This window comes from Pituophis catenifer, unplaced genomic scaffold, assembly GCF_029215685.1.
Source record: "Pituophis catenifer annectens isolate HBS135680 unplaced genomic scaffold, rPitCat1.0.hap2 SCAF_1, whole genome shotgun sequence".
Taxonomy (NCBI): domain Eukaryota; kingdom Metazoa; phylum Chordata; class Lepidosauria; order Squamata; family Colubridae; genus Pituophis; species Pituophis catenifer.
In genome coordinates, this window is record NW_027256881.1 from 314648155 (window position 1) to 314719640 (window position 71486).

General features: G+C 40.0%; 1 protein-coding gene, 1 long non-coding RNA gene and 1 other non-coding gene across 5 annotated transcripts; 2 read left to right on the forward strand and 1 right to left on the reverse strand.

Moving 5' to 3' along the window:
* Window positions 1-5600: 5600 nt before the first annotated feature.
* Window positions 5601-43253, reverse strand: LOC139315720 (uncharacterized). 2 transcript variants are annotated; one of them, XR_011600297.1, is made up of 5 exons: window positions 43149-43253; window positions 24995-25054; window positions 24707-24888; window positions 6499-6662; window positions 5601-5796 (listed from the first exon to the last, which is right to left on the reverse strand). It is a non-coding gene; the product is annotated as an uncharacterized lncRNA (long non-coding RNA). The 2 variants fall into 2 exon arrangements; XR_011600296.1 differs by lacking the exon at window positions 43149-43253 and adding an exon at window positions 25159-25238.
* A 100-nt stretch (window positions 43254-43353) lies between these two features.
* Window positions 43354-51568, forward strand: EIF5 (eukaryotic translation initiation factor 5). 2 transcript variants are annotated; one of them, XM_070942128.1, is made up of 12 exons: window positions 43354-43444; window positions 43614-43847; window positions 45477-45756; window positions 45842-45923; window positions 46564-46736; window positions 47456-47567; window positions 48878-49023; window positions 49283-49438; window positions 49570-49731; window positions 50168-50332; window positions 50883-51020; window positions 51190-51568. In XM_070942128.1, exons 3-12 carry the CDS (start codon window positions 45685-45687, stop codon window positions 51280-51282), a joined length of 1299 nt encoding a protein of 432 aa, XP_070798229.1. In that variant the 5' UTR covers window positions 43354-43444; window positions 43614-43847; window positions 45477-45684; the 3' UTR covers window positions 51283-51568. The 2 variants fall into 2 exon arrangements, with proteins under 2 accessions (XP_070798229.1, XP_070798238.1); XM_070942137.1 differs by lacking the exon at window positions 43354-43444 and having other exon boundaries at window positions 43538-43847.
* On the forward strand, window positions 47703-47827 carry LOC139309145 (small nucleolar RNA SNORA28). Its single transcript, XR_011599803.1, has one exon. It is a non-coding gene; the product is annotated as a small nucleolar RNA SNORA28 (small nucleolar RNA).
* Window positions 51569-71486: the final 19918 nt, after the last annotated feature.

A 71486-nucleotide genomic window follows, 5' to 3' on the forward strand; every position in this document is an offset into this window, starting at 1 on the left:
GAGGGGATTTTTTTTCCCCCATGTGACTGCAAACATCTGCATTCCTTTCTACTTCGTCTCTATTTCATTTACATTAAAGAATCTTTTCCCCCTAACAAATTCTTTCTCCACTGCTAGCAGATGCCAAGGCAAGAGTCAGAAGCCACGGATCCTGTGTAGCTAGGGAAGTCAACTACATAGGTATCAATGGTGAAATGTAAAATTTGTTACTACCGGTTCTGTGGGTGTGGCTTGGGGGGGGGGGGTAATGTGACTGGGTGGGCATGGCCAACTTTTTTTTTTATATTTACTTTTAAAAGTATTTTTTCTACAACCTCTTCGGCCAAAGAAGTTGTAAAAAAGAATGCTTTTAAAAGCCTCTGACGATCCCAGCTGAGCAGCACAATCATCAGAGGCTTTTTTTCTACTTTTAAAAGCATTTTTCAGCCGAAGAGGTTGTAGAAAAAATGCTTTTAAAAATTAAAAAAAAAAGCCTCTGATGATCGTGTGGCTCAGCTGGGCATCGGGTGGGGGGGGGTGGCAGGAATATTTGCTACTGGTTCTCCAAACTACCCACCACCATTGGTACTGGATCAGGCGATCCGGTCCGAACTGGGAGCATTTCACCCAGGGGTGAAATGTAAAATTTGTTACTACCGGTTCTGTGGGTGTGGCTTGGTGGGGGGGTATAATGTGACAGGTGGGCGTGGCCAACATTTTTTTTTTTAACTTTTCAAAGCATTTTTTCTAATGCTTTGAAAAACCTGCCGATCAGGCAACTCAGCTGGAATCGTCAGAGAGGCTTTTTAAAAAATACCTCTCTGCCGATCAGGCAATTCAGCTGGGATCGTCAAGAGACTTTTCAAAGCATTTTATTTACCACCTCTTCGGCCAAAAGGTTGCAGAAAAAAATGCTTTGAAAAGCCTCTGACAATCCCAGCTGAGCCGCGCGATCATCAGAGGCTTTTTTTTTTTACTTTTAAAAACATTTTTTCGTCGGAAGAGGTTGTAGAAAAAATGCTTTTAAAAGTAAAAAAAAAAGCCTCCGATGATCGTGCGGCTCAACTGGGCATTGTGGGGGGTGGGGGGCGCAGGGATTTTTGCTACCGGTTCTCTGAACCACCCGCCGCCATCGCTACCAGATCGGGCGATCCGGTCTGAACCGGGAGCATTTCACCCCTGATTTCACCCGATAGGTATCTTCTGAGGGACAAAACAATCAGTAACAACTAACCATGTCTGTGAAATTATACAGAACAATGTATCACAAGCACAAGTTTGAGAAAATTCACTTGTGAAAACTGCCAACTCATCAGATGCTTTTGAGTGGAGGGGACAGAGTAGCCATGGCAGAGTAACCAAAGAAATCCAGGGAATGCTACGCATATAATTTGGGAGACTCTTGGTTTGAAATGGTTTGAAGAAACAGAATTTAAGCATATATTCAAGACCACAATAGAGTTAATTTAAAAAGAAAAACAAAAAGTTTTTTGTTTTGCTTTTGATAATACACCTGCGTAAGTGACTGTCCGTTTTTTCTAGAATTTGCATGCCATCCTCATAAAACAAAGTACATTCAGGCTAAAGGGAAAAGGGTACAGGATGGAAAAATGCAAATGGGGTGACAAAAGAAGGGAAATTGTGGATATTGTTCCTTCTTTTTTTCCCACCATGGCCTTTTTTCAGTGTTTCCAATAACAAAAAGTACATTTTGGGCAATATATAAATGAAGCTAAAAATTAATAAATTCATTAGAATATTATTTTTTACTGGGACTGCTGTTGATTTGTTTTAATCAGCCCAATAACCAGAAACCTCTGTTTGTTTGTTTGTTTGTTTGTTTGTTTGTTTGTTTGTTTAGAAAATATATATGCTGCCTAGTACTTAACAGCTCTGGACACCTCACAAAATAAAGTAAAAGTATCCATTAAAATAATCAATCATCATCATCACTATTGTGGAAAAGAAAAGTTTAGTTCATTTATATTGCAATACTAAGTGATGCACGAATTGAGGAGAAACTGTTAGAAAAAATAACAAAACATCATGATTTGCAAATTGAAGTTGAGCGATTATGGAGGAAGAAATCAACGGTCGTACCAATAATAATAGGAGCCCTTGGAGCAATATCCAAAGGGCTGCCTAGATACATGGAAATTTGGAACTTATTAGACCTAAATATTCTGACTTTCCAAAAAAAGCCTACCCTACTCGGAACTGCCTATATACTCAGATGCTACCTTAACAGTTCTTAGGCCCTTGGTTAGGATTTGAACTGTTAAGTTTTTACCAGTATCAGACTGTGAATCAAATTGAAGATTAAATCTTAAATAATAACAATATAAAGTATGTGAATAAGAATAGAACAGTGATATTAAATAGTCTAGAAAAGGATGTACTGTATGTCCATTCCTCATCTGTAAAAAAGGAAAAGCCAACTTTGACTCCAGTAGCGATTTATTTCATAATAAGAGTCCTGCCGTGGACAATTTCTAACTGGTTGTGCATGCCAAAGGCAGGACTTGCAATAGGTATTTCATTCGCAATATGTGAGGGCAGGTGGACTATATAGTCCTTTTTATCTATTTATTTAGCATATGGCATATCATACATGGACTAGCAATATATATCAAAATTTCACCTAGACTAGGAAAACACAATAAAATGTAAATGTTAAAAAGATCTATGTTCAAATAACAATGACTAGGCCATCTAACCATTGAAGTGCAGCATTGTTTATATATTTAAAAAATCAGATACTGGACCAGTATCTGCTCTCAGTTTACAGTTAGTCATTATGTGATCTACAGTTTGACGTGGGACCCCACAGTAATAAAGTACTTCAACTGAGTTGAGAAGGCCATCAGAATCCAGTGAAGATGTTTCAGCAAGGGATTGTGAGAATGCCAATTTATGATAGTGCTATTTATCATTTTTGTTGTCACATTCCAGGCCACTTGCAATTTCCAAACCAACTTTCAAAGGTTACCCCATACCAGTGGTGAAATCCAAATTTTTTTACTACCGGTTCTGTGGGCCTGGCTTGGTGGGTGTGGTGTGGCTTGGTGGGCATGGCTTGGTGGCGTGGCAGGGGAAGGATACTGCAAAATCTCCATTCTCATCCCACTCCAGGGGAAGGCTATTGCAAAATCTCCATTCCCTCCCCACTCCTGGGGGAAGTATATTGCAAAATCTCCATTCTCACCCCACTCTGGGGCCAGCCAGAGGTGGTATTTGCCGGTTCTCTGAACTACTCAACATTTCCGCTACCAGTTCTCCGAACTGCTCAAAATCTCCGCTACCGGTTCTCCAGAACCTGTCAGAACCTGTTGGATTTCACCCCTGCCCCATACACAGTATATTACAACAATTTCAGCTTGAGGTTACCAACACACAAATCACCAAAACTCAAGTCTCTCTTCTCCAGAATAGAAACAGAAAGGGGCGATGTAGCAATTAACCAGTGATTGTAGCTTCCTCCACCTTTCAATTAACTGGTATGCTATTTTAGAAACACTTCTTCAAAAAGTGGTCGCAACACTGTAATTGGATGTCAGTTCTCTTCTTTACTTGCTCCTATGAAAGTCAAAGTGATACCCTGGTTAAATATTAAACTATGGCCTGAGAAACCTGATTACAAATCCAAACTTCAGTCATAGAAACTAACAGGTGAGTTGGGTGAGGGTCTCCTCTCAGTCCAACCTACCCAGCAGAGTTGTGAGGATAAAATTGGAGGAAGGGGTGCCCCTTTAAATAATCTTGAGCTCATGGAGAATCCTGCTGATTATGGTAGTGAGAAAATGAATGAATGAATGAATGAATGAATGAATGAATGAATGAATGAGAGACGGGATATTAAATGCAATATACAAACAGAAGTGTACGCTGGATGAAAATGTTCTCAACTATTTTTTTCAAAATCCATTTATCTTTAAAAATATCCAGATGGTTTTAATTAAATAAACTTATTTGATTGCATAAGGGAAAGAAAAAAAGATGGCATACTTATTATTCCTTGGATATGTGTTTAAGGGAATAGAATAGAATAGAATAGAATAGAATAGAATAGAATAGAATAGAATAGAATAGAATAGAATAGAATAGAATAGAATAGAATAGAGAATTCTTTATTGGTCAAGTGTGATTGGACACACAAGGAATTTGTCTTGGTGCATATGCTCTCAGTGTACATAAAAGAGGAGATACATTTTTCAAGAATCATAAGGTACAACACTTAATGATAGTCATAGGGAACAAATAAGTGGGAAATGAGGAAAAGCTAAAAAAAAAGTGAATGTCTATGTTTTTTTTAAAAAAATAATATTTTTGATTGATTCCATTCCAACAAGTTTTCATCATAGCTTAACATGAGCCTAGGGGCAAATCTTGTTGAATCAATATGCTTCTTTCACACATTTCCCATTACCTGGTGACATTTAGCACGTACTCAAAAAGCTTTTTGCTTTTCACGCAAAAATTACGCTTAAAGTGGATTTCCAGTTTGTGACGATAGTCCTATTCTGTAGAGCATTTGGACAAGATATAATTGGGACAGGAACTGGTTCATTTTTATATAGTTCAGTGTATTGCAATAAATGAAAAATATTCTTGTACTGAGATATACCTGGAAGAACATTTATAAAGTAGATAAATGAAAGCAACCTGTTAGATTAAACAAAAGAGCACCTAATACAACATAGTATTTCATGTAATGGCCAATCCAGTGGTGGGTTTCTACCGGTTCACCCCACCTCAGCTTTCAACTGAGAGTGAATAAAAGGGACATAATCTGAAACCTTTAAAGTTTATTTATTTATTAAATTCATATGCCACCCATCTTACTATACAAAGCAACTCTATATATATAAAAATATATGTGCGTGAGAGCTGTCTAAGCGGATGGAAATTCCATTCTTTTTCCTCACTCTTCCTCACACAACCAGAGAAACATGTTCCTGCTTCCTTTTGTCCCTGGATGCCTTGGAGATGATTTACTGTAATATTTCACATTGTCAGGAAGCAGATACAATGATGGGTACACCCATAGTGCTTAACTATTGTAAAAGGTTATTTGGCTTAGTTATGAATTCTATGGAATCATCCGTGACAAACTTGTTTTATGGCTTAGCATTCTGGCTAAACCAAAACTGAAGAATCAGAACAACGAATAATTGTAATACAGAATAGAATAGAATAGAATAGAATAGAATAGAATAGAATAGAATAGAATAGAATAGAACAGAACAGAACAGAACAGAACAGAACAGAACAGAACAGAATAGAATAGAATAGAATTCTTTATTGGCCAAGTATGATTGGACACACAAGGAATTTGTCTTCAGTGCATAAGCTCTAAGTGTGCATAAAAGCTATAAGTGATAAATCATGATCATAGTCATCATAAAAATACAGTCGTCATAAATCATAACATACAACACTTAGTGACAGTCATAGGATACTAAATAAGCAAATATTTGTACTAAATAAGGATAAGGATATACTAAATAAGGATACTAAATAAACATTGTTCACCCAAAGTCTGGTAAATTAAACAGAGACAAATCATACATGCACAGATAACTATATGTCAAGTCTATATGTCAAGATCTTTTTTCCCCCTTTTAGCTAACATTGTTCTTCCAAATGATTGAAAATGTCCTCTCTCCTCCTCCCCACCTCCTTGTTACATCACAAGTTTAATGTTGGCGTAGTCAAGATGGTTAGACTAGAAGCAAGGAACCCAGGTTCTACTGCACTCTTGACCATGGAAGCTCATTTGATGACCTTGGGTCAGACACTTTCTCCCAGCCTGACTTACTTGACAGGGTTGTAGATACAGAGAAAAAGAGAAGAGGGAAAATTACTACTACTACTACTACTACTACTGCTGCTGCTGCTGCTGCTGCTGCTGCTACTACTACTTCTACTTCTTCATCATCATCATCTCTATTGTTAAGAAGAATTATTAGAAAGATAGCAGCAGAAACACTGAAAATCTATCACAACAATATACAGTAGTTGAAAGATAAATATATAGAGAAAATTGTATAAATATTGCCTGTTCAGCAAGTCCTCTCTAAAAAGCAAGCTGTTGCTTTGGAGTCCATGATAATATGGAGTCCATATATTATGAAGATTAATGGGGACCCTGTCCCAATAAAAGAGTCCAATTTACCATCTATAATTAACCTATCGAATTTGCTGCATTAGGTATGAAAATGATCATAACTTCAGTGGTCTTAAAAAAGGATTGGATAAATTCATGAGGTTTAAGTTATCAGCAGTTAGGAATTTTAATGGGGACAGACCAGTAGTGGGTTGCCCCTGGTTCGCACCGGTTCTATAGAACCGGTAGTAAAACCGGCGGGAGACTCCGCCCACCGACTCCAACATTACTAAAATGCTTCTGCAAGCACAGAAGAGTGCGGCCCAGCTGCAAACTAGTAGTAAAGGTAAGTAGAACCCACCCCTGGGACAGACCTTTAATATCAGTTCTAGGCAGCGGTGAAATCCACTTACCTTCGCTACTGGTTCAGGAATGGGAGCGCATGCATTTCTTCTGTGCATACGCAGAGGGTCAAAAAAGGACGTAATGATGTCCCGGTGGGTGGGCGGAGCCTCCTGCTTCCAACGCTACTGGTTCACACAAGCCGGATAAATCCAGTTGGATTTCACTGCTGGTTCTAGAGATAAACATTGGAAATGTTTATATGAGACAAATGTTGAATCAAGCAGGTTGTTTTCTATGTTCTTATGTCTTTTTATTGAGTTGGAGTTCTTAATTTATTTTTCTAAAGGAGCAATTATCCAAACATACTCCATCTCTTTACTCCAATAGAGCTGCCATGAACTTCCAATGTGTTGCAGCTTCTAGTCTAATGGCCACCAAGAGAAAATGTATTACCCCTTATGACTGTTTTTTTTAAAAAAAATGCTGGTCTTTTACAACAGAGGAAAGAAATAAGTCATCATAAGAAATAGCTTTCCTCTTTTATGCCTCCTGTGAAAAAAACATGGGGCCAAAACATCACAACCAAAAAGACATTCAACCCAAATCTCATAATATATCTTTTCCATTTTTTCCCCAGCATCACAGAGCAGCATTTTCTGTATTTATGTGAAAAGGGGCCATGACCTTGCTGACAGGGTTAATATCAGCCTGACATCGTTAAAATTCCTCCTTTTCCTCCAGGCAGCTCATCACAGCGTTGAAATTCACAGTAGAAAAGCCTGAGAAACAAGATAGGCTGCAATAGGAAACCAAACGCTGTCTAGGGAAAAACCCATCCTCCTCTCTAAGGTAAAGGGCATAACTCATCCCTGAAATGTGAATCATAGATAAAGAGAAAGAAAGTAGTTTTTAAGGAAATTGCATGACTTTTCCTGAATATTTTCTAAATATGGTGTCTTTCAAATTCTTTCCACGTTACTTTCTGTTAGCCCCCAGATAATCTTCCCTCCTTTATTCCTGAATATAGAAGTATTCTCCTTATGAAAACAAGAGATGGTGAAGATCTGCATTTGATTAATATAATGCTTGAGTTGAGAATAAAGACAAATCGGAGGTGGGTTTCAGCAGGTTCTGACCAGTTCTGGAGAACCGGTAGTGGAAATTTTGAGTAGTTCAGAGAACCGGTAAATATCACCTCTGACTCACCCCACCCCCATCTATTTTCTGCCTCCCAAGTCCCAGCTGATCGGGAGGAAATGGAGATTTTGCAGTAACCTTTCCCTGGATTGGGGAGGGAATGGAGATTTTACAGTATTCTTCCCCCGGAGTGGGGTGGGAATGGAGATTTTACAGTATCCTTCCCCTGCTATGCCCACCAAGCCACGCCCACCAAGCCACACCCACAGAACCAGTAGTAAAAAAATTTGAAACCCACCACTGAGACAAATGTTTTGTGATGGCTCTCCTCCTTTCTCTGTGGTAGGTTCCAGTTGATGTTGGGGAGGGAGGAAAGGCAAATTAAGCCCAAGGTGTAGGGTGCCTCCTTGCTCAGATCTTTCATTGTTCTCTTCAATATCTACATCAGACTACTGGAAAAGGCAGCATGGAATGTGGAATCTTCAATATGCTGATGATAATCAGTTATACATATCCCATGCTATAGTAACGTTATCCAGTATTGGCAGAATGCATGGGACAAGGTCTAGATAGGGAAGAACCAGCTTTGATTCAAACTGAAGTTTTGGCTCTGGGTGTTTGGCCTCTTGGGTCTGGTGAGGTGTCATCTTTGTTTCTTGCTGGAGTAGCATTCCCATTGAAGACAGCTGTTGTGCAATTTAGGGGGCCTCCAGGACTATTAGCTCTTGCTTGAGGAGAGGTGGCAACCATAGCTGCCTATAAAGCCCTAGTAAGATCACACCTAGAGTTCTGCATCCAGTTTTGGTCACCACACTATAAAAAAGATGTTGAGACTCTAGAAAAAGTACAGAGAAGAGCAACCAGGATGAAGGCACCTGGTTTTGTTGCTAAGACAGTGAGCTGCCAATAATGAAAGCAGATGTCCTATCCAGAGTTTTCTGTGCACTGAAATACCACCATCTAGTGGAAAGATTTTAATCTTGGCTAATTATATAATCCACATAGAAGGAGTAAATCGCCTTAAACCCAGGGACTAAACAAGTTCTTTCAAAGTAGGTAGAAAAAGTAGTTCATTGCCTTTGGAGAAAATAAGTCTGCCAGGCTTAAATATAACTATTCTCTTTTTACCCTGCCACATAATTCTTTGCCTGGAGTTAGATATTACAGAAAAGCTAAGATGGAACTAAAATTTGGATCTGGTTTACAAAGTCCAAGGTTCAAGTCCACTTTTACTCCTTCTCCTATTCTCTCCCATCTCCAGTGCAGTGATATCAACAATAGGACATGATTGTGAAGAACACATCAACCCAGGGACTTGGGGAATTTAGTGGCAGAACCCTGGAGTTCCCCTTGGTCAAAAACTTGAATGAGCAAAAACAATATTCCACAATATGCTGGTTATCTCTCACTAGAGTAAAATTCAGCGAGATTAGAGGGTGGGGGACAATGTTTGCTTTGCTTCTGGTCTTTCATGTGTCAGGGTTCCAAGTAACACCCCCAACAAAAGAAAACTCCAAGGCTTGGATTTCCTCAAAGTTACATTTTATTAGAGATGTCATATTGGCACATCTGGGAAAACCCAAATCTGAAAGCTTCCAGGGTTTCCCCACCCAAAGGAAAATTCAAGTCCCTGCCCAATACCCACAAGTCCATCACATGGTCCAATTACTGCATCCCAGCCTCCCAGTCCCAATTGGACCAGCCTCCCAGTTCTAGGTGCAGGGCAAGACGACCTTGACTTTCAGAGAAAGGAATCTTATTATGACTATGTATCACCCATGCGCCATACAATCCCCCCTCCCAGTTTCCCATGGTAGGAAATGTGGCAGGCCTGAAGGCACAACATCAGAAATAGCTTCCAGGCTGACATCATGTTTAGACCATCCCATGAGATTGCATGGCAACACAAAGTTTGACAACCCCTTTTGATCAATCACCATATGTCTAGAGTTAACTCCAGCCTGTAGTCGTCATGTAATTACCTTTTTTTTTTTGCTTTTATGCTACTGCCCAGTTTACTTGGGCCTGATATACACAGAAGTGTCCAAGGTGAGTACGTAGAGAAAGCTGCACTTGTTGCCAGATGTAATTCAAACAATCAAATGCACAATGCTAGGATATCTTTTACTGCTGAAACCTGCCTGCTTTCAGACCTTCCTTACTAATCATGGCCCCACAACTGTGATTATATTGTGTACTTTATATTATATGTACTTTTTATTGCAGAATTTTATTTTCATTTATCTTCATCAGAGGCACAAATCTGAAGCCCTAGAGCAGAGGTCTTCAAACTTGGCAGCTTTAAGACTTGTGGACTTCAACTCCCAGAATTCTGGGAGCATAGCTGGCTGGAGAATTCTGGGAGTTGAAGTCCACAAGTCTTAAAGCTGCCAAGTTTGAAGATCTCTGCCCTAGAGCACAAGGAGCATCTGGGAGCCTTCAGTTGTTTTCAGTCCCAACCACTATGGGCAATCACAGAAGTTGCATGCCAATTATTTCTAAATCTTGTGATTTATGCGGATGGTGTTGTTCCCATTTAAAAAATCTTACGTTTATTTGTTTTCTCTGCATTGCAATAAACCAGGGATGGGCAAACCTGCAGATCTGGAGGCATATGCAACTCTGGCATCACTTTTTTCCCCAGAGCTTGGGACCTGGTCTCAGTACATCAGTAAATTCTTGTGGCAGAATTATTCAAAGCTGTCAGAACAGGCTTCTATCATTTTGAGGTCAGTAACACAGAAACATAGCACACATCTTAAAGTAGGTTTAGCACAATCTATAAATAAATATCCCCATCCTCCTGCCCAGAAAAAAAGCGGGAGGGGGACTCCTATTCACCCATCCAGTTTATATCAGTGCTCTGTCCTGTCCTTGATAATTTCTGCATGCATTGTATGCTTCTTCAAACATTTAGCAAAATGGCTTATTCAAAGATATTGCATGTACATAGCAGCAAATATCAAGGAGTGGGATCTGCCACAAAATATCACAGCAGGGAAGACTCCATCAAAATCCTCCATTCCATTTTGTCCAAGAAACATTATAGAGCCACTGATTCTACTCCATCATTACTGGGCTGTACTTTTAAAATAGGTTGAAGGGTCCTTGGTGCTCTCTGAGCTTGCTTCTTTTCTTGCAGATATTTCATTACCCAAAACTAAGTAACATCATCAGTGCTGGAGAACATAGAAGAACAAACACATCAGGACTAGATTCAGCAGTCCATCTGCATTTAAAAGACAAAGGGCATTCTTTTGAGGACAGCAGAGTCCACATTTTGGACAGAGAGGACCACTGGTTTGAAAGAGGGGTTAAAGAGGGCATTATGTCAAAATTGAATAGCTCTCTCTCAACAGAAGGGGAGAGATAGGACACCATCTCCAATCTACAACTTCTTGGAACTTTCAACAGTTCCAAGAAAGCTCCACACCAATTTACACCATTCAGGTGACCCTGATGACACAGATAAGCCTCCAGGTGACCTTAACCACCTGCTAAAAATGCAAATGACCAGCCGACTACAAGGAGTATAAATCCTTCCATTCCTCACCATCCCGTCAGAGCTGAAGAAGCTTCTTGGATGAGAAGCAAAACATCTTCAAAGAAAAACCAGAAAGTCCAGTTGCCTTTTGAAAAAGCACCTTTGGGACGATCATCAGTGCTGATGATGCTACCTAGTTTGGGTAATGAAATGTCTGCAAGAAAATAACCATGCTCAGAGACTACCATCATGTCAACCCTGAGCTACAAATATTCTTTATTAGTAAAATAAGTTGGCTCTGTAAAATCTGGGGTTCCTCTGTGCTTGCCAGTTCTCCTGTTTGTATATGGAAGGTCCCATGTTGGCTTTGGAGGAGCCAATATTCCATCTGTGTTGTTGCTATCAATGTATTATGTGTCCTAGGAGCCCTTAGTTTTTTAAATAATACCCAACTGTTTGCCTCCTTCTCGTATTCGGCATCATTTCAGGGAAATCAAAACTGAAACCATTGGCTATGGAATGCTCTGACATTCTTATACCCTAATTTGGAGGAAAGCTTAGAGCTTTTACATGAGGTCACCCTTTCCATGCTTGCTGAAAAAAACATCTATTGTGGACCAATGAGAGATAAAAGAAAGCTGTAAATCTCAAGTACAAAAACAACCCTCCCTTTTTGCAAGTTCACTGCTCTGTTTTAAACCATGAGAGACACAGGTCTGATTTAGGGCAAGGGAGTGAAAACTAAGCCAAATGACATCATGCTTTTATTTCTGGTATCAGCAACTAAAGACCAATTGTGAAATGTGGGATTTTTGGAGAAGAGTTATTAACAAACTTGGCCAAGTTCTTTCCTCGCTTTTGATTTCAAATATACTTGCACTGCAATAAATGTCAGCAACATTTTACAGATGGCAGCCCCCAGCTAAGCTTGATTTATGTTGAAAAGTAGGATCAGATTGGTTAGCACCAGGATGGGAGACCACCATAAAATCCCATAATTGTTGGCTAGAGTGGAAACTTGAAAAAACCTGGAAGACATTTTGACATCGTTGCCAAAAGAACAACATGGGCAGTTGGGCACCCATGGAATCACTAGAGGTCGAGCTTGGTTAAAAGTTGACTTTATTTTGCAAGGGTCAGATGTGCTAAGATTAGGAAGACAATTTTGGCGTGGCCTTCATGTGATGCATCTCACCCACGGGCTGCCAGTTTGACACCCCTGGACTAGAGCATGTAAGGGGAGGGAATTCATGTTATCATGTCTTTGAGTTACAAAGCACAGACAATAGAAGACTGATCAAGTAAGTCTTTGAAATCAGCAGAAAAACAAATGAACTGATCACAAACAAATACAACATTTAAAAATGGACTATGTAACTAATGGAAATAGTAAAAGAACAATGAATTTAAAAAGCATCAGTTCTTTTCTCTTTGCACTCCTTTCTCTGGATAGATAGATAGATAGATAGATAGATAGATAGATAGATAGATATAGAGATAGATGGATATATATAGATATATAGATATATATACACAGCCCTACAAATCCTAGCTTCTGAAGATGTACTACATACGCACTGTAATGTTCAGCAGGTTCAAACGTAGTCTATGATCAATATACCACCCCGTAGGCAGGAAAGAACCATGATTCTACAGCAGAAGATGTACCTTCCATGCAAAAATTACAGGCACTTTTGTGTCTACTTGTAGCTGCCCCTGTGTGGTATATCACTGAATTGAAGATGGCAACTACGGACTGACTTCACTCATACAGTGGATACTGCCCCCCCTGAAAAAGAATATATAACATTGCTTAATCACGATCTTCCATATCTTCTTCAGATCCAGGTCTTCAAGTATCCTTGATTCCTCTGTAGTGATCCCTTTTCCTTGCTCCTTGGCCATTTCCAAAGCAGTGGAGCAACAAGTTGGACTAGAAGACCTCCGAGGTCCCTTCTAACTGTATTTTATGTTCTAGATGTCAGCTTTGGAAGCCATATTAGGCTGGGAGCTTCCATGCTGCCACCTTCTCATGTGTGGGAAAGTAGGAGGGGGGATTTAGTAGAGGGGTTGACTTTAGACATAATAGCATTCTTCTTATCGGTCAAGGTCAGGGCGATCCTGCATCTGGAGAGAGTGGTCGGAGTGAGATCTCAAGATGGGATGGTGGTTGATTGGAGCATGTGATTGACTGAGGAGTGAGGAGATGGTTTGGGGGGTTTTGATTTACTGAGGGAAAACTCGGACCTCTCAGATTCGGGTTTTCCCAGATGTGCCAGTTTACCTATTCTAGTAAATAGAACTTTGAAAAATGCTTGCTTCAGAGTTTTTACTTGGAGTTGGGATTTTTTCTGGAACACTGATACTAGGTCTGCCTTGAGAATTCTGACACTGGTTTCAATTATTAAACTGATTCAGTATTTTCTTGGTTCACCTTAACTATCATAGCCCAGCTCTAATACAGTATCTGACAAAACAAATAGAGACAATTGGGGATTTTTCTCTTCCTAAATGTGATGCACAACACTTAACTGCACAACACTTCATATATGTACAAACACTGGGTATAAATCAGGATTTTCTCCATGCTTAATTGATATAAACAGTACCGTTTTCCCAAACGGTACTGTTTGTGGCAAAATAGTATCCAAGCATCCTGCATTTAAATATGCTTTGCTTAAGGCAGAGGTCGGTTACTTTTACAGATGCCAGATACCGCTGAATGATTTAAAGCAATATTTTAGGCCTCAAAAAGTAATTTTAAAAAACTGAATGTAAAAAAAAAACGTGCCAAATTTCATGGGATTGTGAGGTCTTCTTTGGATGACTCCTCTGACTCTTCCACGGAGGCCGGCTTGAGGGGGAATGAGCGCATTCCTGGCACATCAGGAATGGGGTTAATTAATGACTCTGAACTGCCGGCCAAAAGAGATTTATAGGCTTTGGCTGGGAACAGCTCGCAAGTCAGTGAAGAGGATGGGGAGAAGCTGCCTTCCATGGTGGATCTCAGAGCACACAGGGCAGAGATAAGATAGAGATAAGATAAGCAATGGAGATCTGTCAGATTTCTCGGGAGAAGGCCCCATCTGTCTTGATGGGCTGCGCTGGAAATCTATTTATCATGACAGGAAGAGGGAGGCGTTGCTGGGAACAGGTTTATGGCTGGGTGTGATTGTTCTGTGTGCTTCCTGCCTTGGAGATGCTGAACTTCTCTTGCCAAGTGAGTTCTCATGGATGTACTTTCAGTTTTGCTTGGTGGATTTAAGTTTTTTTAGTGAATGTACTTGTTGGAGCAGCTTTCCATTTGTTTTGTGGACTATTGGCCAGTGCCTTGTGGATTAAACTTGGCCTGGTTGTGGCTGGCTTTATTTGGGACAGTTCTGAGGCCGGATGTAGGAAACTGCTGGGGAACATTAATAAAACTCTCTATAAACCACACATGCGTGTTTATGAGTGAGTGGGGTAGCACAGGGATTTGCTAATCTCATGGGATCTCAGCCTCAACCATTTTATATGGCTTCCCACCTCAAAGGAATCAGGACTACCATCTTGAAAATCAGTGAGTGCTATCCAGCAAAACAATATCTTGGAAGAATGAATACATCTTTTGAAAGATAACAATAGCTATAGTGCTTTTTGGTATTAGAACAGATGTTCCTCATTTAAAGTCCTCCCCAGTGGTGGGATTCAAATAATTTAACAACCGGTTCTCTGCCCTAATGACCAGCTGGGTAGGCGCAGCTCGGTGGTCATGTGACTGTGTGGGCGTGACCAACTCACGTTGATGGCCACTTCGCCTTAGTTGTTATAATACAAATAAGGGTTAACCATAGAGGCAGTTTCTGTAAGCAGGGTAATAAAGATTAGGCTAGAAACAAAACCAGAATGTTTCCTTCCTGCCTTCCTTATAGGATTAGCCCTGTAAAGTGGGAAAAAAACAAAATGAGATTTCTTCCAACATCCAGTTCTCCGAACTGCTTAGAAAGTTAACAACCAGTTCTCCCAAATTGGTGTGAACTGGCTGAATCCTCCCCAAATATATACAATAATTTTCAGCATTTTAATCCAGTGACCTTTCCTGAAACCAAAAACTGAAATTATCTTCAAGGCAAGTCATGCCAGAAGAGTCTTGGGCTCAGATACCTCTCTGGTTATTGATCTATTAATAATTATCAGATGTCAGATTTCAAGGTGAATAAGTAAATTCTCATTTATGAGCATAAAGCAACACAGCAATCATAGAATACTTCAGTCAGAAAATAATCTCGGAAATCAACATTAAGCCCTGGTCGTGCAGTGGACAGAATGCAGTATTGCAGGCAAACTCTGCTCGCAGCCATGAGTCCGATCCTGACTGGGCTCAAGATTGACTCAGCCCTCCATCCTTCTGAGGCGAGTAAAATAAGGACCTGGATTGTTGAAGGCAATATGTAAATAATGCTTCTACACTGTAAACTGCCCGGTAAATGCTATAAAGTATGATATATAAGCCTAAATGTTATTGCTAATGTTATTGCTATTGCTAATTCTATCCTGATTCAGTGAAGGAACACAATGTAAACTTTCTAGCACAAGCATTCTAACTTGTGACTGTATAGATTCTCCCGCCAATAAAGGAAAACCTACAGTATTCCCTTGTTGGAAGAAAAATCCATCTGCTTCAGGTCCAAGCCGGGAATAAAATAAAATTATTATAAGGCTGATTGAAAAGAAAGTTTAATGATGAACAGAACCATACACAAAGACAGTGTGCAGTCCTGGGTCAGCTGAACAATTAGCTAGATGAGTGCCAGGATTTTTACACAGGTCCTGAAATGCTGTTGGGGTGGAGGTTGTGCAGTGGTTGGGGTGGAGGTTGTGCAGTGAAGGGGCTTGTGTTCTGAAACGGTGTTGGGCAATTCCTAGTGTGACTAATGGCTTTTGTCCTCTGATGGATCTTGGGTGAGGGGCTGCTGTACTAATCCTATCATTCTGCTTTTGTTAGCTGTCAAACTTTGCTGCAAGGAGTTTTGAAATATCCTGTCTTGAATGGATTTCTGCCTGCCTATTTACTTTGCTTATGAATTGAGCCATCTAGATAGTTGGCTTCCTCTTTCAATAAGCTCTTTCTCTCCTTAAGTGCTGGCATCTGCTGTGGGCTATTAAGAAAGACTGGGGGCTGTTTTCTGCCTCTAAAAACATGTTTCTCCTTTAGGGAAATATAATATTCTGCCTTTTTTAATATTTCCCAAAACATTTCATTCTTCTGGAGGGGGTGGGGCTTCCCACGCCCTTACATGACATCCATTTAATTCTGAGGAGGTTTCTTATTATTTAGAATAATTTTGATACCTGGTAATTTTTATCAGGTTCTAGCTTTATTTTTTATCTTTTTTATTATTCATTTACTATTTAAAAAAATTACCTCCCATCTCTCAGTCTGAGGTGGTATTTTTTGAAATGGAATGGAATGTTAGGAAATATAGGGCTTCCTATTCTTCAGACATTTATTCACCAAGACCAGTATCCTCACTATATTAATAAAATACATATTGTCTATACATACATTAGTATTCCCAAGGAAGTCTAAATGTCCTTCCCTTCCAAGGGAGGACAAACCAATAAAAATATGAATGTAACTCATGATCTAATCCCTGAGAAAACAAAAAGCAAACAAAAAAAACCCCATTCTGTTGCTGGATTTCTCTATTCAAGTCTGTAAAACTTTCCTAAACCTTTAAAGAGACCTGGCCTTAAAACAGCTCAGACAGGGATTGAAAGCATTCCATCTAACAGGAATGCCAGGTGAAAGCAAACAAATTAGCTACTCTAAAGGAACATATCTGCACCTGCAGAAGTCTCCATTCCAGGCTCAGATGTTGAAGAGAAAAATTGTAAAAGGAGATGTTTGCTTCTGCCTTTCTTTCATTGTTTATTCACTTTTTTAGCCGTTACAGTTTGATTTTACAAATTGACAGAGTGGAGCTACAGGGGTGGCTGTACAATATTTGTTTTAAAACCCTGTCCCTGAAAATTTAAAAGAGAAGATGTGAATAAATTAATTTGGTTTTCCTATTCCTTTGTCCAGCTTCTGACACTTGCAACTGCTTGACTGTTCCCCACCTCTCTGCATAATACACTACCACCTAGAAAGGGAGTTCTCTTCAGCATCTTTTAGTTTCCACTAGATGGCGCTTGTGTGTTGTCCCTAGATGGTCCTTTATAGGTGTATGGATAGAATCTCTGCATAGAGCTTGTGACTGCAGCCTCAATTCTCTGTGTATTTGCCACCAGAAGAGATTCAAGAAACCTGTAAAGATTCTTATAGGGGTGGGCTGCTGGGGGTTCTCAGGGATTTGGGAGAACCTCTAGCTAAGATTCTGTGCAGTTCGGAGAACCCCCAAATCCCAGTTCTGGTTGGCCCCGCCCATCCCGCCTCACTCCTCCCAGGAGTCACCACACGGCCCGTTTTGGATGCAGGTAAGTGCAGGGAATGCACAGAGGCTTGGGGAGGGCAAAAAATGGGCCTACTGGAAGTTTGGGAAGACCGTTTTCGGCCTCCAGAGGGCTTCCAGAGTCTGGGGAGGCCGTTTTCACCCTCCCAGAGGCTCAAGGAAAGCCTCCGGAGCCCGGGGAGGGCAAAAACGACCTCTCCCCCGCCACGGTGCAGGAGGCCGACTAGGCCGTGCCCACCATGCCCACGCCCACCCAGCAACCGGGCAGAGAACCCCTTGCTAAATTTTTGAAGCCCACCCCTGGGTCCGTCTGCTTTCAGTCACACTCCGTGTGTATGTGTATGAAGGTATTCACAGCTAATTTGTCCATACTCTAAAAGTACATAAGAATCTGACTTGTGTAGATCTAAGGCAAAGCTCTCAGCTGCAACCTTACTCTTTCCTTCTCTAGATTGCAACACACTTGGTTGCACAAACAGATAATGAACAGCCATTTCAATATTATGGTGTCTGGACATGGGAGTCCAAGTAGCCATCTTTTTGCAGGTGCCTGACACGATTTGGTCTCTGCTAGTAGCCAACAGACACTTCCATATGCTATGTATACCATCTTGGGCTGCATGTTCCATCACAGAGAAAGATTGGCACTGATGTGTCCAAGAGTTGAAGAAAGCAAAATCAATGGAACTGGGAAATCAACACTCAAAACACAATCAGTTTTGAACTTCTAAAGTGGTTGTGACTTTTGGCTATAGCTGCTTGCTATAAGCTGCACATTTAATTGATACAAATCACTTTTCAAAAAGGTAATAGCATTATTATAAAAATATTAAATGGTGCTGATGGTTTCCCCTCTGAATTCCCATTTAGGCGGGAAACATTTAAGGAAGGGGTAAGTCCTCAAATTGGAAAATTACCAATTTTGGGTGGCAAGATTTTCTGTTTAATTTACATTTTCAGGGCTTGGTGTGGAAGTTTGTACTAAAAAGAAACCTTTAAAAAAAAAAAAGCTGAAATATTTCCCACCCAGCTCCACACTGCACTGATAGGCATACCTCATACAATCTTTCAAGGTCAGAATAATAGAGATAAAATTCCCTGGGGCATAAAAAAGTTCAGCCCTGAATTAAGGGCTGCCCAAGACTTTCTACTGTCTGAGAAAATAAATTGTAGGCAGAAGAATATCCTATTCAATAACCAGCAGTAGATATAAAACCCCCTTCGAATTAGGGCTTCCTTGCCAGAGCCCCAATGTGTAGATTACACAGGTAGACAGCATTTGGGGGAAATTAATAGTTTCTGACAAAGCAAATAGGGCAATGTTTATCTACAAGAGCTCCCATGTTTTAGCACACTGGATGACAACCATTATCATTAGGAATTAAGTTTTTTTATTGCCCCAATTAACTTCTCAGGACTACCGGATGGAAAATCCCATCCATTCTGTGTTCCTCCTTACATCTCTTTTCTCAAGGTTCCTTCTCCTGTTGGATTTGAGTCTTAATTGGCCCCTGATAGTAGAGTGTCAGGTAAGAGAACAAATTAAAGGAATTAATGAATTGAGAAACAATTCAGAACCTCATTGCTTGAACATTTTGGAGAAAGAGGGATTTTTTAAAATTAGAGGACCTATCCCAACTTCATAATTGAAACAAACTCTTATTTTCAAAGATAGGTCAACTGGAGTTTATGATTAGAGTCTATTTCAATGGTAAAAAAGGAGAGATTTACCCATCAAGAAACTGAAGCTTTTGATTTGTGAGGCACCAACATGCTCTCTGTGGTGCCTTAAGGATAGGATTTGACATTAAACTAGCCTCCACCGAGACGAATGGGCAATATGACTGGTTTATGTTTTAAAGTAACTGAACTAATGTACATTAATATCTAAAGCAGGAATCAATCTCACATTTGATAGATGAGAGCCACAGTGAACAGAACAATGATGCTACATAGCTACATGCTATAAAATTCATACTACATACTTTGTCAAGTTTCCTATCTCAAAATGATGGAAGTTATGCCATCAGTTTTCAGCATTGATGGCAAAAGCAAATCCAAAACTTACAAAAAAACAAAAGGGCCCAGGGCCCACATTGGGCCTGGGATCATTGACTGCTCATACATGATCCAGAAAGAAAAGCCTTAAGAGCAGAAATTATAGTCTGAGCTTGATAGATTCATAAATTTTAAAAAAACTATTCCAAAAGTTAACAGCTCTTCTTTTCATAATCTATAAATTTCTAACAATCCAGGATTACTATGATTTGTAAGCTGGACATGTTGCAAGGCCTTGTTTCCCAAAAAATACACAAAGGGGGCAGTATCAGGAAATGGAGCAAGTGGGCAAGACAACCCAACAATCTCTTTACTAATCAAATCAGTTTCAGGGGGGAAAAAACTTACATATGTATTACTGTGTGGCAGAGGTCGTGTGAACTGGTCTTTATAACGGCTTTTCCATGAAATCAAAGACATTCACTATTTAATATGCAGTCCATCAAAGCCACTGTGTGAACCGCACACGGCTTTTCAATGTGCAAAAGGACTCTCTGAATCCAGGCTCTTCTATAGCTTGGCATCTGATTATGGAGAATAAGGTTCTGAATAATGAACGGCCTTGAAAAAAACGTTGGGTACTTATTAAGACACTGGAATTGTCACATCCCACCCCCTGGGTGTGGGGAGTTAAGAATAACAATTTGTACTTGCTGTATAATTACCCACAAAAAAGAATGACAATTGAGAGTGGCGGACGAAAGTCTCAAAGAAGTGCCAATATAGCAAGCTGGGGGACACAATTTTGCAGTGTCAGCTGGACTCTTAAGGAGAAGGAGGCAGTTGCCTCAGGCAGCAGATACTGTAGCAGAGGGCAGAGATGGAAGTCTCCTATCTATTCTGAGATTCTTCTGTTGAAAGCCAGCACTATGAATACCACACATCTCCTGGGCTCCCTAAACACTCTTCTGCCTCTGGTGTGATGGCGGCCACAATTTTATGGCCAGGATTGGAGAAGATTCAATCAGCTTCAAGATACAGACTGAGGAGGAGCTGCCTTCTTGTCCTTGGACCCATAGACAGGGATGGTATTTGCTTACCTTCGCTACCGATTCACAAATGTGAGCGCGCGCCTCGCATGCATCATCTCTGCACATGCGCAGAGCCTTCCATGTCAAAAATGGGACATGATGACATCCGGGCGGGTGGGCGGAGCCTCCTGCAGCCACTGCTCTCAATTCGCCCGAACTGGATAGAACCAGCTGAAAACCACCACAGCCCATAGATGAAAATTTTGTTGTTGCTTTGAGACAACTGATGGTGCATTAAGAAGAAGTAAGGCTTGTTTGACATGCATTTATGTATCTATATAAGTCAAACGTCATCATCTATTACAGATTCAGTATTGCAACTCCTCACCAAGGGATGGACTTTACTAGTATTTAAAAAATATATACTTTGTACCTTCTGACCATTTGGATCCATATGAAGTAGAAACCCTACTAAATTTGTAAACCTAATTTTGGCTGACATATTGCTTTGATTATTAACTAAGTTTAATACTTTTTGTAAAAAAAGTTTTTAGCTAACAAAAGGAGGTGGGGGCTGTGGCCATTGAAAACGTTCAAAATCCTGTCTCTAAAATGCCAGAGTGCTTCATTTGTTTGTTTATGCTTTGCCCATTCATTTGCTAGACTGGATCACAAAGCATTCTTTGTAGTGGAGGGCAGAGAAAGGGAATTACCAATTCAGGACTGATTTTCCCTACCAATCCCCAGCAAGAACAAAAGACTCTTTTCAGCATTAGCTGTTCTTTCCAAATATCCACCCAAAGGACAAGCTCTTTTATGTCTAAACAGGGAATTCACAAAGCAAAGGAGAAAAGGATAGCAAAGAACTGGGACTTTGAAGTTCATATGGGTTTCCCTTCCTATGAGCAATGTTTTTAAAACATGGCTTTATAATTGTAGCCTTTTATAGTTACATATTTACAAGCCAAATAATCCTGTAAATTGGAGATCAATGTTACTGACATATAGCTGTTAGGATTGGACAGGGATAGATAATGTCATGTCTGGAAAAAAACAGAGGCCTGTGACTTCAGGCTAACAAAATATCTTAATGTTTCCTGTGACATGATCTTTCTCTTTCTATATATATCTCTCCCTCTAATAACTCTAAATAAGTCAGTACTGTAGTGAGCATTGACAAGGCTGTAAACAAAATGGAGGCACAATTAAAAAAAAACAAGAGAGATATCAGAGAGGCAGTATTCAAAGGCAAAAATGTCTATAACAGTAGAAATGTCTTCTTTTTTTAAAAAAAATGTACTATGCCATGCTGTACCTCTTTATACTTTTATTTGCATGCAAATAAAATGGAATTTCAACATGCTGCAGTTTCACCAGGTTGAAATGGATGGGATCACAAAATGGAGAAATCCTATACAGGTGTGAAGATTTGCTTGTGTTTTGAAGTGCAAACTCAGTCTAGGAATGGGGTTTTCAGATGTGGCTGGAATAATTTTCTTTGCCCCCAATTGCTAGGTGATATTTTGAGTCAGTTAGACAAATCTGCAAATTCAGTACTGAGACAGCCTTTAACCGCATACGCTATGGCTATAAACCTATTCTAATTTCTCTTTCTTCATCCCATTCTTTCCTGAATAAATTCTGCAGAATTTACACATTCACAGTTTTTTGTTTTGTTTTTTGAACACAAAATGTCTCTATCTCTTTTTCTGAAAGAAAATATGTTATTTAAAACCTTGTTGAAAACATATTCTATAAAAGCAACCACCCAGGTAAGATATATTTCTAACAGCTCAGCTTAGTCCCAGGATATTCTACAATATTTAAACAAACAGATAATCTACATTAGGCTTTCCTATGCCTTATTTTATGAATGAAATATTATTTTGGCCACTGCTATATATCCTTTTGGAGAATGACTGCACTGATTTTCTGCTTGTGTACAAACCTATCATTACTATACAAATAATTTCTTTTATTATATGTCCTCTATGTCTGTAGTCTTCTGACAATCCTATTCAATAAAAATGGTGACTATACACAGTAAATGAGATGTTAAATTTGTTAGTGATAATGATTAAAAGTTCAGGAAAGGAAGTGCAAAGCCGAAATCATTTGCTTTAGTTGCTGGAGGCTTGTACCTTTTATACAATGAACACTTGAGTTATTTTTATGAATAGTTGACCTAGATTTTCAGCTTGAATGAAAATGTCCACCTACAGTTCAGTAAAGTCAGAAAAGCTTATGGTCCCTAAAAGCTTTTAAACTCAAAATGAAAAACAAACTGCAAATGAGACAAGCAATCTCATATACAAAAATTAAAATTAGGCAATTGATATAAAGGCATCCTGTTTCAGGCTTCATTCTCTCTAAAATGAAAATGCTATTTGTCTCACAAGATCACAGAAAAATTAGTCAAGATGGAAAGAATTTTGCAATCAAAACAGATCAGAGAAAAGACTCATGATTATTAGTTGTCCCATAATCTTAAAGAAGGGCATCACAAGACTTCGTTTCATAAGTTTCTTTATTCAATCCTTCATGTCTTAAAAAGGACAGAAAATCCTCTTTGAGACCCTGTAAAGGTTTTTTTACCTGTTCTTATCTTTATATCCTTTCTTTTTTCTAGAAACTCCAGACAATATACAGTATGTCCCCTCATTTTATTATCAAAACAAAAGCCGTAATGTGGATTGTGCTAAGCGCCTTGGATGAAAATCATAAATGAGTTCCATGGCTGAATGCAAGCTTGAATCTGATCCCAGTTCAACAGCTTATTACAATATTCCTCAACCTTGGCATATTCAAAATAAGCAGACTTCCACCTGCATAACTTTTGCTAAGATTTCTGGAAACTGAAAGCCACCAAGTTGGAAAAATCTGTCTTAACAGCATGGTATGTTTGATAAAAATAGTATAATGAATCCCTAATAGTTGCTTCATTAAGGCAAATCAGCTTCAGAAGGAGCAGGTCTTATAGCACAACATATACACAATTATCTTATTATTGAGTCAGACCATTGATCCGTCTGCTCCACCAATGCAATACATTGGTTGCTGTCAATGTGAGGCAGGAAACACATGAAAATTGCAGTCCTAAAATAAGCTTGTTTTTTTGTTTTTTAAACAAAACCCTAAAATATTCTTCACTGTTCTACAATAAAGAAATCCCAGTCCTGTCGATGCTTGTGACAAAATATCCCACACTACAGTTTTCAGACTCCAAAAAAAGTTACTTTCAGCGGTGGGTCACCAAAGGATGATCAACTTTTGAACAAGTTAGTTATTTAGCATTAGCATTTTGGGATAAGGACTAGCATCCTGCTCTAACAATTCTAATTAAACAAAAGATGAAGAGAATCAAAAAACACATTGTCCCTCATACCCCACAAAACATGACAAGAGCACTGGTGGATTGGACCAAAGACCAATAAGTGAATTGTTACATGGAGTAAACAACCAGAGCCTAGAACTCACACAAGCAGCCCAGACAGTACATGTACTGTGGAATCCTTGTGATGTTATCTAGTCAAGTAATAAATGTCTGCAAGTAAACAACCAAGCTCAGGGAGTATCAAGGGATTTTGCAGTAGTAGTAGTTCCATGGACAGCAGCTAAAGAACAACTGCCACTCATTTGGTGGCATTTTCAATTACAACATTAACATCAACGACTATTGAGATTTTGTGGAGAAGCTGTTAAAAGATTCAAAGAGCTATGCAATTCCTGACAGTATTAAAAAAGTAAAAGATATTGTCAGAACAATTGCTGTAAGTTCTGCAGAAGCAGAAACATTTTTTTTTAATGAACTTCATATTTTCAGAGAGCAGAAGTTGTCTAACCATTTCTAATTTAACCAACCTCATGACTATCAGTGTTACTGGCCTACCTCTTCCAAACTGGGACCCTATTCCTGCAGTGAAAAAGCGGTTCAGAGAACACCATCGCTCAGCTAATGATATATATAATCTTCTATTGGAACTATACAAATACCCTCTCCTACTTCCCAGGAACTGGTACACAGAGGACCTCTGATCCTGGAAGTAATAATAGCTATTATGTCTAATTGCTATTGATAGTTTTGCTTGAGAAATAGCATGTTGAATCCCACTTCAAAGCCATTAGGTGATTATTAAAGATCTCAGCTTCTAATGAGAATAAAGCAGTGGTGAAATCTAAAAATGTCCCCTACCGGTTCTGTGGGTGTGGCTTTGTGGGCGTGGCTTGGTGATCATGTGATTCAGTGGATGTGGCTTGGTAGTCAGGTGACTCAGTAGGCATGGCTTGGTGGTCAGGTGATTCGGTGGGTATGCTTAGTGGTCAGGTGATCGGGTGGGCGTGGCCAAGTTGACGTCACTTCTTTGCCCTTATGACCTACAAAAAATTATATATCAATTATTTCATGCAATTAATACTTAAATAAGAATACTTAAATAAGAAACAAAGTACATAAAACACTAAGAGGTACACAAATACTTACATAAGAGCAATAAAAGTGTTGTCTTCGACATCACGTCTTAGCACCAATGATAATAATGACCTACAAAAAGAAAATATACCATGATATACAAATTTAACCATTTAATTCTTAAATAAGAATAAAAGAAGTACACAAAACAATAAAAGAGGTACACAAATGCTTACATAAAAGTGTTAAGTTATCTTTAGCTTTAAGATGTTTCCACATCGTTTTTTCAGTAGCACTCTCCTCACTTCCACTTTTCTTGAACTTGATTCCTGGATCATTAGCTGAGCGATAGTGTTCTCTGAACCGCTTTTTCACTGCAGGAATAGGGTCCCATTCTGGAAGAGGAAGCCAGTAACACTGATAATCATGAGATTGGTTAAATTAGAAACTGCTCTCTGAACATATTAAGTTCATTTTCAAAAAAATCCTTTCTGTTTCTACAGAACTTACAGCAATTGTTCTGACAATATCTTTTGCTTTTTTAATACTGTCAGGAATTGCATAGCTCTTCGAATCTTTTAACACATTCTCCACAAAATCTCTACAGTCGTTGATGTTAATGTTGTAATTGAAAATGTCACCAAATGAGTGGCAGTTGTTCTTCAGCTGCTGTCCATGGAACTACTACTTCTGAAAAATCCCAGTACTCTGGCACCAAAAAATGTAGAAATTGTAATTTATTTGTAGTGTCTTGCAATTGGCTACCCGTTTTTAAATGTTCACAGTCCATCAGTCTTTTCTGCAAATTTGTTATGATGCTTCCTAAAAGTCTTTCCCAATGAAGTCCAACAAATCGATGATTTTCTACAAAGTTTATATTTTTGAAGGTTTCTGAAGTAATTAGTCCATCAACTTTTCTTTCATATGGACCCTTTCTCTTTGTAAGCAGTTCGAATGCTTTCATTGATCTTCTCACCAGTTTTTCAGCCTTTATGATGTCCGTATTGCTTGCTTGCAGTGCAGTTGAAAGAAGTGAGATTTCTTCCAGAATATCGATCATCGATGCCAACCCATTTAAAAAATGTATATTTTCCAGATGGGCAGCCATACCCAAGTATTTTGCATTCACATGAAAATAATGATGTAGTGCTGGATAAGCACACCATACAGCTATGGTTGCTCTTAAACTACAGGCAGCCCATCTTGACCCAAAAACTCTACCAATCTTTACGATGTTAATGTCAAGTTCTTCGGATATTTTGTCAAGTTCAATTTGGTTCTTATTGGATTGCTGAAAATAGAGCATATCTTATCAATAAATATTTTAAAATGATTTACTTGCTTTATTTCCTTTATGGCATCATCTAAAATAAGTTGGAGGCGATGGTTCAAGCAGTGCCATATGATGATGTTTGGAAACTCTTTTGCTATTCTGGTGCTCACTCCAGATTTTCTCCCAAGTATAACACTGGCACCATCAGAGCAGAACGCTATTAAATTTTTTTGTAGGTAGTCCTGTGTAAACCCAACCTTATGTAAACTTTCCAGAACTGCCAAACATATTGTCTCTGCATCTTGTTTCTTCAATTCAACAAGCTCGACAAAAATTGTTGGTGGGTCCTCTGGGTCCTCAACTTTTACAAAAACTATCAAAACTCGTTTGCAGGATACTGTTGAGGCTTCGTCAATGATCAAACATATTTTCAGATTCTATACAATGCTGGTAAACATTTGGGTTTTAATTTCATTTGCAATGCATTCAACAATTTTCACAACTGCTAGCCTTGAATGCAATCCTACTCCCAGACCTACTCCATTTTCAGTTTGCAATTCTATCAATTCTTCTATGCTTGAAATTGGTCTGCATGCTTTTGCCAGGCTGTAAACAGTTTTGAACATTTTAGAAGTGGTGCCATATTGCCTTTCAGAAATTTTGTCCATTGCTTTTGTTATGGCATCCTGCTCCCTTGTTTTACGTTGTCTCTACAAATGGTGTGCAATTTCGATGTGAAGTGTTCTCTCATTTTCTTCCTTAGAAACGCCTGCTGCACTTCCTTATTTTTCCCAGCTGCCTCAATCTTGAAATGCTTCCATTCTCTGCACACATGAATGCCGCTCTCTATTGTGAAGTCATGTTTCGCACAGTACTTGCAACCTAAGTTTCTTGTTTGAAACTTCCAATCCCTCATACTTCTCTTGGAAGTTGCTGTACTGTTGCATAGTCCAGCAATTGAAAGAATGCTTTCAATTTCAGGATTGGGTGACTGAATACTTGACTTGCTGCTTTCTCCGCGTTCAAGTGGTGGAAGTGGTGGTGCTTGTGCTTGGGATGGTTTTGGATCATCCACGGCCAATTCTGATGGTTGTTCTGCCAGTTTTGGTTTCTTGGCCAAGAAACCGATCAAAGTCTGTTGCCTTTTCATCCTTCCTGTTAAAGGCTGCTACTGTAAAAGGAAAAAAAGGAGCTTTGTTAGCTGAGGACACACAATGTAAAAGCACATAAAACGGCCCCTGCAACAAGCAGGAACCTCACAGAGCCTCAAAGAGCTCAAAAACCAACTGTTACACTTTACACACATACAACACAAAAGCAACACAACTGACTCACATACAATGCAAGAGCAGCTGGGCTTCACACCAAATGGCCCCTGCAACAAGCAAGAATCTCACAGTAACAGAGAGCTCAAAAAACCAATTACCACATTTTTTACACACAAAATGTCACATACAGCTTTGTGAGGTTTTGTGTGTTTGTGTAGTGAAAGTGAAACACTACACTCACTGTGTAGTGAGAGTGAAACACTACAGAAACACACAAAATCTCAGAAAGCTGCACAAATCTAAAAATATAAAAGCAGCTAAATTTAAAAGGAAGAGCCTGTAGTACAGTGGACTAAAGCACTGTTATTAAAAGATTAACATCTGCTGCTTGCAATTACTGCAAGTTCAAATCTCACCAGGCTCAAGGTTGACTCAGCCTTTCATCCTTCCAAAGGTAGGTGAAATGAGATTGTGGGGGCAATAAGCTGACTTTGTATAAATATACAAAAGTATGAAGGCTATTGCCTAACGCATTGTAAGCCGCCCTGAGTCTCCGGAGAAGGGCGGCATATAAATTAAAGCAAAAAAAAAAAAAAACTTCCTAAATTTTAAATGACTATTTTCTTAAAAAAAGTCCTTAAAAAACCCCCCAATTAACTACTTTTTTAAAAGCAACCCCCCCCCACTTATTTACCCAATTGAAGGCATAAGGCAGGCAGGCAGGCAGATTTAGTTGCTCACCAATGAGATGCATTGCAGGCTGCCATGGGATTGCAGCAGGCAAAGCAAGGCAGATGTTGCGACTAGCAGCTCGGGATTTGGTCCGAAGAGTGAAGGTAAGCAAGCAGGAGGCTGTGGGGAAGGTGCGTAGTTAGCCAGGCGGCTTAGCCAGGTCAGGTAGGCGAGCCCGGGAACCTGGGAGGCCAGCATGAGGCCCGCAAATGATTCCTGGTGGCTGTGCAAACTACGCAAGGGCGGGGATTGAGGGGGGGCAGCATGCTAGGCCACAAACTATCCCTAGTAGCTGCACGAACTACGCGAGGCTGGGGATTGGGGGGCACGCTAGGCCGCAAATGATCCCTGGCAGCTGCGCGAACTATGTGAAGCCAGGGATTGGGGGGGCATGCTAGGCCGCTACCGGCAATACTTACCTCTTTTGAGTGAGCGGCCATCGGCAAGGCATCTGAGTGAGACGTCTGAAAGAGTGGCCATTGGCAAAGCGAGTACCTGGGCCGCATGGCAAAGGGGAACTTATATAGGTCGGGGGTGAGGTGGGTGGGCTGGAAGCGCAGAGCTGAGTGGTGGGAAGTAGCGAGCGACCTGGAAGAAAGTGGTGAGCGAGCCAGAAGCAGCGAGCAGACAAGCAGGCGACCGGATGACTGAGCGGATGTGGCCAGGCCACAGGGATGATTGCTACTGGTTTGGCGAACCAATGCCAATTATCCCTAACTGTTCGCCCGAACTGGTCCGAACCGGTAGGATTTCACCCCTTGTTCCTATAAACAAGGAACCATTTACAGAGGACAAATAACCATAATTGGAAAAATTGGGGGGAAATATAACACAGATTGGAGCAGATGAAGAGTCTTAAAGTCCATTCCATAATAGGAAAAAATACAAATGTAATCTAATTGTTTACTTTTATTTGTGTAACCATCACATATCAAAAAGTAATGAATTCCAAAATTTAATTCTCTGCCATGTGAAAAACTACCCCGTTTCCCCCCAAATAAGACATCCCCTGATAATAAGCCTAACCAGGCTTTTTGAGTGCATGGCAATAAGGCCAAGCACTTATTTCAGGGTTCAAAAAAATATAAGACAGGGTATTTCATTTTTTTCTGATGAGAAACTCCCCCATGCAGCTTTATCAAGACTCTGGACTCTAATTTATGTGATGGGGAACTCCTTATTTTTGCTCATGTCCTTCCTCTTATGTGCCTTCTTTATAAATTAATAAAGACTAAATCCAAACTGGGTTGTTCAAAAATAGCTGTTATATAAAAATGGTAGTCAATTAAAAATGGTAAAATATCATTCCTAATTTTTCTTGAAATCATTGGCGTTTATAATACACCAATTTTGATTGCTGTACTTATTTGGATTTACACTACGATTCCTTTTATTAAAAAGCAAAGAAAAAAAAAAACTATGTTGAGGGTCAACACAAGAAACTCAGGTACATTGTAAATAATTGATTACGCTATCAATTGGCACAGCTTCCCTACAGAAAAGTTCTTTCATCCCAGTTATGTTCACTGGTTTTCCTAAAAACATTTGGTAACATACTGCAAAGTAGGGCATGGAGCTTTTTATTTTTAGATGCTGTTTTAATGCTCTAGATTATTTATATGTTTTAAAGTGTGCTGAATATTATATACCGTGTTTCTCCAAAAAGACGATCCACCTTGAAAAGAAGCCCTATCACGTTTTTGAGCACATACAATCAAATTAAGCCCCACCCACAAAATTAGCCCTAATTAAGACCCCGCCCACCCTGGGGTGCAGAGGGTGGGGGAAGGCACACAGGTAAAAACTAAGCTAGGGTGGGGATGCTGGGGGTGGAGCTGCCCTACTTACCAGACCTCGCACACCTGCCTTCTTCTGTTGCCGCTTCTGTAGCCACTTGCCACCACTTGCATGCTTTGCCCTGGCCTTTGTTTTGCCTTCAGATGCCTGGCAGAAGGCATCTGCAGCTGATAACGGAGCTCCAGATTGATCACCCTAACCCTAACCCTTCTGGCCGGCACCTGAAGGCGAAACGGAGGCTGGGGCGATGCGTGTGAGTGGCGGCAAGCGGCCACAGAAGAAGTGGGCCAGCAGTGGGCTCCTGCTGGTTGGGGCTGTCGGTGCCACCGCCACGAGGTGAGTCAATAATTAGAACCCTCCAAAAAGAAGGCCTAGCCATTTTTTCAGGAGTAAAAAGAAAATAAGACCCGGCCTTCTTTTTAGAGAAACACGGTAGTCTTCTTTCCTCAACATCCTCCAAGCTTATCACTTAGAGCAGGCATTTTTAAATGAAAATTATATTAAATCAAACTTGTTTTCAGAAGCCTAGGAACATCTTTCACCACCATAGCAAAAGAGGCAGTGATATAATAGATAATATTCTACAACAGGGCTGTCAAACTCCCAGCTCGTGGGCCGGATGCGTCATGCGCTGGCCACACCCACGCCTGGTTTAGCGAAGGGGAAATAAGTTCCGATACGTCACATGATGCCACCGTGACAATGTGAGTTTGACACCCCTGTTCAACAAAAACCTTGACAGACAGGAACACCAAGACAGGAAAGAATGAGGTGAAGGACCAAGAACCAATAGACCTCAACAGATGTCTTGCTGGAGAATCCAACCTGGATGAGAACATTCACCACCCATCACAGCACCAGTAGGGAGAAGAGATGATTAAAAGGGGAAATGAAATGCATTGGTGGGATTATTAATCAATTAATCAATCAATCACAACACTGGAAATTTCTGGCAAATCACACTGAAAAAAAGAAAACCAAGCATTTTTGCTTTTCCCAGGTGCCAATCTTTGGAAAGTCCTGTGATTTTTAAAGCATCTGTGTGTTTCTTACATTGCTTTTTTTTCTTTTTTAATTCCAATGTTTTCAGCAACAATGCTGCAACTACAAAGTTATAGAGGTAGATCAGGGGTGTCAAACTCGTGGCCCGCGGGTCAGATGTATCACGCGCTGGCTACGCCGACCCCCGTTTTAGCGAAGGGGAAAAAGTCACGATACGTCACATGATGACGTGACACCACAAATTTGACACCCCTGAGGTAGGTAGCTTGACCATGAGAATTGGATCAGAACAAAATCTAGGTAAATCCAGATTCCATATAGCATATAGTATAATAGGAGCATATAGCATAATAGGAAACACAGGATCAGTCCAAAACACTTTGTTAGCTATCTCTGAGGTCAAGGTGGCAGCCACTTATATGCCCTGTATCTATTCTGTAGTATTTAGGGAAGCCAATCAGACTTCAATACAGGTAGTCTTCAACTTACAACCACAGTTGGGGCCAGAATTTCATGGGTAAGCAAGGCAATTGTTAAGTGAATCACATTCAATTTTATGACCTATTTTGCCACACTTACTAAGTGAGGCATGCAATGGTTAAGCAAATCTGGTTTCCCCAATTGGCTTGTTTCTTGGAAGCTGACTGGGAAAGTCACAAATGACGATCACAGGACGCAGGGATGATGCACCATTATAAATCCATAGCGGTTGCCAAGCACCCAAAATCTGATCATGTGACCATGAGGCGGCTGTGATGGTCGTAAATGTGAGGACCAGTTGTGTGTGCATTGGATAGAAAATGTGCAAAATAAAACAAAAATATATAAAATATATACTAGAGTTTATACATTCAGGATTGATTACTATGTAAAGGTTGTAGTCCACATTTCTTAATGGGACTCTATTTTTAGATCTCTTTACATAGTGAAACTATCCTGGCTATCACAAAGTTCAGTTTCTCTTATCCATTTTCCACTGACTTCCTGAGAGCAACAAAGCAGTTACTATGGTAAATGGCACCCTGTTTGCATAGAGCAAGGAAGAGAACAGATGAAATGAATAGCACATGAACAGATAGCACTGTGACTGAAACAAAACACGAACCTTTTGAAAGCATTTTGCAATTTTTTTCCCCTAGAGCAAAAATTAATTCTTCATAACATTATATACTATTCCCGTGATGGCAAACCTATGGCACAGGTGCCAGAGGTGGCACGCAGCGCCCTCTCTGTGGGAACGCAAGCCATCATCCCAGTTCAACTCTGCCATGCATGCTCATGCACCTCCCACCGGCCAACTGGTCTTCAGGTCTTTGCCGCGCATGCATGGGGGGTGGGGCACATGCGGGGGACATGCACGCATGGTGGGTTGCGTGCAGGGGCTGCATGTGCATGCACGGGGAGCATGTGGGGGCCATGCATGCATGCACAGTGGTGTATGCAGGGGCATGTGTGCATGCACAGGGCGCATGCATATTGCATTACGTGGGTTCAGATGCAGGCTTTGGGCACTCGGTCCAGAAAAGATTAGCCATCACTGCACTATTCATTACCTTTAGCAACCTAAATGGAGAGCCAATATGATGTAATGAATTTGGACTTTGGAAGCATTTCTGAAGCAGAGTAAAATCTGCAGGGACTCCCTTACCTTTACTTTACAAATATATATATATAGAGAAAACCCTCACTCCATCTATATGAAATTCTAAACTTTATGTTAGTGATGACTTTAGGTTTCTGAACTTTTTAACATGGTCAACTGTCTTGAGTTTTTTTGTGAATGTAAAATCTGGAGGTCACTGAACACAGCACAAATGCCAACTTTAATTAAAACAAGCAACTTAAAGACGATACACAGAAGCTGGTTCGACATAAAATACTCAACTTGAATTTAACATTGACCCATATACCATTTAGCCTTTTTTTCTTGCAAATGTAGCTGTTAAATCTTCAACTGATCTGGTTGAGTGCACAGTGGCAGGCTCTGCTAAAAGCAAACTTACTAGATCTGAGCTGCATAAAAACATGTGACCACCAATTGGCAGCAAAAAGTTAGACTTCTCTTGTCTCCATTCTAACATCCAGCAGCAGTAAGTAGTATAGATCTGGTATACATTCTACATTCTTAGAACCACAGATGGTGGCCATGGCCAGGACCACCTTTACACAGCTTCATGTTGTGTGCCAGTTGCACCCATTCCTATTTCATGGAAAACTACTCACGGTCATTCAAGCCTTAGTCACCTCCCGTTTGAACGATTGCAATATGCTCTACATGGGGATGTCCTTGAAGAGCATTTGGAAGCTTCAGCTGTGCAAATGCTGTGCTCTGCAGGCAGTTATGAGTGCTAAAGTCCTCTTGCTTCACAAGCTGTATTAAGAGCCGTGGTGGCAGAGTTGTTACAATGCAGAATTGCAGGCTAACGCTGCGCACAGCCAGAAGTTCGATCCTGACCAGCTCAAGGTTGATTTAGCCTTCCATCCTTCCGGAGTCAGTAAAATGAAGACCCAGATTATTGGGAACAATATGCTGACACTGTAAACTGATCGAAGACTGCTGTAAAGCACTATGGAGCAGTACATACTGTAAGTCAGTAAGTGCTATTGCTAATTATTGGTATGTTCCCAGACACGATTCAAGGTGCTGGTGGACATCTTTAAAGCCTTTCATGACTTGAAAGCAGGTTAATAATGGGACCATCTCTCCCCACTGGTATCTACCCCTCCTATTGGATCCAGCAGGAGAGGCATGCTCAAGCAGTGCCATCTGGCAGGATCCAAGACGACCTTTTTTGCTCTGGCACCTGTTTTTTGGTTCTTGCCTTAACCCTACTGGACTTTTATGAGGCATTAAAAAGTTGGCTCTGTCATCAAACCTGAGGTCTTTTAATATTGTGGCAAGAAGCATATCATCAACAAAATGCTTTGCAAAAAAAAAACAAAATTAATTTAAAAGAGAAAAGCATTTGCAGCAGTCAGTAACAGTGAATTGCTAGTCCATGTATGATATGCCATATGCTAAATATATAAATAAATATATAAGTGAATAACAACAGTCAGTGAAAGAAAAGTAGCTTAGAAGAGGCACAACAGAGGTTGCTATTACCAGAGCATCTCACAGTTTGCAAGTGATTTTACCTACCATAGCAGTGGTCTGGTTTGGTATTCAGACCTTGATTAACAGCACAATTATCAGCTATAGGAGAATAATGAGATGTGAATGAAACTGCATTTATTTGCTCCTTACTCATGGTTTAAGGTCTTCCCATGTTCATCTAGTTCAAGCAATTATAAAAGATACTAGGAGCAATGAAAGCAATTTGCTGTCTAGCCAATTTCTCATCAGAGTAACTTTATTTTTCCTTCCTAAGGAAAATCAAGTAGCAAGTGCACCCATGTTTCGACATTTTAGTTCTTCCCCTGCTGCTTTTAAATTATGACCTCAGAAAGAATTCAGTAACTATGTAAGGATGGGGAAAGAAATATCTTATTCAAGAGAGAAGAGAGGGACAAGAGAAGCGGGTAGATAAAATACCTTATTCATCCTGGGCATCAGCCAATAAATATTCACATTGAACTAGCTCTATTTTATTCTAATTAGTTCTATTTGCTGGAGCTTTTTATGGGCCACATTTTAAGAGCAAAACATCTTACAAAATCTTCTAGACTCAAGATATTAGAGCATGAAATTTCTCAAAAGTTTGTATCATAAGCAGACCATATTACTGCTTTCCTGACCTTGATAAGCTATCAATTGCATGCAGACAGAGGTCATAAGGCAAACTCTATTGGTTAAAACCAAAGGTCTATCTAGTTACTGCAGATCTAAGCAACACCTGACCCTTAGGTTACACTCAACTTCTCTTTCTGTAGTCCTAGGATTAGAATCCCAGGGTAGTGCCTAGGGACAGCAGTGTGCCCATAAACATTTTTTCCTGACAATTTTTTTAGGTCATCTTAACTTTTTATATTACAAAATATTTTAATGGGAAGCTGGTATACTGAAAAGCAGCACCACCTCTAAGGATACCTTAAGCTTTCTTGGAAAGTAAAACTAACAGGACAATGCACCCCAGTATTTTGTTTGGAAGTGTGCTTACTTGACCAGAAAAAGGACACAAATAAGCAGAAGTGTTACAAATTGTCATGCAGATGCCTTATATAGATGGCAGATAATGTTCTGGCAGAAGTGTGTTTTAAAAGCACTTATGTTTTTCCTGTCCAAGTATTATCAGCACCCAGAGAATCCACTTGTTCTCAGACATGCCTGCTTAAAGCTAATATGCTTCCCTAACTTGGAAACTGTCCCAAAAATTCTTCCCACCTTTCTGAAACATCACTCTGATGAGTTACAGTAGTGGCCAAAATTGTGGAAACCTTTTGGGAAAAGTTTATTTTTGAGGTTTCATGGCTAACACCACCACTTTTTTTTTTTTTTTTGGAGTTTCAACAGGGGTGAAATGCTCCTGGTTTGGACAAGATTCAGCAGTCCATCTGCATTTAAAAGACAAAGGCCACTCGACAGCAAAGTCCACATTTTGGACAGAGAGGACTGCTGGTTTGAAAGGGGGGGATCAAAGAAGCCATCTATGTCAAAATTGAACAACCCTCTCTCAACAGAGGGGGAGAGACATGACACCATCTATCTCCAATCTTTTGGAGATACAGAAAAGACACAGTCTTTTCAAGTTTCAAGAAGGCTCCATACCCATTTGCACTATTCAGGTGACCCTGACAACATAGATAAAACCTCCAGGTGACCTCAATGTTTCTCTAAAAGAATGCAAATGACCAGCTGTCTGCAAGGAGTATAAATCCTTCCATTCTTCTACATCCAGTCAGAGCTGAAGAAGCTTCTTGGATGAGAAGCAAAATATCTTCTAAGAAAAACAAAGTTTTTGGGCCTTGGTAGTACAGTGGTCTAAAGCACCCTGTTATTAAGAACAGCTGCCTGCAATTACTGCAGGTTCGAATCTCGCCAAGGCTCAAGGTTGACTCAGCCTTCCATCCTTTCTAAGGTAGGTGAAATGAGGACCCAGTTGTGGGGGCAATAAGCTGACTTTGTATAAATATACAAAAGTATGAAGGCTATTGCTTAACGCATTGTAAGCCGCCCTGAGTCTCCGGAGAAGGGCGGCATAAAAATCAAATTAAAAAAAAAAAAAGTCCAACTGCTTCTTGAAAAAACATCTTTGGGACAACTACGACCTGGGTGACTGAGAATCTCCATAGACACTGCTAGAAATACTAACTTTCACGTGGATATAAAGTAGAAATTGCCTTACAGAGTGAGAGTAAACATTCATTTTGCTTAAGCATCCTTTTTTCTACCAAAAATCAGACATGTTCTCATGATACTCAAAATGAGACTAAGACTCTGAGCACCTCATAACCAGAAATATACAGACTTCACTTATAAATTTTATTTTAATCTCTGCTTTACTAACCAATGGTGGGAAGAAATATCCATCTGGTTCAGTTCCAAGCTGGGAAAGATACTGGAAACATGGAGGCTGATTGGAAAGATGGTTTGATGAAGCAGAACCACATATGGCTTTGGGCAGCTGACAAAATGGAGTTGAGAGTGAGAGTTTTTTATACCTTCTTTGGGCTTTGCACTTGAACTTCCTGTTCCTGTGCAAGAACATGTATTCTATTGGCTGTTGTAGGGGTTATGTAGGGGTCATAGCTGAGCTCCCAGGTTTTTGTTGAAGTTTGCTGGGGGTGGTGCAACTGAAAGGGTGTGGGGCAATTCCTATTGTGGCTGAGGGCTAATCCTACCTTTGTTCAGACCTTGCTGGAGGGAATTTCAAAATATCCTGTCCTGAATGGATTTCTGCCTGTAGTATTTGCTTTGCTTATGAATAGAGCTACCTAGAGACTTGGCTTCTTTCAATAAGCTCTTTATCTCTTAAGTGCTGACATCTGCTGAGGGCTATTAAGAAAGGTGGGGGCTGCTTTCTGTATCCAGGACCATATTTCTCCATTTCTCCCTTTAGGGAAATATAATATTCTGCCTTTTTAAATATTTCTTAAAATATTTCATTCTTCTAGGAGGGGGGTGGGTGCCAACTTTCTACACACTGAAATACATACCCTCCATTAATTTGTTGAGTCCTCTAAAATATTAGACTAGTAGTACATTTTACAGCATGTCCACTGAACAGATAAAAAAAACAAATCCAAATTTCAGTATTGATTGCAGAACTCCCACTCTGAGAACTAGCTATCTTGGGCCTACAATCTGCAAAGTCCCCAAACCGTCAGAATTTTAGTTTTAGGTTTAGCTTTTCCAGTTTTAGTTCTAATCTATCTGAAGGATTATCAGTCTGGAGAAAGCTCATTTATTGGAACTAAACCTTGGAAAATAATTTCCTAGAGCCAGAGAAAAATGTTTGAGTAACAAACTGTTAAAGCATCCAAAGAATTTGAAAGATACTGTTCCAATCACATGACTTAGGGTTATTATGAAAGAGTCCTGCATTTCTACTCTGCCCTGCAGTAGTCAAATTCAGCAAACCTTTTTTCCTCAAAGCCTCACAGATCTCAACAAAAGGAGATTATGAAGTAGAATATGAAGCAGTTTTCTTCTTATGCAAAGAAAACAATATTTTTAGGAAAAATAAACTGCAAAAACTAAAATGGACAGAGAAGGATGTCACACTGAGAAGAATGTTTTAAGGAGACCACATAACACAGTTAAAACACCTTGGGAACTAACTGGAAAATATTCTTCCCTATTTATTTCTTAAAGACTATCTTCCATCTTTCATCTTCACATGATTATTTTTTCAACTAGACTTTTGTCTTTAAAGTAGTTATTGCATCTGTGAATAGCAATATAAATATTTAGCATTCTTGTTTAAACCACTAATAAGCATTGTCCAGTGACTAGCAAAATGTCAGTCATTGTGATACATAGAGAGGAAGGGCATGCACATTAAAAAGTTCAGGCTGGAGGAAGAAGAATGCAGCACTCATGCTGCAAACAGTTGTGATTCTCTTAGGGAAGGCTTGATTATTCAGTAACAAGGATAGGAACAATATTTTAGATTTACAACCACACTATGATCATATCCTTCAAAACATCCCAGATGAAATCAAGGAAATGCTTAATGTCTTAACCATGTTCTGATATGCTTATATACAGAAGCACACACATATTGGTACTGCTGCAGAATTCTTTGTCTGCTATTTGTTAATATTCTCTTGAAGAAAATAGTGTTATAAATTTCGTTGCACCCTCCCTCTTTAAGTGCAATTTAAATGCTGACATCAATATTACCTCATCTTTGTCTGTACATAGAGAAACCTCTTTCAGATATTTCCCTTCCATTTCAAAGTCCAACTGTTAAATGCATTGATTTAATTATTGACTGAGATTATCAATTTTTCCAACATAGAAGTGCTTTTCAATTCTGCCAGGCTTATTATCCCTACCCCAACAGTACTCCAGTGATGTGCAAAATCCAATCCTACAAATGCAGTCATTGAAAAAACAATCAAGACACAAAAATTGTTATAGTATATAATACATCACATTAACAAATATACATTGATACATCAATGGCAAGCAGTTCACTCCACTGAGACCCCAGCATGTGTAGAAATTATCTTTTTCTTCTCCAACAGCCCTCTCCTGCCTCCCATTTAGCCCCAGAGGTTTCCATAAACTCAGCTATAAAAGTAATATGCTCTTAACAACAATATTTTAATCTCAAATTATGAATTGTGCTCACAACTATCTCATAATACTCTGTCAGTAGAAACATATTGTTTTAATGGAAAAATAGCATTTGTAAACATGTGTAGTGATGAAAAAATACGGAATTTTCAGTTTGCCTAGCTTCTGAGCAAATAACATTGACAGAACAATCTTGAACTAGTCCTGCTTCCCAGGCCTATATATGCAGTCCAGAAAAACAGGGGGTGAAGCCATGGGTCCATATATATATCCATCTGGGGATCTTGTAGGAAAACCAGAATACACATAGATAATATAAGATTTTAAAAACTGGCATTACATTTTGAGATATATTCTATAATGGTTTTATTTTTAACACAATTCTTTACAAAAAGCTAGTGCCTCAAACCAGGAATCACATAATTGTCTATTTTTCAGATAACTGGCAAGATAGAATTGGCCAGCAGACTTATTTCTTATAGATTGTATTTTCTAGTATGAGCAATATAAACATAAAATAAACATTTTAGAATAAGTCTTTTTTCGTTAATAGCAGGTTTATTAGTTGTTAAATGAAAGCTGTTTATGTCACAACATGATTAAATCCTATTTCATTTTTTTCATGCACCATTCAAATCAAAGTAGAATTCTCCTCTGGCACCATACAGTTATGTTGTAATTCATTAAACAGAAGAGTTGCATTAGGAAGTGAGAGAGTAAATGCTATGCTCTGGCAGCTTTCTAAGCAAACCGGTTTTCCTATGTTTCTCCTTGGAATAGATATATTACTGATACAATACTAATATTATTTTTGGAAGGCAGTTAAGAAATTGTGTCAAGACTCCATCTAGTCACATGAAATATTTTGCTACATTTTAACTACCATATTTTTCGGTGTATAAGACACACTTTCCCCTCCCAAAAAAGTGGGTGGAAATGTTTGTGTCTTATACAGCGAATGTTGCCAAAGCCCCGCCCACCTGCTGGCCCCTGCCCTTTGGCCTCTGCCTCTCAGCAATTTACCTCCTTGCAGCAAACAGCAAACAGCCTGGTCAGCTTCAGCACAGCCTGATTTAGCACAAGCAGCTGATTGGCAGTTGGATCAGCCTCCCGGAATACCTCCTATCAGCTGTTCCAGGCTGCAGGAATTGCTACCACCCATCGCCACCTCCGCACACCCCGTTTTTGGCCTCCACACGTCCCATTTTTGCCCCGTTCCAGGTGGCAGGGATAGGCGGAGGCAGCCGCAATCCCCGCTGCCTGGAATGAGCCAAAAATGGGATGTGCGGAGGCCGAAAATGGGCCACAAAGAGGTGGCAATAGGCGGCAGCAATGATGGACGGCAACGGGTGGTGGCAATCCCCGCAGCCTGGAACAGCTGATAGGAGGTATTCCGGGAGGCCAATCCAACTGCCAATCAGCTGCTTGTGTTAAACCCTAACCCTAAATCAGGCTGCACTGAAGCTGACCAGGCTGTTTGCTGTTTGCTGCAAGGAGGTAAATTGCTGGGAGGCAGAGGCAGATATTTTCCCCCTTGTTTTCCTCCCCAAAAGCTAGTTGCATCTTATACTTCGGAGCGCCTTATATTCCGAAAAATACGGTATATGTAAACTCCCCTATTAAGTATTTTTAATTTAATGTTTTAACCTCTCCTGTTTCAAACAGCATCATATATGTATTTGATTAACTACTGTTAACTTTCTTTAAAAACTTGCTGCTTAGCAAACTGAAAGAAAAAACCTATCTAGGGCAGTAGCCATCAACTCCTTATCAGTCAGCTGCACTGAAAGAGAAAACACATATTCGTTCTTTAGCAATCACAAAGGCTGGTTCAGCTTTTTCACCAGTCCTGTTTCATGTGACATCGAGAAAGGCCACATCAGTAATATTTTTCTTTTTGTCCTCAAGACAAAAAGGAACATGCTTCTATTGTAATAATGTCTTTTTATATTTTCTCCATTCTTCCATACAAAACTGGATGAGATCAATAATTCTTTCTTTGTCTCAAATGTTTGGGTTCGGGGACAAGAAATACCTGACTTAGCCCAGAAAATTTGTTGGTTTTATATATATATTAATAGGTTGTCCAAAAGCATTGTGGTGTCTGAAACAAAACTGCCTACCACTTACTGCAGGAATTTTTTCTTCTTTTCTTTTTCTTCATAGGCCAAGATTAAAACAATCCAGAGCAATTCAGAATCCACCAGAAGATTCTGTCTTAATATTCTATAGTTAAATCAAGTTAAAATACAATTTGGAACACCTTCAAAACAAACTAGTGCTTATGCAAAAGAATAAGTGGACACAAATGCTATATCAGGAACCAACTGATCAATTACCAGTGGGAATAATTTAGCTATTCAAGTTACTTTACTTGATTGCATGTTTTATCACATAAACCACAATTGCCGAGGGCCCACAACATAAGCTCAAACTAACGAAATAACATTATGACTTAACCTTAATCGCTGACATGAAGGTGTCCATTCTTAAAAACTTAAAAGTTCTTCTCCTATCTGAACAGAAACAAAAAGACTTTAAAAAAATTCAGGCATTAATCAGTTCAATACCAGTATGCGCTTACCAACTTTGTGAATGGTTTTCTTCAATACAGTTATCACTATCTTTTCTCTATTTCATTTTCTTCTGATTTCATTATTTATAAATCCCTCTCAAATAGATGTATATTAGTAGCTCAATATTTCATGCTCTTAATGAAATGGGATAAAGACTATAAATGTATGCTATGTTTTGCTTCAAAATCCTTTTATTGTTTACATTAGAACTGTTTTACAAATATTGAAAGGGTATTGCATTGAAATAATGTTGGCCATTATGTAGCATCATTTTATTTGCATGCTGATGTTTTGAGTATTAATGTAAACCGCCTTGAGTCTTTCCAATTTGGCAGCTATGAATAAATGAATGAACAAAATGTTATAACGTATTATGTTAAACCTTCTGAAAGGTAATTATTTGCTTTGCTAAAATTTCAGGATTTTTCCATGGGAAATATCCATGGGATTTTTTTCAATATCAGAAAATATCACCAACAGAAAAGCAGGAATCCATTTTTACTAGAAGCAATAAAAATACAGGAAAACACATCAAGATAAAATTACAATTTTACTAACAACTAAAATAATTGTTAAGTGGTGGCCTTGGAAAATTCAACCTAAGTTTCCTTGAACAATATGAGTTAACATACTATTAGTGCATATTGCAAATAGAACCATAAGACAAAAACATATTCTTTAACCTATAATATGAATAAATAACACAACTCTCCATGTCAGATACAACCCACAGGGAAAAACACTATTTTTTATATTATTTCACCCTGAAAATTTTTTTCCTATTTTTGAGGCCTGTTACAAATTTTGGATTTTGGATGTGTGTGTGGTGGGTAGACTTGGGAGGGGCATTTTAAAATTATTAGCAAATGCTAATAGAAGCAAACAGAGAGCTCTTTTCTTGGCTTAAGCTCTATATTAGCAACAGAGATAATAGTATAATGGTAAAGAGATGGGGGAGTTGTAATAGAAAACTTCTGATGATAAATAGGTAAGCTATTTTCATTCACTCTGGAAAAGTGGAATTTAGTTCTCAAATGTATTTAGAAAGCAGGCTCAAGAATTCAATTCTCTAATCAATTTGTCCTTAATTATTTTCCCTGGGCTTCCAAATACCTTGTTCTTCCACTGCATTTCACCAAATGCAATGGAATTACATACACAGCAATTGCATCATTACACTGATTCCTTAAAGGGCCCTGCCACAATTTATTTCTATTTTTAAAAGTCTATACATGCAATACATGTCTACTTGATAATAAAAGCCAGGCGTGGCAATGTTTTAAAGGCTGTTTTCGTCTGAAAACACCTTAGATGACTAGGGTCAGATCAAGGTTATGATGGCCTAGGCTCCTAGAGGCTAAGGGCCTATATACCCCATCCTGAATACCCAAACAAAATCTCGAAGTATTTCACATACAGAAATGCTAAATACTTTTAACTATGCGCCTTAATAGAAATAAATATTCCGTATTTTCCTGCACACCGAAGATTAACACGAAAAGCTAAACTGCTGCCAAATGAACCGCATCAACCTTTGCAGCACGTAACTAAACTACAGGAAACACATGAGAACGGCTGACAAGCCAACTCTTGGTATTTTTTTATCCAGCGGCTTCTTAACTAAATCACAATATTCTGCACCGGAAAACGTGCCCCAAATACTGCAGCACTTTTCTCAATTGAACGCTCAAGGCAACCAGCCCCCTCCTAAAAGGATGTAGCGATTAAAGCATTGAACGAGATATAGAAAATATATTTACTTCCCGCCTAAAAAAGAAAAAGCAACCGTCCTTTAATGCAACGGTAGCGTTCAGTACTACAGAAAATGCATTTCTTTACATGCACTCTCCGCACGCGAACACGTAAGAAGCCTCCCCCAACAGAGAACACTGACTCATTCTTCCCCTTCGGCATAACTCTCGCGACAATCTGGCTCGCGTTGTTAAACGTGATGTCCTTTTGGGCGCTGGTATTTCTTCGATCGACGGAGCCGACAGGGTGGGAAGAAAGAAAGCGAACATAAGGAGAGGTCGCCTAACATCATGACTGACAAGCACCTGAAACCAATGAAAAAGAAGAAAGGCGCACGATGAGCCAATACGACGAGGAGGGAGGCGTGGACTCTCCGGCGGCTGATTGATCCCAGCCTTCGCGACGGTGTTGTTCAGTCGCCGCGAGAACATTCTAGAGGTAGGTACTTGGCGGCCATTACAGCTGTGCCCCTCCCCCTCCCCTTTTAAAAAAACCCACCCTAATGCTGCCGGTATGGCAGATTTGAGCTCGGTTTGAATTTAGGTGCGGGCGCTCCGCCGCCTGACTAACAATGCTGCCTCAGCTGATGGTCTTTCCCTTCCGGCAGAGTAACCGTCAAGGCTGATCCCGCTGATCCCGCCCGCCTCAGGACGCTTGGACCCCCCCTCCCCTCTCCTGGCGGTTGCGGCGTCCGCCTCCTCCGCATCTGTATCTCTTTAGAAAAAGCGCCCGGGTGCTCGGTGACACCCTCAGCTCCGCCATCGTTCTCCTCGTACTAATTCGGCTTCGTCACAGCCCGGGGCGAGCAGCGTTGGGTTTATGTCTGTATTGGACGAAAACGGTAAGTAAAAAAAGAAGGGGGACGGGTGGGAGAGGTTTAGCATATGAAGTGCGGGACGGCTTCTCTTTGCTGGTGGGGCTGCGTGACGGAGGGCGGGATGGTGAGGAAGACGAGCGGCGGCCTGAAAGCGCTTGCGGGGGTCGTTCGCATACACACACACACGCACCCCTCATTTGTGTAAGTGGAAGGTGTTAGTACTGGCTCGTAATGCCTGTTATCCCAAATAACATCCTGTCGGACAGAATGGCGAGGTCGACTCTGTTGGGGACGGGCGGATAAGACACCGCGACCGCTCCCTGCTCGAAATTGCCCTCCGAGGGGTCGTTACAAAAACGGAGGTCGTTCTCGAGAAGGAGCAGCGGGGGCAGGGGGAGGAGGGCAAGGAGGACTCGTAGTTTAGACTTCGGCTTTGGACCGCATTGCCCGAAACAGGATGCGAGAAGGGCCGTGTAGTCCAACGCCTCTAGAAAAGAAGCCTGCAAATATGGAGGTGGCGTCTCCTTCCCTTAACCGCCGCTGGCGGTCACTTTCCCCCTCCCCCCCTTCGCCTTCTTGAACGAACGCGCGGCTCCACAAGATGGCGGCCGCCAGGTCTTCCGCGCCTCAGTCCTCGTGATGAGAGGAGGGGGGGGTGGAGAGAGGCGGGCGGAGTGCGCGCTCTGTGGCGCAGTTCCTAAACCCGCAGTGTGCGAAGGGGGAGGGCAGCGGGCGGCTCCGCTCGGGCGCTTTCGAGGGTTCGGGAAAAGGGGCGGCGAGGCGGGGAGGGCTGAGCGGCGACTGCGCTGCCGCCGCCTCTTTGTATTTAGGGCTGACTCAGTGCTTAATTGCTGCATTTCTGAGTCATTCCGACGCTGGGGTGAACAGAGGGAGGAGTTCATTTTTTTGAAAGAAAAAAAAAAGTGGGTTTTGCGCGATAGCTTATTCGTGGTTTTTTCTCTTTAAGATAAAATAATTTGAGTTCCTTTCTCTTCTCTCTCCCCCCCCCTTTTTTTAGGATTTTTTTTTTTCCTTACAGCTTCATTTGTATTTCATAACTATTTTAGGCACGTGTGTAGATCACGTGGAGAGAAAGAAATTCGGTGGTTTGTAAATTCATCTGCTTAAGCAAAAGAATAAAAGCCTTGATTTGTTCTTTCAACGCAATTACGTTTATTATGAGACAGTATAATTAGGTCACTGGGATACTTTTTAGAATATTTTGCTCGTTTTTAAGAATTAAATATTGTTTTTCTCAACTCCACAGTTCCTCTGTTTCTTAATAGAGGATACCACTGAAGTAACTATTGGCTGGCAAACTAATATATGTCTCCTACCAAAATTAAGAACTGGTTAACAAATAACCAATAAAAACTTCAGTGAAAACATTTCCTCATTGCTGGTCATAGAACAATATAATGTAATAAGCTATAACTGTTACCAAGTCCAGAAACATAAGTCTATAACATAACTGATTTATCATACCAAGTTTGTAGTGTTCTGACAAAATCACCATTCATAATTCAGTACTTTTTGCTGGAGGTTTTATGTTGAGTATTGTATAAAAATCATAGACCAGTTATGCTTGAATTCAAACAAAACAAATGTGGGCATATGTGTGAAGTATAAAAGCTTTCTATATTAATATTGCAGAGCTGTTGCGCAGCCATTGGTACCTGTATTGGGGAAATATAGCATACAAGCAAGAACCTCACAGCCTCAGTGGCGAAAATTTTTTCATGTCAGAGACCGAGAACTCTTGCAGTCGTTTATGTCATCACGTCTTCTCCAGACAGAAGATACCAAAAAGTTGCAATCAAAGATCTCTCCATCTTATTGATAAAGCTACTAATAAGCCAAAATGTCTGTCAACGTCAACCGCAGTGTTTCAGATCAGTTCTATCGCTACAAAATGCCCCGTTTGATTGCCAAGGTAGATGTTTCACTATTTATTTAAATGTGGGTTAAAATTGCCAGTTAACGGTGTGATATCATATATATTTGAGTTTTCTTTTCAGGTTGAGGGCAAAGGAAATGGGATAAAGACAGTTATCGTCAATATGGTTGACGTTGCAAAGGCGCTTAATCGGCCTCCTACGTGTAAGTTCTATATAATTTTCCATTGAGCTCCATTTTATTAGTAAGAACATTTTTAAAGAATTTTTTTTTAGAAAATACAATAGTACTTGTGTGTGTGTGTGTGTATAGTACACACCATTTTCTCATTTTCATCCCCTTCTTTCAGTTTCAATTGCCTCATGGAAGAGCGAGATAACTGTCAATAACAGTGCTATTGTCACTATGTCAGCCTAAATACAGAGTTTTGTCTTCTGCCTCATGGTGTCAGCAATTTTTAAGGCAGAAAGGAAAAGAGCTGACTTGAATAGCTTTTATAGTAATGATAGCTATTGTGCATAGTACTCTGAAGCAATGCATAATTATTGTTTTGAGGCATTCCATATTAACTAAGGAATGTTGATTCTGTGCAGAAACAGTTAATGGATGTGAATTCTAAAGGTGGTCTTAAAATTGTAGTAAGATAATAAATTATTATTGCTTTTTTCATGAGTAGATGGAGGAAGAAGTAGGAAGAACTACTGGAAGACCCAGTATAGTAGTTTGGAGTTGAGTGGTGCTAAACATGAATAAAATGAAATAAATTTGCAGAGGGTTAATCAGAAGTGAGTGGGAAGGTAGTTCATAGAAAACTTCATGCCTAATTTTTCTTATTTCTTGAAAGATCCCACCAAATTTTTTGGTTGTGAGCTGGGAGCGCAGACCCAGTTTGATGTTAAGAATGACCGTTACATTGTCAATGGATCTCATGAGGCGAATAAGCTACAAGACATGTTGGATGGGTTCATTAAAAAATTTGTTCTCTGTCCTGAGTGTGAAAATCCTGAAACTGATCTGGTAGGTGATGCTTCTAGAATGCTAAGAATTTATAAAGAAAACTTGTAAAGTTTGTGTTTTTTTTATTTGCAATTCAGTTTGAGCAATCTCACTGAAACAGTTTTGTATTTGGTCAACCCTGAGGTTTTCCATGAGGTGGCCTACCATGTCACACTAAATTCTTTCAAGAAAGGCAGGAGATACTTGTAATTAGACCTATTTAGCTAACATTTCAAACAGGAATACTTCAGTACTTAATGAACAAACAGCATGTGTGACAATACAAGGTAGACTTAATTATATACCAAATTACTTGTGAGTGACTTTCAGCAGGCTTTGTGGTAGTAAGTTAAATGCTAAGCTCCCAAATGCTAAGCTCCCAAAATGGCTCTAGCCATTTTAACATTGCAGTAATTTAAAATGGAGATTTCCAGGCTGCTTTATAACCAGGGCTGTGGAGTCGGGAGATTAATGTTCCGACTCCGACCCCTCAGTTTTTTGTACTTCCGACTCCAGGTACCCAAAATTTCCTCCGACTCCACAGCACTGTTTATAACAAAGCAAAACTATTAAAACAAGCTAGTCCAGAATTTTCTACACAAGCCAGTTAGAGCATATATTTCTTGCTTTCCACTGTTTCATTTTCTTTAAAAAAACGACTGTTTCTATTTTCTTTAAGGGGTAGTATATATAGATGTAAATGAAATAATTGGTAGTAAAACTATTGCTCTCTCTGGCAGCATGTCAACCCTAGGAAACAAACTATTGGTAACTCTTGCAAAGCCTGTGGCTATCGAGGCATGCTTGACACAAACCATAAACTCTGCACGTTCATCCTTAAAAACCCACCTGGTGAGTGTTTGTTCTTGATTTTGATATTTACCTATAAAGGATCATTTATTTCCTACTTAATTGAGGGAGAAAACTGGAGGATGTTTTCTTTGTGTGTTGGAACTGGTCTGGAAAACAGTGCCGTTTTCTGCAGGCAAGCAACACTCTGTGGTAGATAACTTAGCTGTCTATCTCAATTTAAGCTTGCAATACTAAACATAGCCTGACCTATTCCAGTGGTCTTTAAAAATGAGGCCATCTGTTATACAGACTGTAACAATATATTAATGATGTTCTCTATAAGCAAACATATTCTGGAGTGTATTTGGATATATTAATTTTCAACTTTGTAGTATTGGCATTGAAAGTATCAGTGACTGAGCAAATACAGGTAGTACTTGAACATAACAGTTCATTTAATGGTTGTTCAAAGTTACGATGGCAGTGAAAAAACTGACTTGCAACCATTTTTCATTTATGATCATTGCAGCATCCCCATGATCACATTTAGAAATTTGGCAACTGGCTCATGACAGTTGCACTGTCCTGAAATCATGTGATCCCCTTTTGTTACCTTCTGACAAGTAAAGTTGATGAGAAAGCCAGACTGGTTTAATAACCATGTTACTCACTTAACAGCTGTGGCAAGAAAGGTTGTAAAATGGGGCAAAACTCAACAAATGTCTCGCTTAGCAACAAAAATTTTGGTCTCATTTGTGGTCGTAAAATGAGGACCGACCACCTGTACTAGTACATTCCATGCCATGTGCAATTAAGGCAGACTTGGATTAGTATTGTACATAATAACTTATTTTCTGTTGCTTTAGTTTTTAGTTTACAAATTTAAAAAATAACCTTAAATTAGAACCTCCATAACAGGTTGGTTGCTCGATTATTTGAGCTAGAAATAAACTTCAGTGGGATTTCTACACCTTTGGAAAAACTAATATTTACTTTTTGTTACTTGTTAGTCATATCCCCACTTAACTTGCCTGCAGGAGTCTGCCGCAGTCTTGTAATGCCTGTATTATAGAAGATAAAATTGTTCTTAGAAAAACATTTCAGTCAAAAGCCTGATAAATTACATGTGGAAAAGTCATTATTTGTTACATATTCAGACTGAATCAAAAGTTGAATGTATAGGCTTTGCAATTGGACAAACTGTGCTCCTGTAGTTCAAAAATTTGTACAGAAGCAGACTGATTTAAGATTATCCAAGTACACCCACATACCTTGACATGATGGACAGCTAAAGCAGAGTTTGTAAATTAAAAATCTTTGGGTGTATGTCTGTTAAAAATATTCCATTGGACTCTTGCTAATGTTTACAGAGAGCAGTGAGTCTGGTACAGGCAAGAAAGAGAAAGAAAAGAAGAATAGAAAAGGCAAGGATAAAGAGAATGGTTGTGTGTCTAATACTGAGACACCACCACCACAGTCAGCACCACCAGAAGAACTTAGTCCTCCAAATGTAGGGGTAAGTAGATCTGGCCGCAACAAATGTATGGTTTCATTGTAAAATGTATGGTTTCATTGTGGTTTCTTGAAGATGAGTGTGAACATACGGTGACCTTTCTCTGGTAATTAAAGGGGTCTCAATTTTATGGTTAATTATTCAGGGGAATAACTAGATAACTCGGGTTATTTTTTCCAGGAAAATACAGTATCAAAGTAGTTGAATTGTGTATATTTCTTTAAAAAACTATGTATGAAAACGGTTGCCTTGTAAATTTCAGGAAGAGGAAGATGATGACTGGGGTGAAGATACCACTGAAGAAGCCCAAAGGCGTAGAATGGATGAAATCACTGATCGTGCAAAAGTACTCACATTGACTGATGATCTAGAAAGGACTATTGAACAAAGAGTCAATTTACTGTTTGACTTTGTTAAGGTATTTCAGATAAATGGCGTGTTTTCCTCATTTCAAAAACTTTTTAAAGTTGAAATGGGATAATTTCAACTAGTGAAATAATAACTGTTGAAAAATGTGTCTTTTAAAACAAAATGTCTTTTCTGATCCAGAAAAAGAAAGAAGAAGGTGTCATAGAGTCTTCCGACAAAGATATTGTGGCAGAAGCAGAAAGATTAGATGTTAAAGCTATGGGCCCTCTGGTGTTGACTGAAGTCCTCTTTGATGAAAAAATAAGAGAACAGATAAAGAAATACAGGCGCCATTTCTTGCGTGTAAGTTTTTTTGTGGATCAAAAACATTCTCCTGAGATGATAGGGCTTTCTGCTTCCTGTCCCAATCTGATTCACTACAGAATGTATAAAATTTGCTTCATATCCAGAATAAAAACACATCATATCAAAAAAGGGGATGTTGTGGTTTGGTTTTTTTTTTAGTGGTGGCCTTGGCATTTACTATATTGGCCATTGAAGGTGAATTAAATTTTAGCTTCTTGTGCATGCAGTTTAATAATACAACAGCATGTAGTATGTAGCATTTCTAGAAAATTCAGTTTGTAGACTGAGCCAGGTCTAAAGACACAAGTCTGCATTTACCTGGCTTATTTTATTTGTGTGAAATTTCTGTTACTGGTAGCTTATATGATTAGGCAACTGGGCTACACATGCTAATTTACACCTATTTTCTAATACATTCTGGTTCACATTTTAGTTCTGCCACAACAACAAGAAGGCCCAGCGGTATCTTCTTCATGGCTTTGAGTGCGTAGTAGCTATGCATCAATCACAGCTGATTTCTAAAATTCCACACATCCTGAAGGAAATGTATGATGCAGATCTTCTGGAAGAAGAAGTCATATTGAGCTGGGCAGAAAAGGTCAGTTTTTACAAATCAAGACAGACCTTGCAAACTAAACTACATAATCCCTAATATTTGAAAAATGACTTGCATTGCAGGATTTGTGCTTAATAGAACTTCATTGTTGATTCTGAAAAGGAAAAACTACACTCTAAATCACAGGTGTCAAACTTGCAGCATCACGTTGCCGTCACATGTCATTTTGCAATGGTTTTTCCCTTCAAGCTGGGGTGGGCGTAACCTGCACATGACGCATCGAGTCCATGGGCTGCCAGTCTGACACCCCTGTTCTAAATGAAATTTCAGTGGGGGAGGGGCAAGCACAAAATACATTTATGTGGCATTGTTGATTACTTTTCTAAATGTGAGAATCTGGAAAGGTTTTTGAGTGAAGTAGGCTAGCTAGAGCTTGAAGTAGTTGTTCTTTGGAACAGCTATTTTCCATTCAAGGTAAGATTTCATGGATAGAATGTTCCATCCTTGGGACTAAATACTACTTGGGTTTAAAATACCCTACTTATAAAACAAGTCCTCATAAATTGTTCCAAACTTTCTTTTGGTGTTTTAGGCCTCAAAGAAATATGTTTCTAAAGAGCTTGCCAAAGAAATTCGTGTCAAAGCAGAGCCATTCATTAAATGGCTGAAAGAAGCTGAAGAGGAATCGTCTGGCAATGAGGAAGAAGATGATGAAGATGAAAACATTGAGGTGAGCTTTAAATAAATGTTCTTTACCCACATGTATTGGAAGCTCTGATTTGAAAATGCATGTTAGGTTGAAAGGATTTGTTGATCCAGTGCTTTGCTGCTCATTTTATAATAATAAAAAACCTCAAATGTGTAAGTGTTACTGTAATTGAACTTATCTATTCTTGCAGGTGGTGTACTCCAAGACAGCCAGTGTACCTAAAGTTGAAACAGTGAAGACTGCAAACAACAAGGAGGATGACATTGATATTGATGCTATTTAAAATGAATCAACCTAGTTTCCAACTTCTCTGCATCTCTTGCCAGAAGTGCAACCTTTATGCACAAGCTATAATAGCTATAAACATCGTGCTATACTTCTTGAACTCAAATATATGTTACCATGACTGGTATTTATAACTAAGCTTAACAGATGAGAGGAGTTAATACACCAGCAGACTGATCTAAGTTTGCTGTCTGGCATGTTTCTTTTAAACTTGTATTGGACATAAATACTTGGAGCACATTTATACAGTTGTGAAAATAAAGGATTTGGTTTTGGAATCTTCAGTCCCGACACATTTTAGTGTTTTTTCTAACCTAAAATGGGCAGTAATCAAAAATTTGATAGATTGTGAGCCCATTTCATTCCCATCCAAGCATTTTTCATTTTCCACTTTGTATACTCATGGAGGGGGAAGTAAACGGGGGATATTATTAATATAAAACCTGTCTTAAGATACTCAGTGGCCTGGGAAAAATTACTATGGTTAGGATGTAACAAATGAAGACTTGCCAAAGAACTTGAACAAATCTACTCTAATGTCTCAATACATGATCCTGTGTCACTGAATTGTTAAAGGATACTCTTTCCCCCTTTTTAAACATTGGAACATTAGTAGCTGGTTATTTCATGTAATTATATTCCAAGATGAAACATTCTGAGGTAAAGATTGTTTCAGGGTTAGAACTTTTCATAATGGACTTAGGTTTTATACACCTAAGTTCTTTAGCAAGTTCAACTGACTAATTAGAATATTTTCCTTGGGTGGAATCGCCCAAGAGCAATTTCAGTGCAAAAGCAGTTTTCCCATTGAAGCTATTTTAAATCCAAAATCATGTCCAAAAGTCCATATACTTGATTATCCATGGTTCAAGAGCAAATCTTGTAATGTTGGTTACAGGTTTTTGGCTGAAACCATAGAAATCCTGGAGTTTTGCATGGCGAGTATATATACGTGGAAAGACACAATATTAACATAGAAAATTCTTCCACCTTGACTTTTACTGTTGCCTGGAACAACTTTGTTTTGTTTCTGTACAATAAAACTACCCAGTTTTATTCTGTGAATGGTCTAAAACAATTTGGTCATGGACCATCTGAAACCAGAAAAGAATGCTTTTCATGTCTACCACAGAAATAGCTGAACCAGACCACTTAGAAAAGTAACCCTTTGCTCCAACACTTGCTGAAAAATCACTCTTCCTAAGCTACTGTAACATGAAATTACTTTTGCAATTATTTTCTACTCTGCAGCAGAAAAACCATATCTAAAGAATGATTTATTAATGTATTACCATGTTAATTATAATACATTAAGTATTAGGAATTCAAAGGTATAATTAACTTTAAATCTGAGCCTAAAAGAAAATGGGAAAAGAAGACACTACTGTATAAATGGAAAGAGCTTCAAGGAAAGGCCAATGATGTGAAAGTAGAGAAATATAGGGTCTTGTCTAAGAAAATAGACTTAAGACATGGTCAATTTAAGGCTGGTGTAAGGGCAGAAGTTCAGGTCAGAGGCTGCTTGTTGCCTAGTGTTGAGTTGCCCTTTTAAAAATCTTTTTAAAATTTAAAGATATGTTTAAACATGTAATTAAAGAGATTAAATAACTTAAAAAGTCAGTTTGGTCCAGTGCTTAAACCACCAGGCTAGAAACCAGGAGACTTAATTCTAGTGCCATCTTAGATATGAAAGTTGGTTGGATGACCAGGCCAATCACAATGTTGTGTTCATAATATACTTCAGTAAGGCATTTGACAAAGTAGATCACAACCTACTTCATGGTAAGATAGTAGAAAAATGTGGGATAAAAAGCATCACCACCAGATGGATTCATAACTAACTGACAAACCGCACTCAATGTGTAGTCTTTTATGGAACTACATCTACATGGAGGGAAGTCCCAAAGGTTCCATTTTAGGCCTAATACTATTCAATATCTTCATAAATGGTTTAGATGAGAGAATAGAAGGAGAACTCTTCAAATTTGCAGATGACACTAAACTGACTTGAATACTGTATACTAACAAAATGGAATTCAATGGTGAGAAAAGTAAGGTTTTAACTTAAGAAAGATCAAATTCACGGGTACAGAATAGGTGGTATCTGGCTCAAAAGCAGTAACTGCAAGGTAACTCAGAGTCCTAGTGGACAACCACTTAAATATGAGCCAGCAGTGCAGCTGCCAAAAAGCCAACCAAGTTGTAGACTGCATTAACAGAGGAATAGAATCAAAATTACATGAAGTGTTAATACTACTTTAATACCTTGGCAATATTGGATCCAGTTTTGGTCACCATAATATAAAAAAGATTTTGAGACTAGAAAGAGTGCAGAGAAGAGCAACAAAGTTGATTGGGGGCTAGAGGTTAAAACATGAAGAATGGTTGCAGGAACTGGGTATGTCTATTCTAATGAAAAGAAGAACTAGAGATGACATGATAGCAGTGTTCCAATATCGGGCTGCCACAAAAATATTTGGTCAACCTATTCTTCAAAACACGTGAAGGCAGGATAAGATGGAAACTAATCATGGAGAGAATCTAGAAATGAGGAGAAATTTCCTGATGGTGAAAAACAATCAATGGAATGGCTTGCCTTCAGAAGCTGTGGGTGCTCCATCATTGGAGAGTTAAGAAAAGATTGGACAGCCATTTGTCTGAAATAACATACAGGGTCTCATGCTGGAGCAAGAGTTTGGACTAGATGACCTCCAAGAGCCCTTTCATCTCTGTTATTCTGTTACTCTCTCAATCCAATTCACCTCAGAGAATTGTTGTCAGGAAAGTAGGGCAGAGTAGTGAGTATTTGCTTCCTTGAGTTACTTGTAAAAATGATAAATGGGTATAAATTGAAATAAATGTATAAATAAAATTTAGCTTTTCTACAAAACCCACTGTCATGTTTGGCTCTTGATTTGACTCCAGAGTTGTCAATTCCTACACAACGGGTAAGTTAAGAGACTGAACTGTGAAGCACGTGGTCTCTGTACTACTACATAACCACATTGGCTATTGGAAAGCAGCAACACAATATGGGAAATAATATTAATACTGCTAGATCTTATAGGGTTGTTATGAATTATTTATGAATTATTTATTGATTTTATTTATTTATTCAATTCAAATCTTTATTGTCAGCGCACAACATACGTACAATGAGATTGGTTGAGCTCCCTCAGTGCACCAACTATATGGCCAACTATCTCAAGTTCATGACTGAGCAGCTAACCAAAAAAAACCAATAAAAACATTAAGCAAAATTATAAAGTAGGCATATGATTTGAACATTTGAGAACGTTAGAGTAAAATAATACCATTATAAATTCAACTCAATACTTTGCAATGAGATTTAATATTTTCTTGAGTATGATATGGCTTATTCTCCTTGAGAAAATAATGCTACTTAAAAGAGTGCTACAGCCATGTTTCTGCCCAAAAGATGAGTCGTCTCATCCTTCAGAAACATTCATTTATCAATAGAGGTAATTTCTTTAGATTTCCTGTATGATCAGTTTTGGCTTTTCTCAGCAGGAGGCAGCATCTAACTACCAAATCAGGGTTTAGAAATCAAAGTTGGTCAGCTTATTTAATATTTGGATGAAAGAACGCCAAAAAGTCATGCCAAGGCTGGTAGGGTACACTGGAAGCAGGGGATCCTACCGGCTGAACAACCGGTTCTCTGCGCTCGCATGCGCAGTTTCCATAAAATTGAACTTCCGCATTGCAAACAAGGAAAGGAGCAAGGAAAACAGCTGAGGAGGGACAATTCAATCTGCCGCCCCTGATCAACTGGGCTTCAGAAGCAGAAATAAAGGTCAGTATAATCTGGGGGCGGGCAGGTGGGCCCACTTTCACAGCAACAGAGAACCGGTTTGCTCTCGGCAGGAAGTGGGAACTACCGGTTCGGCCAAAGTGGTCCAAACCAGTAGAATCCCACCACAGACTGGAAGGTATGAAAAAAACAATCCCAGAAAAAAGAAGTCCATGGCCAGCTGCTTCCAAGAAAAAGAAAACAGACTTGGAAGAGACTTTGTTCTTATACTTGGTAAGAAGGAAAAAAAACCCCTAGTTAAATTCATTTTGAACTCAATCGGTCTTAAAGATATATGAATGTGAATCTTATTACCAGTAGGATACAGCATCCTGAGCTGATTAAACCTGTACTATTGGTGCACAACTTTTTTTCATAACTCTCCAAAATAAGATCAGAAAGAAGGAAGGAGAACCAGTTTGGTGTAGTGGTTAATGCACTAGGCTAAAAATCAGAAGGCTGAGTTCTAATTCCACCTTACATAGGAAGCCAGCTGGGTGACTTTGGGCCTATTGCTCTTTCTCAATCCTAGGAATAAGGCAATGCAAACCACTTCCAAAATCTTGTCAAGAAAACTGCTGGAACTTGTCCAGGGAGTCGCCAAGAATTAACACTGACTTGAAGGAACAACAAGAAAACAAAAAAATCAACAAAGAGGGGAAAAGGCAAAACAAAGCTAAATGCTTTAATTTCATTTAATCAATGTAATCACTGATTAATCAACACACACACTCAATATATACATTTTTATATATCAAATTTATATTTGCTGATAAAGAAATAAAGGGAAAGTAGTATAGATCTATTTCAAGCTATTTAGCTCTCATCAGCTAGCCATACCCTTACTCGGATTCGAACTTGGGTTGCCTGCATATTAGGCAGTTGTATTAACCTTGAAGGGACCTTGAAGGTCATCTAGTCCACCACCCCCACTCAAGCAGGAGACCGTACTCCATTTCTGACAGATGGCAGTTCAGTCTCTTCTTGAAAGCTTCCAGTGATGAAGCTCCCACAACTTCTGAAAGCAAGTTGTTCCACCGATTGATTGTTCTCACTATGTGAAAATTTCTCCTTAGTTCTGGGTTACTTCTCTCCTTGATTAGTTTCCATCTGTTGCTTCTTGTCACATTTCTGACAAGAAAAAAAAATCACATTTTTCTGTTTCATGCAGACAGTCCAAAAGAGGTTTTTAAAGCTTAATTTTAATGAATCTGGTGTGGGTTGAGGATGTACTGCTTAAGCAGTGTTTTTAAAAATATGGCAAATTGAGAAATTATACCTATATATCTCCCAGTTGTTTTTCATATGGTAAAAATAATGTCTTTAATGCTATGCAGCAAGGATACAGCAAGAGGGTGCATTTATAGTAAGAAATTTATTTTTTCATTAGTGGGATACAGTATCATAGGAATATATTTAAGGTGTTTATCAGACTACGAGGAATATATTATTTTAAGATACCTAATATAGAACCGGGGCTTTTTAATTCACATTATTTCACGTCTTATTTTCTTTATTAATTTTATGGGCTATCAAGGTAGAAAAGAAAAAAATACAGCTGCGGGGGTGGTAGAAAAGGTTAAGATAATAGACAATGAAAGCCTCTCCAATTTTTATATGTGTCACATGTAAAAGGAGGTAGAGTTTTAATGGTGAAGTTGTGGTTACCATCTTGAATTTTGATGTGAAGCTACTACTGCTTGGCTGTCTCAGGAATTCTGGGAGTTGAAGTCCACAGGTTGTAAAAGGGCCACAGTTGCCCACCCCTGTACTATTGTATACTTCTTCAAGTCATGAAGAAGCAGGGGTGAAATCCAGCAGGTTCTGACAGGTTCTGGAGAACCGGTAGCGGAAATTTTGAGTAGTTCGGAGAACCGGCAAATACCACCTCTGGTTGGCCCCAGAGTGGGGAGGGAATGGGGATTTTGCAGTATCCTTCCCCTGCCACTCCCACCAAGCCACACCACTCCCACCAAGCCACGCCCACAGAACCGATAGTAAAAAAAATTGGATTTCACCACTGTGAAGAAGCCTTCTTGTTGTGGTGTCAGAAGTAGAGATGTGAAAAGAGATGCACTGGGGTAAAGTATGTGTAAAAAGTATGTGGATGACAGCATGATCTGTCATCCACTGGCCAGTTCACATAAGCTCTGAGAAATTTCACACAAACAAGCAGCTAAATGCCAAGTTGCTCCTGTGCCTGAATGTGACATATAAGAAAGGGCAAAGTTTCAATCACATGGCAACCATCTTGACTTTTTTGACGCCCCTCCTCCCAGATACCCCTGGCTCTATATAAATTAGGATACATAGCTTTCCATGGCATGAGTCTAAGTATCGTCCAATTTGCTTCGTATTTAGGCTGGTTTTAAAACAGGTTACAGATGGGGCTGTTTCAGAAATGGCAAGCCAAACTCAGTGGCTGGGGAAGGGGTTATGATGGTAAGAGTTCAACTTTCCTAGACATTTTGATATAACGCTGAAGATCAGAAACCCTAAAATAAATAATTGCAAATAAAAAATTCATCAAGCTCAAATTCATCAAAAGTTTTAACATCTCATAATATAAACTCAACAGCACTTTTTCGTGTGGCTGTTGATAAAAATAGGATCGCCAACATGATCGCCAACATCCGATGATGGATATGGCACAAGAAGAAGAAGATAGAATAAACTGAGACTACAATTTCTTATAACCTGTCTCACTGATGCCAGAATACCTGTGTCATATTATTGTAATGGTCACTACCTTTCCTGTTCCTCACACCTACATTTCTCCTCTTTTTCTCCCTCCCCTCTTGACAACAGCTGAGAGTATCTATCACGCATTTTTCATGCCATATACTACATCAATTTAATTATCCACAAACACTTATGCAACAATGCATCACTTAATCTTTAAGATATCACAGGATGATTTTTTCCTTTGGGGCTGCAAAAATTACACAGTCCCTCTCAATTCAAATTGACACTCAACAGCTTCCCCAAGGGGCTTATAGAGTGATAAAATGAGACAATTGTGTTCCCTGGCTTACATCTTTAAAAGATAAGACCCCAAAGAAAAGGCTGTGGAGAGGAAAAGGAACATTTACAGTTTACAAGGGTTCGATTCAACATGACTAATTTGTATTGTAAGAGGAAGGATTTTGGTTAAACTGAGAAAAAATGCAATAGGAACAGCTCAGTGATAGCTCCAAATGTAAAGTACAGTAACACAATTTTTCTTTCCCGGACATCTTCAGGCATTGGCTAGATAGATATGTATCAGGCAAGTGTTATTTTTGTTTTTTGTTTGTTTGCCTCGAGCTGGATTATATGACCTACTAAATTCCAGGTTTTATTTTTCAGTTGATGAGCAAAGAATACGGAAACAAGACAATTATACTACCGTAACAGGACAGGACAAAAAACAAGACAGCCACATCCCTGCAAACTCCTGCGCCCCGTGCCCCTTTCGCTGTCCGTGGCACCGACTGTAGACCTCGAGTGCCTGCTCCTGTGCTATGGTGGTGGCCCGCCTGCTCTCGCCCCTGCACCCAGGTGCCGCATCCACATAGCCCGAGCTACCGAGCACCCGCCACAGCAGCCCCAGTGCAAGCATTGCCGCCCCCGGGCTTCCTTGGCAGAGCGGCCACAGGCAGCAGAGAGGCCTCCATGCATGGTGGGTAGTCACAGAGGACTACAATGGCAGTCCTGGTGCGTCTGGCAGCTGGGCGCAGGTGTTGGCAGGTATGGCTGAGGCGCTGCAGGTGTTGCTGCTGCCGCCACTCCTGCTGCAGAGGCCCGGCGGCCCACTACAGCCAAGCTCAACCCCGAGCGAGGTGCTTTGGCCATGGCTGGGCCGGCCAAGCTGTGTCTGTCGAGGCTGCCCTCAGTGCAGCTGCCCGGCGTCTCGCTGCTGGGCACCTGGAAAGAGTAAACTGGACCTGTGGGAGGAAGGGAGGAAGGGCAAGTGTCGCGTGAGGCCGTCTTCCCCAGGAAGAGTCTGGCCTGATCGCTGTCTAGTCTGGTGACTCCTGAGGCGGACGGGCTTTCCAAGCTTGCCAGCAGGTGCTCCGGTCAGCCAGTGCTCGGGTGATCAAAGCGGAGAGGAGCAGGGGGGAAGGGGAGGCCTCAGACCACCATCACCCTAGAGTGGGAAGCACACTCCCAGAGCAGCCGCTGCTCTGACTGGGGTTTGGAAGCCTCAGAGGCAGAGTTTGGGGGAAAGAAAAATTTCTGCTGCTTTCCTTGCATGCAGCCAAAAGCAGAAGCAGCAGAAGTCTTTCTTTTTCTCCCCCAAACACTGCCTCTGTGGCTTCCAAACCCCAGCCAGGGCAGCAGCTGCTCTAGGAGTGTGCTTTCCACTCTATGGTGACGGCTGGAGCTGGAGCTTGCAGGGAGAGCTGGCCCAGGCTGTGGTTTCTGCGTGGATACTGGTGGTGGGCGCTGGTAGCATTGGCTACGAGCTTAAGGACCTGCTGCTCACTGGCTTTGCCTACATCGAGGCCTGGGAAGCGCGCAAGTGGAGGGTGGGGACAGGCACTCGCATGGCTTGGTGCCTTCAGGCTGCTCGCATTCTAGATGGCGAGATGAAGCAGTGGGCTACCGTTGTTCTATATTGTGGCTGTGACTAGCTGAGCTGAAGGCCTTTCCTTGTGATGGCCAAAGCAATCAACTACCCTGTGAGGAAGGGCAAGAAGATCTGCTTCAGAAATGATGGGCTCATCTAGAACACCCCAAATCTCTAATTTCTACCATAGCTGGCCATTCCTGGAATAATTTGCCATCAAATACTGGTTCCTTGACTAATTTAATTTTCCTTTATCTTCCTCAACTATTTCACTTTCTATATATTTTCTTTTTATAATGTTAAGCCTAAAAGGACAAAGGTTAATTTATATTATATTTTTAATTACCCTGTCCATCTTTTGGACAGAAGAATAAAGTATACTTTTAATAAAAACCAGTACAGTAATCATCTATGTTGTGAATCTAGCAAATCACAGAAGGGTATTTCAATTTTTGTTAACACCAAGGAGATTAATATAATTAACCTATTTCTACTTAGTTGCTGCATTAACTCATGTACTGTAAGCCCAGTTTTCAATTGGTTTCAATATGATTAATGATAGAGAATGAGGCTACCAAGGGCCACTAATCCTGATGGCTACATAGCACCTTCATCATTAAGAATAGATTTGTTAATATCAATTGCCAGTATAGTATATTTCTTAATATACTCTGTCATTGGGTACTAATGTAAATTAAAGGGAAATTAAACAGATTTGGGCCTTTTCTCATTGCTGCATCCTGCCTACAGTGATCTCTGCCTGTCCAGAATCACCTCTTTATGTGTAAGATGGAGATGAGGCCCTGCTTTGGCACAAGAGTTTTACTTGGTCTTTGAGTAGCATGCTGGGGATGGTACTCAAAATGTGCTGGCAAAGACAAAGAATTTAGTGAGGCCCAGAGAAATTCAATATTGGTTTGATTTGACTTAATGAGTACTATGCATACAGGTTCTTAAAGAAGTATTAAAATGAGCAAGAGATGATGGCTAGAAAAGAAATGCCTTTTAATATAATGGTGGCTTGACTAAAAGCTAGAATAGAGGTAAAAAAAAGAATACACATTTTTATATAATAGAATAAAAGCAATAGCTAGATGGAAAGATTAGAAGTTGAAAGATGGTATTATTATGTATATTTAAATAATATGGTAACTAGCATTAGAATGGCGTATTGAAACATTGAAGAACTAAACAATGAAGGACTATATTTCAATACAAACATGTGTATCAACACTAGGACTAGTAATGGTGGCCTGACTATAATAGAGGTAGAAATAAGAAATAAGGGGAATAGTAGTATATACATTTTATATAATAGAATAAAAGCAATAACCAGATGGAAAGACCAGGTTGAAAGATGGTATTACTATGTATGCTCAAATAATATTGTGATTGGCATTAGAATGGCACACTGAAATTCTGAACAGCTAAATAATGAAGGATTACCGTATTTTTCAGAGTATAAGATGCACTTTTTTTCCTCCTAAAAGAGGCTGAAAATTTGGGTGCGTCTTATACTCCAAATGTAGCGATGGCGGCAAAAGGCTCCACCCAGGTGTCATTACTTACTGCTTTTAAAAGGTTAAAAAAAGGCTCTGATGATTGCGCACCACAGGTGTATACTATTCGCCTGAATAGGTTGTAAAAAAAGGCTTTTAAAAGTAAAAAAAAGGCTCTGACGATCGCAACTGTGGCGCATGATCGTCAGAGCCCTTTTTTTTTACTTTTAAAAACATTTTTTTACAACCTATTCGGGTGAATAGGTTTACCTTTTTAAAAGGTAAAAAAAAAAGTTGGCCATGCCCACCCTGTCACATTACCCCTCCACCAAGCCATGCCCACAGAACCGGTAGTAACAAATTTTATATTTCACCACTGCAGTAAACTAATGTGCTGCAGCAGAACAGACTAAGGATGCTAGCCAGATGAATACCTAGTAAGCAGATTTTTTTTCCCTATTTTCCTCCCCAAAAACTAGGCTGCGTCTTATACTCAGGTGTATCTTATACTCTGAAAAATACGGTATATTTTAATACAAACATGTGCATTAACACTAAGATTACAAATGTTTGACTAATGTAATGAATATTATTAATTAATTAAAAGAGCCTTGTTAGTACAGGGGTTTAAGGCACCCTGTTATTAAGCTGGTTATTAAGACCAGCTGCCTGCAATTACTGCAGGGTTCGAATCTCGCCAAGGCTCAAGGTTGACTCAGCCTTCCATCCTTTCTAAGGTAGGTGAAATGAGGACCCAGTTTGTGGGGGGAATAAGCTGTCTTTGTATAAATATACAAAAGGATGAAGGCTATTGCTGAGCACATTGTAAGCCGCCCTGAGTCTTCGGAGAAGGGCGGCATATAAATCAAATTAAAAAAAAAATGTTATTATTGTTATTTGTATCAAAATGAATGATATCCAGGTGCCACACTGTTCATGTATTGATGTTGATGAATATTTAAAAATAAAATAAAAAAAATACAAAGAGAGAGAGAGAGAGAGAGAGAGAGAGAGAGAGAGAGGCGTCACCTCCAAAGTTTTGAAGGGCAGGGAAGAACCCACAGTTACAGATTACATCCTCTTCAAATAGGATTTCATATCATTTTATTATAGAAACCACGTGCTACTTTATTTACTGTTTGATTTTCATTCAGCTTTTCTGCTTTTTATTCAGGAGCTCAAAGCAAATATGAAGCACTCCTTCATATTTTTCTTCAAAATATCAATCCCGTGAGGTCAATTGGACTGAGCCTGAGAGGGAGTGGCTGACCCAAAGTCACCCAATCAGCTTTCATTGTTGAGGGAGTAAGTTATCCTAGCTACTGTTCCAAAAACTTAACTATTTCACCATTCTGGCTATCTTATAATTGTTGCTATTGCTGCAGCAGCCAGGGCAACGAAATTATAACACCAGAGCTGGTATAGGCAGGATGTTCAATTCATCTCTCCCTTATTTTTTTCATTTTATACACAAAATTGTTTAATAATTCAGCAGTTGAAGGGCTCCTTCCTGAGGCAAAGAGGCAGTCCCGGAACCAGCGAAATCTGGGGGCTGGGCAGGGGACAGAATGTATCTGCCCTCAGTGTGGAAGGGATTGCCACTCTCGAATTGGCCTTTTTAGTCACACTAGATGCTGTTTTAGGACCTCTTTCCAGAACACGATACCATAGTCTTTTGAGACTGAAGGTTGCCAATGTGAAGGGCTACAGACTTCCAAAACAAGATATTTCCTCTTAACTGATGCTTTGATGGGCATATTTGATATTATGATAAGGTTTTGGGAAGCCTTATAATTGGCTGCCATGGTGGGCATTGCAAGTTACATCCACTTATTAGAAGGCAGAGGTTGTTCTTTAGCACACCAATACCTGCGACTGACTCGTTACTATTTTAAGCTTGTTTTTCCCTTGATTTTTCTTGGGCAAATGAACAAGTTTCTAAATAAGTTCTGAGCGTTCCTATTGGCCTTAAAGTATGTGAGGAGGCTGATCATAGGTACTGGCACTTTGTTTTCTGTTTACATTATAAATATTAATTTTAAAAAACTCAATTAAAACATGAACATCAGATGAAGTATAAAGCCCAGCAAGTACCATATTAAAGTCACTTCGAGTAAATAATATGGGTGAAATAGTAATCGAGACTATATATTTTCAGGCAACGCTCTAAAATAATTCCCTTTAAAAATTGTGGAGAATTTTTGTTAGCCAGATTAGATATAAAATACAACCTGAACTCCAAAGAGACCATGAACAATTCTGATGTATGAAGCACTGAACTTTGAGTGAACCCACCACATATTAGCAAGTTGTGCTGCAGCAGTCCATATAGTTTTTATTTATTTATTTATTTATTTATTTATTTATTTATTTATTTATTTATTTATTTATTTAATTGAATTTATATTGCTGCCTATTCGCCCATGGCAACTCAAGGCGGCTTACAGAATATAAAACCACATTTAAAACAATAAAACTAATAAAAACAATCAAATAAATTAATATAGTATAATATAATAAAATCACCCGCCACCCCTCGCCCCGGCGACAGTAGATCACACAAGCCATTTAATGGGCTCCATCCCACTCTGGGTTCCCCAGGCCCACTGGCAGAACCAGGTCTTCAGCGCCTTCTGGAAGAATATTAGAGTGGGGGCCATTCTAATATCTGGGGGAATGATGTTCCAAAGAAAGGGAGTCACCATGGAGTGGTGGCTCCCTCTTCTGGGTCCCTCTTCATGGAGCCTTCTTCTGGGTCCCACCAGGTGTATCTCCCTCAGGGATGGGACCTGCAGCATTCCCTGCCTCCCCGCTCTGATGTTATAGTATGGGATGTTGTACAAATGCTGTTTATTGGGCTAACTTACCCATAGGTAAGGGTGTCATGCAAAGCTAGCTCATTTCACCTGCAGCGTTCACCTGTAATCTAATAAGAAACACTTTCAGGTTTTACTGGTTCATAAAACCTGCATTCTGAGTCACGTAATCTATCACAGTAAAGAACAAAACAGTATGACTGAAGTTTCGGGACAAATTATTCCCTTATATATAATCATATTTTGCCCAGCATTGTTTTTTCCTCTCTATTCTTACACACCTGAGAAATAAATCCCATGTTCCTTTAGGTGCAATGAAACTGTATAGGCCATTCAGGAAATATAGTCATGATTTATATTGCCTAGAAGCACATCTTAAATTGCAGCTCATTTCCAATTTCATTGCAGAAAATGGGTTTCTAGCAAGGAGGAAAGAATGCAATTGATGTGCATTCATAGGAGACTGTAATATTGCCAAAAAATATATTCTAAAACTGTAAAACACAACTTACATTTTCAGAAGCAACTCTTTCAAGACCACTTTCTTCTCTTGTCTTTCATCTACAGGAGTAACTTTGATTCACTTTGCATTTATAGAAATAATTTTATTCAGAGTTTAGGAGAAAACTTTTTTTTTCTTTCAGAAGAAGCTCTCCCGTTCTACCACCTCTTAAACCAGTAAGCAACACAATATCAACAGTAGAGACCTTCAGGTTTCTAGGTTCTATTATCTCCAAGGAAATGGACACCTAAATTAGAACCATAATTAAAAAGGCACAACAAATAATGTTCTTCCTGCGGCAACTCAGAAAGCTCAGACTGCCTAAGGATCCGCTGATACAGTTCTACTGAGGAATTATTGAGTCTGTCATTTGTACCTCAGTAACTGTCTATTTGGCACAGCAACCAAACAAAACAGGTACAGACTTCAATGGATAGTTAAAGCTGCAGAAAAAAACAATTACAACCAGTCTGCCTTCCATTGAGGATCTTTACACTGCACAAACCAGAGAGAAGACTGAGAAAATATCTACAGACCCCTCACATCCTGAACATAATCTGTTTCCACTTCTCCCCTCTGGATAATGCTGTAGGGCTGTGATGGCAAAGTTGGCATGCATAGCCATATCAGTGGGCTCAAGCTCAGCTCTGGCGCATGTGTGTGCGCCAGCCAGCTGATTTTCAGGCCTTCTGGGCACACCAGAAGTAGGGAAACAGGCTGTTTCATGCCTCCGGAGGGCCTCGGGGGGGGGGGAAGGCCCGTTTTTCTCTCCGGTGGGACAGGAAGTTGGCAAATGGGCCATTTTCAGCCTCCGAAGGGCCTCCGGGAGGGTGGGGAAGGCCGCTTTCGCCCTCCCCAGACTCCTAGAAAGGCTCTGGAGCCTGGGGAGAGAGAAAAACGTGCCATTGCATGCAGTGCATTGCGTGCAGCCCTGTAGCAGTGATGGCTTATCTTTTTGCCATTACGTGCCAGGAGCGTGGGAAGTGTGGGGGGGGTTGTGCGTGCATGCGCAGGGGCAGGGCGCATAGAATTATGGGTGTGGGCATGCGCGTGCACGACTCCCCCATGCTCCCCCCGCTCCTGTTACATAATGGCAAAAAGGTTAGCCATCACTGCTACAGGGCATTGCATGCCAAAACAATTAGACACAAAGATAGTTGTTTCCCCTGTGACATCACTCCTAATTCCCACAGCACTGTCTTTGGCCTAAAGATATTTACCCATGTAATAGCACTGTATTGATATTATCCTTCTCATCTTTATCATCTTTATTACTACCTTCTCCTATTGGTATATAAGATTTATCACTTCTTGTTGTATCTTATGATTAATGATTGTAACTATAGTTTAGTTTAGTTTAGTTTATTTGATTTGTATACCGCCCTACTCCCGAAGGACTCAGGGCAGTGAACAGCCAAGCAATAAAATACATAAATACACAAAATTTAAAAACCAGATAAAATCAAATTAAATCATTATGGCCCGGACAGATTAAAACACCCCAATAATTTAAAAACAGATTAAAATGTACATATTAAAAGAGGGAGGAGATTAGGCCAAGCCCGCTTGATGGAATAAAAAGGTCTTCACAGCGCGGCGGAAGGTGCGCAGATCCGGGATCCTCCGTATCTCTGGGGGGAGCTCATTCCAGACGGTAGGTGCCCCCACAGAGAAGGCTCTCCCCCTAGGGGTCGCCAGCCGACACTGTTTGGCTGATGGCACCCCGAGGAGGCCCTCTCTATGAGAGTGTACTGGCCGGTGGGAGGCTATTGGTGGTAGTAGGCAGTCCCGTAGATAACCAGGTCCTAAGCCATGGAGCGCTTTAAAGGTGGTAACCAAAACCTTGAAGCGCACCTGGAAGACCACCGGGAGCCAGTGCAGCTCGCGCAGGAGAGGTGCCAAATGGGAGCACCATGACGCTCCCATTACCACCCGCGCGGCCGCACTCTGCGCCAGTTGGAGCCTCCGGGTGCTCCTCAAGGGGAGCCCCATGTAGAGAGCATTACAATAGTCCAGGCGGGAGGTGACGAGAGCATGAGTGACCGTGCGTAACGAGTCCCGATCCAGAAAGGGACGCAACTGGCGAATCAGGCGAACCTGATTCCTCCCGGTCACGGCCGTCAGGTGCTCTTCTAAAGACAGCCGTGAATCCAGGAGGACGCCCAAGTTGCGAGCCCTCTCCGTGGGGGCCAATGATTCGCCTCCAATAGTCAGTGATGGCGTCAACTGACTATATCGGGACGTCGGAAACCACAGCCACTCGGTCTTGGATGGGTTGAGCCTGAGCCTGTTCCTCCCCATCCAGATCCGTATGGCCTCCAGGCACCGGGACATCACTTCAAGGGCATCGTTGGGGTGATCTGGGGTGGAGATGTACAGCTGGGTGTCATCAGCATACTGATGGTACTCCACCCCGAAACCACGGATGATCTCGCCCAGCGGCTTCACATAAATGTTTAACAGGAGAGGCGAGAGGACCGATCCCTGCGGCACCCCACATATGAGGGGCCTCGGGGTCGACCTCTGTCCCCCTGTCAACACAGACTGCGACCGGTCAGAGAGAAAGGAGGAGAACCACCGCAACACAGTGCCTCCCACCCCTAACTCTTCCAACCGGTGCAGCATGATACCATGGTCGATGGTATCAAAAGCCGCTGAGAGATCTAACAGGACCAGGACAGACAAGCACCCCCTGTCCCGAGCCCTCCAGAGATCATCAACCAACACGACCAATGCCGTTTCCGTGCTGTACCTGGGCCTGAAGCCCGACTGGAACAGATACAGATACATCATTTCATCCAGGTGCTGGGGGAGCTGTTGCGTGACCACACTCTCAACAACCTTCGCCACAAAACGAAGGTTGGAGACCGGACGATAATTTACCAACATTGCCGGGTCCAGGGAAGGCTTCTTGAGGAGAGGCCTCACCACCGCCTCTTTCAAGGTGGCAGGAAAGACACCCTCACCCAACGAAGCATTTATAATCCCCTGGAACCAGCCTCGTGTCACCTCCCGAGAAGCCAGCACTAACCAGGAGGGACACAGGTCCAATAAACAAGTGGTCGCGTTCAGTCTACCCAGAATCCTGTCCATGTCCTCAGGGGTCACAGGATCAAACTCATCCCAGATAACTATGATCTACGATATATGACCTATCACTTTGTTGTATGTACATTGAGAGTTTATTCCTCCTATTCCACCGGAGACAAATTCCTTGTGAGTCCAATCACACTTGGCCAATAAAGAATTTTATTCTATTGTATTCTATAAAAAATTCTATTCAGAGTTTAAAATAATTGTGAGTGTTTTCCTTTATTCTAAGAGTACAAACTCTCAAAATTCCAAGTGTGTACCCTCACTAAAAAAATGTTTCTTTAGGCTGGGCTCATTTAGTTTACTTTCTTTAGATCTAGACAAACTGTCAGAATGGAATGTATAGTCCATCTTCCCTTAAGCTCTCAGAGCAGTTATAGGCATTATGTTAGATCCCCATGTAAAAAGTTTCTCAATATCTCTTCTATAACTTCTGTATAGCAGGACCTGGATAACTCCTAAAGCTAATCTGCTGCATATTCTGCATTTATCTAAAATGCAAGGATCTGTGAGTTCAATTCCAGATAGGAAATTTGAATTCTGTTGAAAAACAAGTACCTGCCTATACTTGATGATTTCAAATAAGGATGAAATTGAAAATGTGGTATCTGCTTGGTGGTCAACTAAAAAAAAACAAAAAACCCACCTCATTCCTTTAAAAGATCCAGAAAGTTTTGTGCTCCAATTGAATTTGAACAAGATTCTGACTGAGACATAACTCCCTCTTTTCCTTGATTGCAGAACTTCAATCTCAGGAGACAACATCATCAGGTATCTACTGACTCCACAAACCTGCAGGCCTATTGCTGTTTCTGCCTTTTTATCTAGCCACTCCGAGATTTATGATTTAACAAAAGCCAAGAAGAAACATCCAGTCGAGTCTTCAACAATATCAAACACATTGTGTCATAAATTAAAAAGCGGGAGAACCATAAACTTGTGGGTTTTTTTTAAAAAACAAATATTTGAAAGCCATATTATACAGAAGTATCCACACCAGGGGTAGCCACAATGATACTGATTTCAAAATGGCAGGCAAGACAAGGCTCTGACCCTTTTTAATGTGTATCACTTATATTGCACACAGTAGAAAGTGCAGGGCTTCAATTGCCTACATAGTTGTAGCCCCTTACCCCCTAGTTTGATGTTCACACCAGGGGTGGGTTCTACTTACCTTTACTACCGGTTCACAACGGGATTGTGCCTTGCTTCTGCGCATGCACAGATGGCCGATGACAACATCCGGGGCAGTGGGCGGGGCCTCCCGCCAGTTTTACTACTGGTTCTTGTGAACCAGTCCGAACCGGAGCCAACCCACCACTGGTTCACACACATCAGCTGCAATGGAAAATCATTTTTATTGCTATTCATTTTGCTTGTGCACATGGAGCAATTACCCAAGATCATTGAGATAAAAACACAGTCATGCTAAAGAGAATTAACATAAACAACTGCTCTTATTTCTGCAGAGTAGCTTGATTTGAATTAGCAGCATGTAGTGTGAAAGCACTTTTTTGTCTAAGTGTTTTGCATATGGTGTTCTGCTAGGTAGCATGTGGTGCCTGTCACATACCAATATTATTTGCCAATTGCCTACAGTTGAGTCACATATGACAGTTATTAAATATGATCCAAATATACTAAAGGAGGTGTTTTTACACTTTCCAAGATCTCTGCCTTCTCCTGCTGCTCGCTCATCACCAACTGTTTAGGCTAAGAATGTCCATCATCTCAGGATGACAAGATTGGCCATCATAAGATAAGCAGACTGGCTTAGCATTTTATTTTATTAATTCAAAATTCTCAGGGTCATAGTCATGGAAGAAAAATGTCAATAGCCAGGTTGTATTAACAATTATTTGTAAAATAAGCTGCAGTGGCTGATTTAGCACACTCTCTTAAGTGTTGAAAAAACATTGTTGTTCATGTAATACATGATTCAGAGCTATAGTTTATAAATCACAGTAATGGTTTTATAATATGATTAAGTCTGATTTTATTTTGGTGTATCTGTGGTCCTAACTTTATGTGAAATCTATGAATTTCCTTGCAAAAAGCAGTAGCAGCCATAGGTTGGATGGGTGTCAAAATAGGTTAGATGGTGCATATGACATTGCAGTATATGCCTCTTTGTACATATGTACATCAGGATTTGCATCATGATGTAAAGTCTACCATATTGTCTGTTTTGAACTTCCTTTGTGAATGCCCCTGCCTCACTTATAAAGAGATGATGCTGAAGCTGACTGCTATTGATAAGGAAAGAGATAATGGAGGTGAGGTAGCAACATGTTCATACATGTCTGGGATGTATACACCACCAGTGAATACAGGAAATCCATGTTGTGGCTACCATACCTCATAAAGGGCTTCAGCACTATCCTATGAGGAAAAATTAGCATGTTTATTTGGGAGAGAAAAAAAAGTAAGGGAGGATATTAAAATAAGTATACAAAATTGTGGCAGTGAGAGTGGTTGTACTAGGGAGTCCATTGCACTCCATCATTAATAATACTATATTTCTGGATCAATCCCAAGGTCACTGAATGAGGCTGAGCGGTGGGAGATCCAAGGCAGCAAAAGGATATATTTTTCCCTTACAGCATGTAATTAAACTCTGGACTTTGTAACCAAAGTGCAATGATGGCCAACAGCTATAACAATTATGGCAAACCTTTTGGGTTCAGTATGTCAAAAATTTGGAAAATGCCTCGTTTGATTCTGCTGGCCTGTCACAATTCCCTCTCTCTCTCTCTCTCTCTCCACCCAATCTAGAATACCCTGAACAGCAACATTTAATAGCATTGTTGATGCTTGGCCACCTAGTACAACCACTGTAACTGCCACTCAACTGGGCCACCTTGCACCATTCCCCAAGGCACACAAGCCTTGAGGAACTGCGTGATTTCTCCCACAGGCCAGCAATCCCCATGATCTGTTGTGCGTTGCTTACCTTCAGACACTGTTCTCTTTCTGTCACGAAAGCACTCCCCATTCTTGGATGATTTTCAGAGGCTGAGAAGGCCACATGAGAATGGGGTGTGTTCTCGCATGGCCTCCAGAGCCTCTAAAAATCATGTGAGAATAGGGTGTGAACTTTGGATGGGTCTGGAGACTGTGCAAAAGCACATCCCACTATCATGCAGCCTCCACAGTTTCTGAAAATTGTCTAAAAGCATGCCCTATTCTCACATGATTTTGGATACTCTGAAGGCCACACAACAGCATGGACCTCTTGTGCAATTTCCACAGGGTCCAGAGGCCATGTGACAGCACATTCCATTCTTGTGCAGCCTCTGAAAACCACACAAGAAAGGGTCATATTTGCTGATGCTACTGAAACATCATGGTGTGTAAGCTTTGACATATGTGTCATAAGTTTGCCATCACTGAGCTAGGATGAGATTTAAACAAATATGTAGAACTGGTTAATCTGGGAATTTATATAACAAAAAGTGGCATAAGACTAGCAATATGGCCTATGAAAGAAGTGAATTGCAAAACCATTTCAGTGCAATTAGACCCCACTTCTGCTGTATGGGTTATATTACAGCATGAACTGAACAATGTTCAAATTCTGAACTGAAATACTAAAGTCAACAGAAAGCCAATTAAAAATGCATGATAGAGAAAAGATAATTCTCACTGCAGTGATATCTGTAAATGAAAGATACAATAACCAGCAATGTGTTAAGTTTATTGGACTTAAATGTGAAAACAGGTGGATTATTATTGCTGAAAAAGTTGCTACTGGATTGAAATCAAACAACAAACTGCCAGCTTCACTTCCTATCACCAAGAATAAGCCAAAAACTATATTGAATGATGCTGTCCCTGTCTCAAGCATGTCAACAATAGAATCGTGCTATAAGAAAATGCCACATCCAAATTTCACAAAACATGTCCAGTACCATAGGCTATAACACAAA

Bases quoted from the DNA above. Each gene is read 5' to 3' on its own strand.
- EIF5 (XM_070942128.1), top strand. From the start codon at position 45,685: ATGTCTGTCAACGTCAACCGCAGTGTTTCAGATCAGTTCTATCGCTAC. The intron at 45,924-46,563 runs GTAAGTTCTATA...ATTTCTTGAAAG, and splicing joins GCTTAATCGGCCTCCTACGT to ATCCCACCAAATTTTTTGGT. The intron at 50,333-50,882 runs GTCAGTTTTTAC...TTGGTGTTTTAG, and splicing joins TATTGAGCTGGGCAGAAAAG to GCCTCAAAGAAATATGTTTC.